The sequence below is a fragment of the Convolutriloba macropyga genome, chromosome 13 (genome assembly GCF_964194025.1).
Source record: "Convolutriloba macropyga chromosome 13, txConMacr16.3, whole genome shotgun sequence".
NCBI lineage: Eukaryota > Metazoa > Xenacoelomorpha > Acoela > Convolutidae > Convolutriloba > Convolutriloba macropyga.
This window is the reverse complement of record NC_134480.1, coordinates 36,038,002-36,110,090: the sequence shown is the minus strand read 5'-3', so window position 1 is coordinate 36,110,090 and position 72,089 is coordinate 36,038,002. Positions and strand designations below refer to the sequence as shown.

Below are 72,089 nucleotides of genomic sequence, written 5' to 3'. Positions count from 1 at the left end.
TTTGAGTTTATCGCTGTGTATTCCCTGGTTTTTTATTCTAGTTTTAGCACAAAATTTTTGTTTTGATTTAAGCATGACTCAAAATATAAATATTTTAAGAAAGAAATCATAACTGACCGTAATTATCAGAAAACTGTTCTAAAGTTTTCAATTTTTACAATTCAGGAATCTAAAATAGGCAAAAATTACAATTTTAGTTACCAATTTAGCGCTGAATCATCATTTCCCGGGTCGAGACCGAATGGTTAACTTGTAAGAACTTGCAAGTTTCTTGCAAAAGATGGTTAACTTGTAAGATTTTGCAAGTTTCCTGCAAAAGACGGTTAACTTGTAAGAACTTGTAAGTCGAATGGTTAACTTGTAATAACTTGTAAGTCGAAGGGTTAACTTGTATGAACTTGCAAGGCAAATGGCTAACTTGTAAGTTTCTTGCAAGTTCGTTCCGGTCGAGCACAACTCTTATTGGTTAATTATATTTAACATTCAGTCATTTACCGTAGAAAGCGCGTAGGAGTTAGTTGCTCTGTTTGGATAACATAGTACAATTCGACATAAGTAGATAAAATGGTTACCTTTGAATTTTTTCAGTTCAAAAGAGTCCCTTTTGCAATTACATTAAAAAACTGTAGATTTCAATTAGCTTCTTCGATTGCTTTTTTAAAAATGTTCCCAAAATATTGATTTTGTTAGAATTTTCAAACTCGTATGTCAGTATTTTCCCAAAATAATTTAGTGGCCCATCATTTTTACAACATTCGTTATAATTTAATTCACACTTTTCAAGATTCTATTTTTTCCAAACGTCCGTTTACATTCATGTCTTGCAACGTTTTATTTACGTCTTAGGGTGTATATTTGTGTATGTGTTTGTGCGCGCATGTGTGTGTGTGTGTGTGTACGTGTGTATGTGTGCATGTGTGCGTGTATGTGGGTGTGTGCGCGCGTGTATGTGCGTGCCTGGTGTGTTTGTGTGTGTGGTTTGTGTGCGAATGGTTAACTTGTAAGTAACTTGTAAGTTGAATGGTTAACTTGTAAGAGCCTTGTAAGTCGAATGGTTAACTTGTAAGAACTTGCAAGTTGAATGGTTAACTTGTAAGATCTTGCAAGTATTTGGAAGAAAAACTTGCAAGGCGATGCATCGCCTTGTAAGTTTCTGTCAGAAACTTGCAAGTTCTTACAAGATAACCATTCGGCCTCGACCCGGGTTCCCAAAAATGATTGCCACCTTTATACGGTATTAAATGTCGATCTTTGGAGTTTTGTTTATCTTTCTTCATTAAGCTCTAATTTTTTTAGGTTTTTGAAAATAATTTTAAGATTTGAAAACTCAGAAGTTCTGCTATATTCAGCATTTTCCACAAGGTTTAAGCGCTATTAGAATTTTTAGCTTCAACTTGTCAGCTCATATTCAGCACTTTCCAACAATTTAAATTATAACTCTAGACTTTTTACAACAGTTTCATAGCACTAATTGAACATTTTGCTAGATATTTTTGGCCGAATTCGGCTCATTAATCAAATTTATAGCGCTGACACGGCCCTACCCGGAACATTTTCAGGACTCATTGAAAACGTCATTACAATTAGCACTGAAAATGATTGAATAGTTTAAAAAATAGGGGAATTGTTGAGTGAAGCGTATAAAATTAAGAATTAAATTTGCGCTGACGCTGAACTAAGTTGTATGAAAAAGGCGAATTAAAATTGAAAACGAATTAGCTCCGGAAGAGTTGAGTTGGAGCCAAAAGTATTAAGTATTATTATAAATGAGGCCTTCTAATTTTTTTAGAACTTAATCAGTGCTTTTCAGCAGTTTTAAGAGCAGTATTAATTTTTATTACCCCAAAAATCAGCACTAAATTTAAGCTAACACCTCGACCAGGCAACTTCAGTTTTGCAAAAATGACTTCACAATCCTCGTCTTCACAAGTGATCAAAGTCTAGAGAAGTAGCTCTGCAGGATTTGATTTGATTTGAGTTTCAAAACCTCTTCACCTAGGTTTAACTCTGCTCCATTAACTAGGTATATGTGAGAACATACATACATGCTAATTGCTCAACGCATTTAGAGTTTTGAAATTTGGACACGTTCGCCCAAATGATGGGAACGTATTCCGAGAGAGAGGCCCGATTGGTATTGGTATTATGTCCGAGAAAGAACCAGGCAAGAAAGAAATGTCAAATTTATTTTTATGCTCTTGTATTGAAAAGGTACCAAAATTCTGTTAATGATAATTTTGAGCCTATAGAAATTTTGTCAAAGCAGACAAACATTAGCGGTAGTAAGTCCAATTTTTTGTTTCGACCCCACCTTATTGGGCGAGGGAGCGCATTAATATGCTCAATTGAGTTTTTCTCTTCAGTAAATATTAGTCGATTTCATGTATTTATCGTAGAGTTGTGATTCGTATCCTTGGAAGGCCCGTCATGGGTAGAACTTGAAATAAAAAAGATTTTTTTGAATTTCGTTTTCTCCAAGGAGATATCCAGGTTTGAAATTTTGACCTCTTTCCGTTGTTTTTCCCATTTTCCATACTTTTGCAAATAATTGAATATTTATCCAATTTTGCAAACAAAATGTTAAGCAAAGTGTTATTGCTTATACATTAAAATAAGGAAAACGGTTGCCAAATTGTTCGAGCTCAGTTTTCGGCTCAAAAACTTCACTACTTTCCCACCTTGGCCACTTTCGCCAGAAATACAGAACAAAAACCGCCTAAACAATCTTCAAAATCTCCGATGAGTGACATTTTGAATTCCGCTCCAAAAGAGAGTGTTTTAGATTAAAACTTTTGATGGATTTTCGCAAACATAAACAGTTTTTATACAAAATTCATAAATATTTTCGGGTCTTTTGCTAAGAGCGGTTTTGTGAAAATATATGGAAAATTGTACAACGTGATTTTGATAATGCGCAGCAATAACAACGCAAAAGTTAATATCACCGTGTATTTTTTTCGATCAAAAAGCATTCAGATTGTAATTGGGTTCTGGCTTTTGAAAAATATATATAACTCTTTTGTTTTTTCTTTCACTTTGATACAAAAAAAAATTCATAAGCAGTTTCAATTGAAGACCTGTCCCAGTTACGCTGAACTTAAGCCCACTGAACATAAAGTATGTTTTCTAGAAAAAACTTTTTATGGCGCGCGCAAACTTTTTTTTGAGAACTTTCATGGAATTCTTCTTTTACTCTATTTACCGGTACTCTCGTAATCTTCAGCATTATACTCATTAGTTGTTGGTCCAGCTGGATTTTCAGTCAAGCAGAGGTGAACCTATCTAATGCTTTCAGTTGATACCTACTGACCCTCATGTCTTCGAACATATCTCTTGAAGAAATATCAGTGAAGTTTTAAACTAAGTTTTAAACAAAATTGACTCTATATTTTTGTCCACTTGATCCTTAGATACATAAATGAGAATTATCACAAAATGAAAATTAGTCCGTATATTAGTATTACGATTTAACCTATGGTTTTATTACTTCGAAATTATGGATACTCAAAAAAAGTTTTAAAATAACTATGCATAAATGTTTTTTTGTTTGGTTTTTTGTTACATTAGCCGATTAGCAGATAATTACCGGATAAATTGGCTTCTAATTAAGACCTAGTTGAACGAATTTAGCGTTTTCAGTTATTTGGTTATCGTTTGAACGGCGTCAACGCTGTTTCATGTAAGTTCAAGATGAAGTTTTGTTTCCTTTTAATGCCGTTCTTTTTGTAGTCACAAGGCATATTGTAAATAATGAATGATTTTAATTGCTTCTTTCTACTGCTCTCAGTTGATAACTACCGGTTTCATTGACTTTGAGCATTTCTGCTCCAAAAAATTATTAGCGAATTTTCGATTTTGACCGCCTTTTTAATCATGTTTCTATCAACTTGCAAATTATTCTCGTTAACTACAGATCAAAGCTCTTTCCAGATAAACTTTGCAAAAGTTTTTGATTTTGTTCCATCGACAATATGCGTTTTTAGAAAAAATTTGTAGAGTTTAAACTTTTATTGATTTTTAATTTTTTTAGGCTTCTTGGTAGAATATCACACTAAAGACAGATATTATTGACATTGAGAGCAGAAGCATTTAATTACAAAGAGTGGTTTCATTTAATAAGTTTTTTAATATGGCTTCAACTTTAGATTTAGCAAATTTAACTTCATTTTTGATTTTGACCTTGGTTTTTTTGCCGTATGACATATTCGGAACAATGACAAGTATCAATTTCGTCATATCGAAAATCGAAGTTAAATCATTAAATGTTTCAGTTGGTATTGGCTTGATAATCTATAAATTGGTTGTTTTCAAAAAATACAGTTCATATTTCAAATTTGCCTTTTTTCTTGTTTTCATCAACTTGTAACTTAATCTCATTAATGACAGGATACATCCATTCTTTTCGGAAGCGAATATTATTCTCTCTATTGATTTTACTTTTTATCTGGTATTTTATTGATATTGACTTTCTTTGTGTTAACTTTAAAAAAATCTTGTAAGTTTTTGATACCGTTCAGTGGTTTTTTGTTATAGTTTTACATAGACTCTGTAAAAAAAGCCCCATAGTTAATCATCTGATGCCAATTGATTGTTTTTATACTGTGCGTTTTTATGAGTTTTCTGAATTGTGTGTTTTGTTGTGTTCCTTGTTTTTGAGTAGTCTTGTGACTTATTCGCCCGAAAGACAGGCAGCATTGGTTTCCTAACGAGTTAGAATTGAAACTAACTCGTTTAATTTGTGCGTTGAAACTGATGGTTTTTATTACCCTTGAAATTGTTTCGTTTCAAAAACTCAATCAATATTTGAACTTTGCTACCTTTTGTACCTCTTTTTGACCAATTGTTACTTTCTTTTGAAGTACATGTTGATTAGTTTAATTTATGTTTTACCTAATGACATTCTGTTTCTGATACTAAGTGTTTTAGAACAACAGATAATCATTTTTTGCCGAATTTTATGTTTTTTGCTGTTGCTGTTTGTCTTTTCTCATAGTCGCATTAAAAAGCATTTCTAATCCGCTATCTAATGCGGCAGTATCTACATTTTTTCGTGGTTTGAGATTATAATTTCCTTTACTCATACACCAATTTGTTTTCGAACTGTATGTGAATTTTTTAAAGTTTCCTAATTCTTCCTCATTTGTTTTAGACTATTCAGTCAAAAAAGATAATCAGTGGGTTTGGATTGCAATTGCCGAGCCTCTTTGTATCCTAATACTAAAGCAAGCCGATTGGTTGACTTAAATTTTTTATGTTGTACCTGATCACTGAAAGTAAGCATCTCAGCATGGGCTACTGAGACAAAACTCTGGCCTGAATATGGGTACATTACTCAGCGTGTTCAACGTTTTACCGGTTAGATGTTTCTTTTTCAATTCATAATTAGGCATAATTATTTTTCATAATTAATTTTTAGTTCATTTATTAAGAGGCAATGGTAATAACGCATTATTGGTTTTTAATTGAACTAATCACTTCACCCATAAGGCCTTGTTAAACTAACTACAAATATACAATTTCAATAGCATTTCAGAATTCAGTTGAAGTCACTTTAAATCAAAACGAATCTCTGAATCGAAACCTTGGATAATAGAGAAAAAAGAACAATAAATTCGATGCCAGACATCATATTTAAACATGTCATATCGCTGCCCCAGCCGCTTTTTAATGCAGTTGAGAGTTACTAATACCCCATACCGTAAACTAATCTCAAAATTTTGCCATATGCTGTCCCCAGGCTAGTAGTAAATTGGAGTTTTTTCCTCCTGATTTTGTTCAATTTGCGATCAACCTTTTACAATGCCAGACTTATTCCGAATTAAAATGTTTGGTCATATAGCTGCCCTGTGGAATTCCGTCAGTTTGGGTTTGCACTTTACCGACATATAGGCATAGACATGAATGACCATTGCAGTATTCTAGTATGTGAGTGTAAGTAAGTGGGTCTAAAAGGACTGCTAACATGGCATTGATGGTGCAAATTAAATTTTGCTTCGACATTTGGGTCTCTTCGGTTATAGCCCCTCATAATGGTATATATTGGGGGACTACAGTGGGAATTATCCCCACAATTTAACCTAATATGAAAAAAACTGAAGGGTACTATAATCATTGACGAGTTAAAAGCAGATCTTCATAAACTTTACACAAATTTATCAAGTCTTTAAAATAGTGGAACCTCTGAACAATGCCATCAAATATTGTTACCCCCCCCCATTTTAGCAACGCATATTTTTATAATTATTCATCTCGTGCAATGTGGTAGAGTTTGCTGATGTTCGATAAACTTCAATTCACTAAACCGAAAGCCCTTAAAAAAACTTCGTTTCATCAACCAATCTACAAAAACGGTATTCAAATAAGGACCGGAATTGTTTTGTTAAATAAAATAGGGCAGCGTTAGGCGGCATATTTGGTTCAAAACTTATTTTTACTTTTGTACGTTTGAACTCCAATGATGAACTTCATTTCAGTGGTTCGTTTAAAATTGTATTTTTCACTGAATTTTGAAAATATTTGATACAGTCGTAAATTGACATGCAGTTGCTGGAATTATAATTATATTTGCTGGAATTATAATAAGTCATTTTTTCAGTGCGTATTAGTTTATGACGACACCTTACGCAATCAGGATGATTTCAAACGAAATCAAAACTGTTTCAATTTTTTTGAACTTGCATCTTTTGCACTGCATTTATAGCGTGTCCCATAAAGTTCAAATAAGCGAACGTTTCAAAAGTCACTGTACTGATTTCAAAGGTCAAAGTTCAAATTTAAAACATGTTGAAAAAAATTGATGAATATAAGCTTAATGGAAAAAACGTTGACATTAAAATGACCAACTTGATGCTCAATTGCCTGTTTTTGACGTTTTCGAACGTTCGCTTATTCAACTTTATGGGACAGACTATAGATGCACCAGACAAAAGAAAACACTGAAATGGTTAACTTTGTTCTCATTGAGAAACAAGATTAAGTTGACTGTAAGTAGATTTAAAGCAGTTGAATGATGTTTCATTGGCTGAAAGCGCAGAACTCAGAAGTGAAATATTATTCGATGCAAAAGATTTGTAAATTTTACTCAGACATTTTCAATTTGATACCATTTCTCTGATTAACGAGATGGTTTCCGAGATCATGTAATGACACATAAGATCAAATCATTGGTCAAAACTGCTTTCCAGTCCACCTGATCAACCAAAAATTACCCTCAATTAAAATGTCCTAGTAAAAATTAATCATGCTCTAACAATGTTTTCCTAAGAACGTTTGCATCTTTTTGCCGCGTTAAAAATTGATTGTGTCATTACAGTGCGTTGTTATGTATATTTTGGCACATTGATTTATCTCGAAATTTACTTACCAATGTAACGTTTAATTATCTTTTTTATTGAGTTAATCTGCCGATCGCTTGGATTTTCATGTTAAGTCATATCTGTGCTATAGATATGACATTTTTAATTATTTATTTTAATCATGTATTGCATGTCACTCATATTTGTTTCATTTCAAATTTAGTCAAAAAGATTGTCATCTAGACAGGTAACTTTTCTGATCAGTAATCTAGACATCGTTTTTGCGGAGAACTTGTATTCACGATGAAATCAAATTTTGTGCTCATCATTTTCCGTTGATATTTGGTTTATTCAATACCTTCATTTTGTCCTTAATTTCATTCTTTCTGAATCTTATTTCCAAATCAGTTGCTTAAATTCAATTTTTCAATTACTCCGCGTCTTCAACTAAACTAAGATAACTAGCATTCGCTCCACGAAATCCAACAAAACCTGATTGAACTTGCACACTCAAAGATATAGGCAATAGTGACGCGATTTCCACCGCAATTTTTGAAAATGTAATTCGTAACGCCAAGAAACTATTGTGCATAAACATAACCTGGCACAGCAAGCAAAGAATCACGTAACAGCCCCTTTCACGTTCATGCCTTTTCGGAAAAAGAAACAGCAAACCCTACTCTAAATTGGGAAAAGTGGACAATCCAATGGTATTTAGCGCTCGTCGAAAAAGAGAACAGAAATTTAGATGAATTGCTCAGAAACCCACCCGACAGGGTGACATACATAGACGAGCTGACATACGAAGAGCAAATAGCGGGCTAAACCAGGCAATCAGAACGCGACAAGCAAAAGGTTTCAATCTTCACCCTGCACTACATGCAATTGTACGTCATTTCATAATATGCAATCAAGAACAAGTAATTTAACTCCAATTGAAGCTCATTTTCGAAGGTTATATAACACGCCAATGTCAAATGTTACAACAGAGCCCGATAACAGAAAACTTACAAACAAAAAATTCATCAGTCACTATTCAGGTGAAGACACTGTGCCCGACAGAACCCACCTCATTGACGAACAATAGGCAAAAACAGGAAACTGGAGCAACGTGCATTTAGAAAAAATCATGTGAAGTGCTAGAAGCAAGGCGGATGAACCACGCCAACATGCAATTGACGACAAGCCAAAGCTTTTGTCGTCTGACTACGCCCCAAAAGCAGTGCCTAAGACAGAACGCAGTATAAATGTGAAAATAGCTTGGGAAAAAAACGCCAACGATAGGCAGAAGAAAAATCTTGATTGTTTGTATGAATACTTTGCGCCAGATGAAACAGATTGGAAGACGAGGAGCACAACTCTTGTCATAAAAGAGTTATACAAAAACGAGGTTCGAGTACATATTTCCAATAAACATAAATCTGGATCGCGTGAAGAGAGGAACACAGACATTGAAGAGTTTATCTTGGGAAAACCAGCAAAATTACTGCAAAAAGGCAGTAACAGAAAATAGTTTTGCACAAGAGGGACCTGATAAGGAAACTGCATGATGACTAAATAAATTAAAACGTCCAAACGAGTCGCATATATCGTTAGTTTGATTTCTAGAAGTTCAGTTTTTTCTACAACTCTTAGCGTTGCTAGATCAGACAGTTGACTACTCTGTTCAGTAATCCAGACTTGGCTCTTGCGGGAAATTTGTGTTCACGATGTAAAAAAAATTTGTGCTCTTCTATTTCCGTTGATGTTTGGTTTATTCAACACCTTCATTTTGTCCTTAACTTCATTCTTTCTGAATCTCAATTCCTAATCAGTTGCCTGATTTCAATTTTTTCGATTACTCGCGTCTTCAACTAAAATAAGATAACTAGCATTTGTTCCGCGAAGTCCAACAAAACCTGATTCAAGTTGCAAATTTAAAGATATTGGCTATCGTGACGCGCTATCCATTGCAATTTTTGAAAATGTAACTCGTAACACCAAGAAAAGCAAACGAATGTGCATAAAAAACCAGGCACGACAAGGAAAAAATCACTTAAGTCCTTTTCACCTTCATGCTTTTTGGGAAAAAGCAACAGCAGACACTAAACCATCCTCTAAATTCGGAAAAGTGGACAATCCAATGGTATTTAGCGCTCGTTGCAAAGGAGAAGAGAAACTCACCAGATAGAGTGAGATACATAGACCAGCCGACATACGAAGAGCAAATAGCGGGCTAAACCCAGCAATCAGACCGGGACAAGCAAACTTTTTCAATCTTCACCGTGCAGTACTTGCAGTTGTACGTCATTTCATAAAATTCAATCAAAAACAAGTAATTTACCTCAAATTGAACCTCATTTTGGAATTCATCAGTCACTATTTAGGTGAAGACACTGTGCCTGACAGAAGCTACCTCATTGACGAACAATAGGCCAAAACAGAAAACTGGTGCGACGTGATTTTAGAAAAAGTCATGTGAAGTACTAGAAGCCAGGCGGCTGAACCACGCCAACATGCAATTGACGACAAACCAAAGATTTTGTGGTCTGACTACGCCCCAAAAGCAATGCCTAGGACAGAACAAAGTATAAAGGTAAAAATAGCTAGGGAAAAAAACGCCAACGATAGGCAGAAGAGAAATCTCGATTTTTTGTACGAAGTCTTTGCACCAGATGAAACAGATTGGAAGACGAGGAGCACAACTGTTGCTATAAAAGCGCTATACAAAGACGAGGTTCGAGTACATATTTCGATACACCTAAATTTGGATCGCGTGAAGAGAGGAACACAGACCTTGAAGAGTTTCATTTCGGAAAACCAGTAAAAAATTATAGCAAAAACGCTGGATCAGAAAAAAGCTTTCTACAAAAACGACCTGATAAGGAAACTGCATGATAACAAAAAATTCAAAACGTCCAAACGCGTCGCAGATGACGTTAGTATTTTTTCTGGAAGATCATTTCTTTCTACAACTCTTAACATTACTAGATCAAACAGGTGACTACTTTGTTCAGTAATCCAGACTTGGCTCTTGCGGTGAATTTGTGTTCACGATGTAAACAAAATTTCTGCTCTTCAATTTCCGTTGATATTTGGTTTATTCAACACCTTCGTTTTGTCCCTAACTTCATTGTTTCTAAATCTCATATCGAAATTTTTTGATTAGATTCTATTCTGTCAATTGCTCCGCTATTAGTTTTGATCAGATATACGAAGAGAAGGTAGCGTGTTACACCCACTAATCAGAGCTTTTTAAGCAGAAAAGTTAAAATCTTCATCATGCAATACAAGCAGTTGTACGTCATTTGAGAATATTTAAACAAAAAACAACTAATTGAATTCCATTTGAAGCTCATTTTGGAAGACTATGTAACAAGCCACTATCAATTATTACAACAGAGCTCAATAGCAAAAAACCTACTTAAGAAAAAATCATCAGTCACTATTCAGTTGAAGACACTGTGCCTGACAGAAGCTACCTCATTGACGAACAATTGGCCAACAAGAGAACCTGGAGCGACGTGGAGGTAGAAGACGTCATATGAGTCGCAAGTGGCACGGCTGCAGAACGACGCCCACATGCAACTGACGACGAACCAAGGCTTTTGTGGTCTGACTGCGCCCGAAATGAAATGCCCAGGACAAAACACAGTGTGGATGTGAAACTTGCTCGGACAAAAAACGCCAACACGAGGCAGACGAAAAATCTCGATTGTTTGTACGAAGCCTTTGCAAGATGTAGCACAGAATGCAAGATGAGGATCACATCTAGTCTTATAAAAATGCTATACAAAGACGAAGTTCGAGTACATATTTCGGCTAAACGTAAATTTGGAATGCATGAAGAGAGGAACACAGACCTTGCAGAGTATGCTTTGGGAAAACCAGCAATTATTACTGCGAAAATGCCTGAACAGAAGATAGCTTTGCACAAGAAGGACCTGATAAGGAAACTGCATGATGACAAAAAAAGATCAAAACGTCCAAACGAGTCGCAGATGACTTTAGTATGATTTCTGGAAGATCAGTTCTTTCTACAACTCTTAACATTGCTAAATCAAACAGGTGACTACTCTGTTCAGTATACTAGACATCGTTCTTGCGGTAAATTTGTGTTCACGAAGTAAACAAAATTTGCGCTCTTCATTTTTCATTGATAATTGGTGTTTTTTCACAGCTTCATTTTGTCCTTAGTTTCATTGTTTCTAAATCTCATAGCTAAATCTAGTGATTAAATTCTGTTTTTTCAGTTGCTCCGCTATTAGTTTTGATCAGACATTTGCTCGTTCCTGATCAGCGTGTTTATGATCAGCGGAGCCCAGTTGAGCTCAGTCTTTGCCAGTCTTATAACAGCACAAGTGCACGTCAAACGTTCTCCTCTGACTGCTGATGATAGTCTGATTATGAGCAAAGACTCAGCTCGCTGAACTAAACTTTAAGACCAGCGATGAAACTGGCGGTGAAAGAGAGTCTTTTTACATACAGTTCTTACACATTCTAGTGAGAATTTATTTAAATCAACTATAGTCAGAGCAAATTTTAGCGGAGATCATATCACCCGACGAGATAACCGCTCCATCAGAAAAGTCACATTTTTTGGTATTCCTGCAGATCTGTATAAAGTTTTCCTTGGCGTCTGCTGCCCAACAGGAACAGGTTTCTTCAGGTTCAAACCACGATTCTTTCTCATGAGCTACTTGACATTTGTTGACTATGCTAATGTTGGTCACACTGTTACCCTGTGTGAGACCGGAATAGTTTGATCACAGGACACTTGGGTAAACCAGTTGAGCGTGAAATTTTCATGATCGTCAAAGAATTATAGAAAATAGTTTGCAGAGAAGTATACTTTTCTAGGAAGTCGATCATCCCTTCACCTTCACGTTTTTTTATCTTTCAAGGCACAGAATTTTGTTTCCTTTATTTTGCTGACTTTCGCCACTAGAACGAACTGTTTAAGTGTATCTACCTTTAAGATTTTTATTACCTTTCTTATGTAAATCATGGACTAAACGCTCTTCACCTTCCCTCCTCGTCCCGTTAGAATATAAGTACTTAAATTTGGTACTTCAACACTCTTCATTTCAATATAATACACCTAAGTGTAAAGATTATTACAAACTATTATCAGGCAATATTGACACATCATAAAAAATCACACATTAGTTTGTTCACACAAGCATATGAAAACAAAACTTTGCTCACGGCGGAATAAAACAGTTCCTTTTTTTTGAGTTACCATTGTTTAAAGCAATAAAAATCAGAGATGGATTCGTCTGATGAAGAAGTGAACAGTCGGAGAAAAGAGACAATTGAGTTGATGAGGATTGAAAATGAAGAGCTCATCAAGACCTGTTCCGACTACGAGGCATACATTGCAGCCAAAGTCACAAATGAGGACCTATTCTACATTGAGGTCAGACCTCTGTTCATCCACAGTATTTTTCAGAGAGGGAAAATTAATCGAGGATTGCTGTTCTTTTCTCGCCAAAGCAAATTCTGACATTTTTGCAAAGAAAACGGACCGAATACTCGACACCGATAAACTTTAAAATCAAGAAAATTACTATGTTTCCCTTTTGTTAACGCCCTTCTTGTAAAAAACATTGTTGTGCATTTGATTTCCAAGTCAAAATCATTTTTTTTAAAAAAGTTTTCTATGTATACTGAACGGCAAAATTAAGTTAGCATCCCCTATTTTCACGAAGTGAAAATTCAAATTTATATAAGCAATATTAATTCAAACTAAAAACAAATTTCGAAAACATTTTCTATGAAGTTGATCCTCTGCACTAGTCGTCTAGTCTACCTATGGTTTCAAGAAAACGGAGCGTTCACTTACGGAAAATTCCAAGGTAAAATTGATGAACTTCAGGTAAGATTCTCAGTAAAAACAAAGTTGTCATTTCGTAAACTTCCACCCAAGAAATTCCATTCAATTTTGCTCATTTTCTTTAAATTGTTGTAAAGTCGCACTCAATTTTCCCTTTGGTCAACGAAGAGGGGGACAAACAACTACACAAAATTGTTTGCAGCAGTGGTTAATTCTACTTCGCAAATCAATTTTTCATCTGAGAAAAAAGTCCAACTTGAATGTCAATGAACCATTGCCAACCTGTTCTTAACATTGAAGAGAAGAACTGATACGTATTCAATATTATTTAACCTAAAAAATTGGAAAACAAAATGAAACATGAACACACAAACACGCACACACACATGCACACACACATGCACACACAAACATACACGCACTCACACACACACACACACACACACACACACACACACACACACACACACACACATACACACACACACGCACGCACAGATATATAATATATATATATATATATATATATATATATATATATATATATATATATACATATATGTTTGTATATATATATATATATATATATATATATATATATATATATATGCGTGTTTGTGTGTTCAGATTTTATTTTGGTTTCCGAATTATTAGACTAAATAAGTCTTTTTTGTACTTATTTTTTGTACAACGTTGATTGCTCTCAAACAGCCGAGACATGACTTATCTAATTGACTGTTATATTAGGTATTTTTTCGCTTTTATAATGCTCGCTTCGACAAAACTTTGCATGACAAACGGTGTCTGCAGTTGATGAGTAAAAAAATTCGCCGCAATTTTTCTAATTAGTTTTTGTGTCAAAGCGTTCAAAGTAAGCTCCTACCTTTCATAATATTCCTCTTTCTAGGCATAAAACTGACATAGTTTCGCCTTTAAGAGTTGGTATCCTACAAAAGTTTAGCTTCTTTATTCGTAATTCTGACAAGCGTTTAACGCTACAGTCTAACCAGGAGTCGCCCAATATCAATTTTGTCAGTTTATACTACGACAGACAATCTAAAGCAAAGTTTAAAAAAATTTCTTAAGAAATCACGAATTTGAGATTCAGATGTAATTTAAACTTTATGGGTCCACCCATGTTAAACCAAATAAGCTACAATCCAACAAACCAGCAAAACCACTAGGTGAGAAAAACCTTGCTATGGTTCTACGGAACCAGACCAAAAATTTTTGTACGTACCAAAAAAATAATGATTTTGCACATCTATCATATGGTGTCTCAGATGCATTACAAATATTTGTTGAATTTAGCAATCTAGCGCATCAGAAAGGAAAGTCAGCTGTCCGGGCCAAGAAGTCAGCACTTTAAAATAAAAAAATTTTTAATTTGTTAAGTGATTGCGTTAAAATTTTGTAAGATCTACGCTACACGCATTGAATAAAATCAACATTTTTAAGCGATGATATTACAGAGTATAGATTTTGTGTATTTACTGTAGATCTTGTATAATTTTGGCTTTTCTACGAGTAATTCCTACAAGTTTTTAGCGTTTATGGGCGTAAATTGTACATAAATTAAGCGTTTTCACTCGTAACTCTTGCAATCTTTCAACGCATAAACCTCTTTCTATGAGACTTAAACCACTGACCTCTTGAAAATCTGTTGCTTCCCTTAAAATTGTAAAAACGTTTGTTATTTTTCCCATAAATGGTATTCTTTTGAAATCAGACTCCGACATTGCATATCCTTCTTGGTAGGAATTCAATGAAAACTCTGGCAATTATTGGCAAAAATACGTTGGAAAATTACAATGCTAAAAGTTGCCTGATTTGCCACACATATATTTCCGAGCCTTCTGCAGCCATATCCGATTGAAGTGATCATTTTTTGAAATTTAGGGCTCTTTCTCAGCTTATTAACAGAACAAAACAGCAGAAAAAACTATTTTACTTCGACAAAAATTACCTGAAACTTTATGACTGGTTCAAGCAATGTATAAACAAGCAGACGCTGACAACAAACTTGGTTAGAAGTAAACAACATTTTGACCTGACAGAAACGATTGTCTCGGACAATTTGTCATCTGCTTTTGTGAATAACATCAAAAAATTTTTAGGAAATAGTGCAATTTTTCCTGGCCATGTAAGACCAAAAGTTCAAGCAGATGAACTCTTTGTGCAATAGAGAACTATTGCTTCTATACGCCAAAACCAAATCACGGGCCAAAACACCTAACAGTCATCTGACCAAAAAACATTTTTGCGGCTTCAATTTTTGCTCAAAAACACTAATTTTAGGAATCCGGAATCTGAAAAATTTTAGATTTTAATTGTCGAAATATTCTGTTAGGAAAATGACTAAATTCTTCTCATTCCCGAACTCTTGTTTTGGTGTGCTCATAACATGTGGTACCGTTCAGTCAGAAAAGTTGTCAAAGAATGTTCTTCCCTTATGAAAGTCACACGCAGAAGCGACTCATTAGTTGGCTACGAGAACCAACAATTGGCTTACTCCGACCCCAAAAAGTAACCGGAAGTAAAATAAACGTTAAATTTTAAAGATCAACGTGAAAAATTGAGCACAGACTTTATGCAGGAACTGATTTGGAAAGCACTAAAACTATAAATAATTCTATAATAAACTATATAACTATTAATTTTTTTTCCAATAGAAAATATAATGGACTAGTACAAATCTTTGTTATCAAACTTTGATTCGGAATCAAAAGTTTTTGATCATTAAAAGTTCAAATAAGGAAGTGTTTGTTTTGTTGAAACATTATTCATTCTTCTCAATTGCTCTCTATAACATCAGTCTTGTTCTCCTTAAATTTCAGAATTCTTCTCTTTTCAATCTTCATTGAACTCTTGAAAATTATTTCCGTTCTCCCCGACAATACTTACAAAAACGAAGTTCCCCTCTCATTTGGTGACACCTCTAAAATGACTCCACTCTGCTTGGAAATCACAATGATTGCTCAAAACAGAAATTGCGCAAAAACATTGAAAAGGTTGGTTCTACGGGACTCGTGCAAGTAACATTGAGGCCGACCCTCGTACAATCACAACCTAAACCGACTGAGCCAGTCTATCAAAAGCGATAGCATGTCCTTGCGGCTGATAATTCCTGCTGTCAGCTAACAGAGCTATGCGCTTTGACGTTTTCTTGAGAGGAACTGACAGACCGCCCAATGACTAAAAAGCAAGAAGAACAAACAAAATTCCTTGCTCAAAGAAACTATTTTCGAGTTGTTCACTCTTTAGCTCTTCGGCTGCTTCTCTCGCGTAACCAGACCTTTCTGCATGATTTATAATGTTTGGTTGCAATGGAGAAGTATCGGTGACGTCTAGAGCATCTGGACGACCTGATTTCCATTATAGCAGAATTTTGTCGCCAGGGCGAGAACTGTTTCCAGCAATCACGTTCCGTTTTTCGATGACTAGGGAAAAGCTAGCTGCTGAGCAAGCTGTTGCACTACGGTCATGAATCCTGTCGTGCCGTGAAATTGCATCCCCTCTTCCGTGACAGATGCCGGCGTGGTCACCGAAAATGTCAAGGGTCCCAGACCTGCAGTCAGGGCCTGTTTTTCATCTTCATAAACTGCCATCCCTAGTCTGTACTTGACACTAATTTGAAATTCACTAGGACAGAGATGGAGACCTAAGGCAGGAACTGGAGGTGCCGCAAGCCATGCGCCGGATTGAGGCCAACAGAGTGATTGCAGTCTTGCTTTCTCTCTGTTTGGCGAGACTGATTTCTTAGCAGCTCAGAAAGCTTTTCAGTATCTAGAGCTTCTTGAATTTTCATCTGTGTGTAGTAAGTCAAGTTGAAAGGTTCAAGGCTTGTATAGAGCTCTATAAAAACTCCACTATCTGAAGCGCGCTGGTTTGTAGTTTTCTGAACCTAGCCATCAGAAGATAACGCTGAGCCCACATATGCGTCCCTCTATTTCTCTTGCGATTGTCGTACTCCGAGGCCAGAAATGTTTATCGGCAAGGTTGACTGCTTCCATGCATTGTCAGAGGTGACAGTACCTATTATTTGATCTACCCATCCCGTTGGCTGCAATCGAAGACTTCTAAAAGAACGATCAGATCTCTTTTCGGGGTGTAAGTGCGTAGAGATTAAACTAACTTTGGTGTCCCTAAGCAATAAAGAAGTATAATATAAGCACATTTAGGATCATCCGGATAAGTTCTCCAGGAGCGGCACAACCTTTTGAACACGTTTCTGCAAGCAAAAAGAAACAAATTCTGGTGATCCAACAGCGGCACCCAGTACTTCAGAACCATTGCCCATGTTTCTTTTAGCTTCTCGATCAACTTAGGGTAGGTCTACAATTGACCAGAATTTTCTCTTGTCTTTCCACAAATACAGACCCATTTTTGGACATTCAAGGGCTAAGATATCGAGCGTGGTTTGCATTTGATCTTCGGAGCCTGCAACGAAAACATCGTCCAAGTGCCAAGTGTGCTGGGTAAGATTTGGAACTGCGTCTCATATTTTTTCCATAACAGGCCATAACGTCAACGAAAAGAGAAGTAGACCAAGGGGATGTCCTTGTTGAACACCCGATTAACATTGGAGACTGGCGTTATTATACAGTAGTGGAACATGCTGAGAGTAGCAAAAATTTATGAAGGCTGTAGCACCTGGTATGAAACTGCATGCTGCTTGCAGTAAAGGTGAACTCTTAACCGAATTAGAGGTATTTCGGAAATCAATCCGAAGCACTCCTTCTTTAGAGTCAGTGTTGAGGATCTTTTCGCAGAGTGGATGATTGCTTCCGCACCTCCGCTGACTCCAACCCCTAGCCGAATGGAGTCGAACAAATCAATTGCTTCTGATTTTGCTTCTTTTGCTAAACACTTAGCATTAAGGCACCTCAGGAGTTCACTGACAGCTATTGGGCGTACTCCTCCTTTCTTTTTGGACAGAGCGGTGAGCGATGCAAAGCTGAGGGCTTTTGAAATAAATGAAGGGAATTTACCCTTGCTTCCAGTATTTACAAAACTTGTTATTGCTTTAAGGGCGGATTCAGAGTGGTCGTGGAAGCTGTACAATCTAATGCGTGCAATAGATGATCTGGGTACATTTTGGAAGGACCAGCTGCAGTGTACTTACTGAAAGTTTTCAATTGTTCAAAAACTAAGTTATCGCCAAATTGATACGCACTAGATGAAATATTATTAGGCTGGAGGAACGTTGGCGCGCTTCTTTAGGATGTAGCTCTTCTAGTGATTTGAGAGTAGCTCGGCTATTAGGCGAAGTCCCTCAGATGACAGCATTTTTGCGGAGCGACCAAATTGACCTTGCAAAAAAGGACTCTTAGCTCTGCTGGCTAAAGCTTCTATTCCGTTTGTGTAACTTTTCATCGCTTGTTTCATTGACAAAGCTTCTGTTCAAGGGTTTGCATATTCACCCGAATTTCATCAACCGATGCCATTGGAGAGTCGCTAATCCTGATTCCGTTAATGCTTCTTACCTCCTCGGTTGCTCGTACGCAGGTTGCACTTCGAAACTGAAAACGATTTCTGCCAATTTAGTTTGTCATCTGATGTTTTGGCACAATCATCCATGATGCTGGTGAGCAGTTGTGACCATTTAGCTCTACATTTGACAAGAACGAAACGACATGCTGGAACATGTGAACATGCTATTGTCCGTAATCAGGGCATTTTTTTTCTTTTTCTGTATTTTTTTCAACTTTTTCAAAGAAATTATCATCAAGCCGGTTTCGTTCACACGACGCAACGAGTAGCTCAATTTTATCAAAATTTTTTTTGTTATTGTTTGGCGAATGTTCGAATTACGTTTGTGCTTCAAGTAGGCCCAAATTGACTTTGCATTGAACCACGAGTCGTGCTCTCTGAGCCCTAACCACTATATCTAATTTTGGTTTCAGTCCCCGAGTTGTCTAACACTTGAACTTTATAGAGTTTATTGACAGTGTGGGGGATGAAAAATGTGGTACATGGTGTTGTGTAGAATTGCCCCTTTTACACTCAGTTCTTGAAAGTTTTGCGTCTAACCAGTATGTGCAACACTTGTTGCGGCAGAGTCATCAATGATGTCTTGTGAGCTTGCATTATCCTGAGACTGGAATTGCAGACGAACACTATTGTTCCTAACAATTTTTTTTAAAAACGTAAATCATTTTTCCCATGTTCAAAACTGTACTTATATCATCCGAGAAAATTGTAAATCGTAAAAACGAAGTGTTTTTCTAAACCGAAGGTTCTTTTTTCGATGCCTAGACTTTTGATTGTGTTGTTGTCGACCAGGACGTTTTTTAAAGTCTAGCCTACAAGTTTTTAAGAAAAAATGATTCCTGAATAGTCCTCCTCGTTGTGTTAGTTTCTGTTGCAGTACTCTACTACTTTTTTTGAAACGTCCACTCGCGCCTAATAGCATCTATCTGTAGGGGCTACCGGTGGTACGACGTTGGAGGGGGGGAGGGGTGATCAAGAACAATCTCACAGGGTTTTGAAGCTCGGTCTTGAACTTTTGAGGTAATTTACCTCAATAGGGTTTTTTCAATTTTAAACGAAATGAATTTCGAGCTCAGCTTTCATCATCTTGAGCCACATAGCGATAGCAGGGGCCATTATTGGCCTTCTCTTTGTTTTTTTATTTCATCGTGGAGATTTTTGTTACGACCATGTGACGTCACAACTACTTCAAATCTACTTTTTGATTAGTTCGTTCACGCATTTCAACTGAATTGCGTGCGTGACGTCATTTTTCGCATCTGGTGGAGCGAGTTTTTTTTTCATTTGCGTGATTGAATTTTTGGACGCACTTGACTTACCTTACTCACAGAAATCACTTCGTATTTTTGTTATTGAGTTTCTAATTGCTCTCAAACGAATTTTGTGGCAATTATATTAGTCCTTTCGGTCTTTTTTGTCCGATTTTTCGCTTGACCGAATTTTTGTCTGACGCGTTTAACATTTTGTCTTCAAAAAGGGGGTTAACAGGTAGCACTAAGCGGGCATCAAGTGCTCTTAGAGGTTTTCAGCTCTCTGTCAGCTCAAACTGTTTTTCGAACTTATAGTTAATAAATGTAGAGGAATGTTATTCAAGATTTTAATATCACGAAGTTAGGCAATTTCTCATGTTTTTGAATTTTTCCGGCAGCAGAGGTCCTGGGACCTCCTTAAAGGTTTGATATTTAGCTGCAGCATAGTTTTGTAGAGTTAATGGGATCGTGGTCAACATTTTTTCCAGATTTTATAATTTATAATTCATTCCAGATTTTATAATTTTTGGATAAAACCTAAAATTTTCAATTTTTTCTGAATTTTTTATGTTCCACGTGCATGGGCCTTTGCGAGCCTGTGAAACTGTTTCAGGCGTGAAACAGGGATACCGAATAGTCTCCTGAGACAATCAAATGGTTCTTAAGATTTTAGTTAAAATCCAAGATTTTGGTTCTTTAAGATTTTTATCTTGGATTTTTGTAAGGTTTTTTTAAAATTTGCAATTATTTCCAAAATTTAAATATTTTGTCCTTTTCTGAGTTTAAGGACTGTTACTGGCCAAAAAATTTTCATGTCTCGGATATGTGTTTCTTTACAGAACTTTTGAGACAAAAAGTGGTTTTGAGCTTTTTTTACTGCAAAGTTAAAAACTTTTTTCATTTTGCTTTTTTCAGTTTTTTTCTATCTGATTTATTTACAAACAAGGCTAGAAAACAAAGTCGACTCCCACCGTGGAAATACTCTATTCTGAAAGTTTTAAATTGGTCAAAAACTTTGTTATCGCTATATTGATACGCACTTGATGCAATATTATCAGAGTGGAGAAAGTTTGGAGGCGCTTCTTTGCAATATAGCTCTTCTAGTGCTTTCAGAGTAGCTTTGCTATTAGGCGAAGTCCATCAGATGACAGCATTTTTGCGGAGCGACCAAATTGACCTTGCAAACATAGACTCTTAGCTCTGCTGGCTAAAGCTTCTATTCCGTTTGTGTAACATTTCATCGCTTGTTTCATTGATAAAGCTTCTGTTCAAAGGTTTGCATATTCACCCGAATTCCATCAATCGATGCCATTGGAGAGTCGCTGATCCTGATTTCGCCAATGCTTCTTACATCCTCGGTTGCTCGTACGCAGGATGCACTTCGAAACTGAAAACAATTTCTGCCAATTTAGTTCGTCGTTTGATGTTTTCGCACAATCATTCATGATGCTGGTGAGCAGTTGTGACCATTTAGCTCTAAATTTGACAGGAATGAAACAACATGCTGGAGCAAGTGAACTTACTATTGTCCGCAATCAGGGCAGTTTTTGTTCTTTTTCTGTATTTTCTTTTCAACTTTTTCCAAGAAATTATCATCAAGCTGGTTTCGTTCACAGGACGCGACGAGTAGCTCAATTTTATCAGATTTTTTTTGTGGATTTTTTGGCGAATGTTCGAATTATGTTTGTGCTTCAAGTAGGACCAAATTGACTTTGCATTGAACCACGAGTCGTGCTCTCTGAGCCCTAACCACTATATCTAATTTTGGTTTCACTCCCGGAGTTGTCTAACACTTGAACTTTATAGAGTTTATTGACAGTGTAGGGGATGAAAAATGTGGTACATGGTGTTGTGTGGAATTGCTTTTTTACACTCAGTTCTTAGAAGTTTTGCGTCTAACCAGTATGTGCATCACTTGTTGCGGCAGAGTCATCAATGATGTCTTGTGAGCTTGCATTTTATTGAGACTGGAATTGCAGACGAACACTATTGTTCGTAACAGTTTTCTTTAAAAGTAAATCGTTTTTCCCATGTTCAAAACTGTATTTATATCATCCGAGAGAATTGTAAATCGTAAAAACGAATTGTTTTCCCGAACCGAAGGTTCTCTTTTCGATGCCTAGACTTTTGATTGTGTTGTTGTCGACCAGTACGTTTTTTAATGTCTTGCCTACGAGTTTTTTAAGAAAAAATTTTCCCTGAATAGTCCTCCTCGTTGTGGTAACTTTTGTTGCAGTACTCTACTACTTTTTTGAAATGTCGCAGAATCCACTGGCGCCTAATAGCATCTATCTGTAGGGGCTACCGGTGGTACGACATTAGAGGGGGGGTGATCAAGAACTATCTCACCGGGTTTTGAAGCTCGGTCTTGAACTCTTGAGGTAATTTACCTCATTAACGTTTTTTCAATTTTAAACGAAATGAATTTCGAGCTTAGCTTTCATCATCTTGAGCCACATATCGATAGCAGGAGCCATTATTGGCCTTCTCTTTGTTTTTTATTTCATCGTGGAGATTTTTGTTACGACCATGTGAGGTCACAACTACTTCAAATCTACTTTTTGATTAGTTCGTTCACGCATTTCAACTGAATTGCGTGCGTGACGTCATTTTTCGCATCTAGTGGAGCGAGTTTTTATTTCATTTGCGTGATTAAATTTTTGGGCACACTTGACTTACCTCACTAACAGAAATGACTTCGTCACTTTGAAATTGACTTTCTAATTGCTCTCAAACAGATTTTGTGGCAATTATATTAGTCCTGTTGGACTTTTTTATCCAGTTTTTTGCTTGACCGATTGTTCATCTGACGCTTTTGACTTTTTGTCTTCAAAAAGGGCATTAACAGTTAGCACTAAGCGGGCATTGAGTGATCTTAGAGCCTTTCAGCTCTCTGTCAGCTCAAACTGTTTTGGAGACATAATTATTAGATGTAGAGAAATGTTATTCAAGATTTTATTATCACGAAATTAGACAATTTTTCATGTTTTTGAATTTTTCCGGCAGCAGAGGTCCTGGGACCTCCTCAAAAGTTTGATATTTAGCTGCAGCATAGTTTTGTAGAGTTAATGGGATGGTGGTCAACATTTTTTATGACTCCAGATTTTATAATTTTTGGATAAAACCTAAAATTTTCAATTTTTTCTGAATTTTTTATGTTCCACGTGCATGGACCTTTGCGAGCCTGTGAAACTGTTTCAGGCGTGAAACAGGGATACCGAATAGTCTCTTGAGACAATCAAATGGTTCTTAAGATTTTAGTATCTTGGATTTTTGTAAGGTTTTTTTAAAATTTGCAATTATTTCCAAAATTTTAATATTTTGTCCTTTTCTGAGTTTAAGGACTGTTACTGCCCAAAAAAATTTCTCGTATATGGGTTTTTTTTACAGAACTTTTGAGACAAATTGATTTTGAGCTTTTTTACTGTAAAGTAGAAAACTTTTTTTTTCATTTTGCTTTTTTCATTTTTTTTCTATGTGATTTATTTACTAACAAGGCTAGAAAACTAGAAGTTGCAAAGTCGACTCCCACCATGGAAAATATTCTTGTCCGAAAGTTTTAAGTTGTTCAAAAACTATGTTATCGCTAAATTGATACGCACTTGATGCAATACTATCAGGTTGGAGAAAGTTTGGAGGCGCTTCTTTGGCATATAGCTCTTCCAGTGCTTTCAGAGTAGCTGAGCTATTAGGCGCAAGTCCCTCAGGTGACCGGATTTTTTGCGGCGTGACCAAATTGACCTTGCAAACATAGACTCTTAGCTCTGCTGGCTAATTCTTCTATTCCGTTTGTTTAAATTTTCTTCGCTTGTTTTATTGACAACTTCTGTCCAAAGGCTTGCATAATCGCCCGCGTTCCATCGATCGACGCGATTGGAGTGCAGCTGATCTTGGTTTCGTTAATGCTTTTTATCTCCTCGGTTGTTCGCACGCAGGATGCACTTCGAAACTGAAAAGAATTTCGGCCAATTTAGTTCGTCATCTGGTGTTTTGGCACCATCATCCAGGATGCTGCTCAGCAATTGTGACCACTTAGCTCTAATTCTGACCGGAACGAAACGACAGCTACGAGGCTACAAATCCATTGCGGCTGTTTTCTGGCAATTTGATCTGCCAGCTATATCAACTATTAATAACGTGGCGCTTTTCAACACGTTTAACGTAGATGTCACAAAAATTCAACGCTTTCATTGTTACACTTTAATATTTTTTGGGTTTTTAAGTGCTGGCTTCTTTTTAATAGCCGTACAGCGATAGCTGGGGCTATTATTGGCCTTCTCTTGTTTTTTTTTATTTCGTCGTCATGATTTTTGTTACGACCATATGACGTCACAGCCACTTTTTGTTCATTCGTTCATGCAATTTCAACTGAATTGCATGTGTGACGTCATTTTTCGCTCTTAGTGGAGCGAGTTTTTTTGTTCATGCGCGTGATTAAATTTTTGGTCACACTTGACTTACCTCACTCACAAAAATGACTTCATCACTTTGAAATTGACTTTTATTTACTTTAATTCAAAGAGATAAGGTCAAATAGGTGTGTGTTACTCTAAATGAAGGTTATTTGAGATCAGCTAATAGAGGCAGCAATAACTTGTACAGATTTTTAATCAAAATATAACAGATCAGCCTTCAATGAAAATAGGAATTTTTTGGTCTTTCTTTTTTACTGTTTTTTTAGACTGTCGATCTACGAATCTATTGTGGCTATTTTCTGGCAATCTGCCAGCTATGTTTTTGTTTAGTTTTCCTGTCTTAGTTTAATTTGGCGAACCTGATATTAATCGATTCCTGGTCAGATGTCCAAATTTTTTGATAAATTTCCGATAATTTCTTGTAAAATTCGTAAAAAAAAATTTATATGGTTTTACGATTTTTTTACTGGGAAAATAATGGTTAAATTGGGCAATAAATGGGAATAAATTTAATGATTTTTGATATCTTTGACATATTTTTGTCAATTTATGCTTTAACTGTTATGATTGATAGATCGTTATATATTCTCATAAAAAACCTTTTTTAAACCAATTTTTAACTCAATTTGGATTAATGTGATAATATGAGTATATGAAATCGTTTGCTTAGAACCCTGGCGTGATCAAATCAATGCTGAAACACTGGGCTCACTGTGATGAAATTGCCATGGAAAACAAACGCTATCTAGGATTGTGGATTCCATTTATCCATTTCCTTCTCTCAGTTTGTTGATATATAACTCGAGTTTCAAAAGTTTCAAGAGTTACACAATTTCAAAAGTTAAGTATCAGGGCAAAAAAACGGGCTAAAATAGACTTTCTAACTTGTCTTTTTCGAAATGCTATTAACAAAAGATTTTCATTAAGTTCTACATTTGCTTCACCTAATTCGCTCAAGAGTGTAATAAAGAGTGGAATAAAGAGTGTAATTATAGTGTATTTTTAAAAGTGTAATAAGGGTGTACTAAAGAGTGTAAAGAGTGTACATTAAAGTGTAATTTTCTCAAAATTACACTCTTACACTCTTATCCCTGCTAATTAAGAGTGGAATTGGCTTTACACACTTATTCTCGCTTAATAACGGTGGAATACGGGTGTACGCCTCGGCCCGGGTCCTCTCGAATTTGTCTCACCCTCCCTCCCCCTGTGAACAAAAGAACAAAACTTTTGGGGTAGTTAACTACCATTTGAAAAGTTATTGCCTCCAGTTGGGTTCATATATAACGTATAGAGCACCCTCCACCTAATACCGTAAGCGTGCTATAAGTGGGCTATAATTTCGCGCGGTGGGGGTGGGGTTATACAGGGAAATGCACCAAAAGAAATTGTATCAATCTGTGTTACTTATTAATAGCCGCGTCAGCCTTTCAGACGGCTATTATTTAGGCGCTCTCCTTTTTTTACAATTCGAAGAATTTGAATTGTATTGGGGCGCGGTGTTTTTTTTTTCAGATATTTTCACACATTTTCCAATGAATTTGATCTTTCAAAACGGGATAAACAGGTAAAGCCCAGCGGGCAATTAGTTTCATTAGAGGCCCAAAGTGGTCTTTAGTAGTCCTTAAAGTGCATAGAGGGGTGCAGTTGCTGGGACGGCCTTAATTTAAGGTTAAAAGGTCATTTTTAGGGCTCAAAATGGTTGGCTTTTTCTTATTGTTTGTGATTGTTTTGAGTTTTTTGTTTGGTTTGTCTTAGATTGAAGTTTTTAAAGGTTGTTGAAGTTTTTTTGTGAGAAGAAATTACTTGCTATGGCCATTTTATGAGCTATGTGTTTTGGTATTGCAAACACAAACACGCAAAATGGTTATAGTTTTTGCAATTTTTTTCAAATTTTTTGAAGGGTTTTGTCATTTTCCGAGTTTTTCCACCCTCAGGGGCCCGCGAATCTAATTTAAGGTTTGATGATAGGGCACTGCATAGCTTCTAGTAACAATGGATTGGTTTTCATTATTTCAATGTCTCTAAATTTGTCAATTTTTTTAAAGTTTTCCTAAGTATTTTGTCATTTTTTGATATTTGTCCGTTATCAAGTGCCAGTTAACCTATTGCACGGTCTGCATGGTTGTTAGTGTCAATGGATTTGTTTTCAACAATCAAACATTTCAAATTTAATAAACTTTTTGATAAATTCTGCAAATTTTTTCAATTTTTTTTTTAGAATATTTTTCTTTCAATCAGTTTTTCTTGCCTTAGTAGCCAGGTAACCTCCTCCAGAGGTTGATAGTATGTTATTAAATAGTTGGCAAGGGGCAATGGAATCGTTATCTACATTTTAAAAGAACGAAATTCCATCTTTGAAGTTTGAATTTTTTTCTAATTTATTGCCTATCGATCTTTATGAACCAATAAATTTCTTAAGAATTGTTTCAATTGAGCTACTGGATATCCTCCAGAGAAAATGATTCTGAAGATATTGAGAACACAATTTTCAGCAACATTTCATTAAAATTTGCAATTGATTCTATAAATTTTCATAAAAAATCTTTATTAAAACTTCATTAAAATTCATTAAACCTTTTTCTGTGATTTTCTGAATTAATCGATCTTCAAGGGCCAATGAATTTTGTTCAGGTCATGCAGATATTATTCTGGACCGTTTTCAGAGACAAAAATTGGTTATGAACATGTTTTTGAATAGGTATACTTGACAGAATCCAATTTTGCTTTCGGGGTAAAAGCTTCAAGAGTTTTAACAATGAGTATTTTTATGTTTAGTTAGTTTGATTGTTTTAATTTCTCAACTTTTTGAGATGATGCTGTTTGCGTTGGCCGGCACTGCTCAATTGATTTTCTGGTCAGATAAAGTACTTTTAAGTTTGCCAATTATTTCTTTGGATTGTTTTTCAGGACTTGTCTTGCTATGCTTTTTTTAGTATCTGATCACACATTTTCATGATTTTTGAAGTCAAATTGGGTTAGTGATTTTGTTCAGGCCAAAACAGAAAGCGGAAAGAAAAAGTATTCTGCGGCGTAAAATTTTTTCGCTCTAATTTTAAAGTAGAGTGACAAAGCGGTGTTTGAACAAAAATTTGTTTCCTCGCTATTGTTTTTTTGTTCAATTGCGGCTATTTCTTTTTGAGTTTTACTGTTTTTTCGATTTTTTTGATCGTTTTTTTTTCAAAATGGTTTTCCCAATCCATTCATAGTTCATTCCAGGCGTAGTTGTTTGTTTGAATCAAATTTCTTTTTCTCGCTAGTGGCTTTATATTCGCTTTTTGAAATTGACTGTCTCTTTTTTATTTGTTTGAACTGATTTTTTTGGAAATGGTTTTTCCAATTCACACAAAATTCGTCCAAGGTCAAATTTTTTGTTTTGTCAACAAAAATTAAAATTTTTTGAATTGTACGTCAGGACTTGTCACGCTAAGTTTCTTTAATTCGCTTTACCTTTTGATCACGTTTTTCGTTTAACGTAAGTCACTATTTTCACGATTGACTTCTGTTTTATTTCACTCACTGTTTCATCTGAATGGAGTATAATTTTTTTCACGCATTGAATTACGTATTGCAGTGGATACGGTCAATGTCAAATGAGCAAAATTCAAATAAAAAACGGGATAAACTGATAAAGACGGTTCAATAAGTAATAATGCATTAGGTTACCAAAGTTCATTAGAGTGATTGCTCGCTGATATTAATGTTAAACTTATTTCCCTTTAGTTTAGAAGCTGAAGTGAGTATAGGTTTAGAATCTAAATAAAACTGCGCAATGAATTAGAACAATTTTTGAAATAATTTTGTCAATTTCATTATTTTTCTGTTTCAATCACGATATGCTCCTAGCGCGTCAACGGCGGCTATTTTCCGGCAACCTGCGTGCTATGTTTGTTTAATTGGATTTTTGGTAATTGGCACAAAAACAATTTGATTCATTTGAAACAATTGAGAGTGATTTTAAGCAATAAGTATCCGTAAAAAATGGACTAATCAAAGACAAACATCTAGAAAAAATCGGAAGCTTCGTTCAAAAAATATTTTTTTGCAGTTCAACATTTATCAACAAGAAATTTTAAATTTCTCTCTGAGACAGAAAAAATGATCTCACCTTTATAACACACGATAAAAACAGGGCAACATTGCACAACAAACGACAGCAAAATACCTTTTTAGGGTAATTAAAAGACGTAATTTAGATGTGATAGCAGCACGCAAACAATTGAACGCGGTTTTTAGTCGCTCTTTAACGAAACTTGAAGCAATTATTGTAAAGCTGTTGGCCTTTTACGACTCAAAGAGGAGTATTCCGGCACTTTTTTTCAGCAGAAATCAATTTGTTCATGACTTGAATTCTGATTTCTTTCTATTAGACCATTTACCTCCATTTTTGAATTTTGATTCCTGTTTTCTGACATTGGATTTTAAGAGTAGCTTTGTTTGAACTTCTTAATTGCTCTCAAACGAAGTTTTTATCAATTAGTTCGGTCGGTTTTTTATACGACTTGAAGAGGAGTATTGGTTTTCTTAAGGTTTTCTTTACCGGAAGTACTATTCCTTCAGACGCTGTTTTGACCTAATAGCAAAAGTGAGTAAATTTGCCCATTGAACTATTTTTTTCTGAGTGAGAGAAAATTTTTGATAATGCGCTGCGTTTAATAAATAATTTTTTTTACTTTGAAAAGTAGTTTTTGACTAAGTGGCTCATATAGACAACCGTATTTAGCCGTTTTTGTCTAAGTTGCCCAAGTTTGTTGATTGTAATTTTTTTGAAGAAAAAAATTTTTTATTCGATGTTACATTGATAAGTAAGCATCAAATTTGATTCCGCAAAATGCGTTGCAAAGTTGGCAAATGTTTCCTGATTTTTCTGTTAAGTTTTGGTTTTTTTATATCAATTTCATAATTTCTGGATCTTTCAGCCGTCTTTTTCAGTTAAAATCGTCAATTAAATAGTAGTAATTATTGCAACTTCTCTTTGATAATTCATATACTCAACGCTTCTCTCTACATCGATGTAATTTTGTTTTATAAAATTGTACATATGCTAAACTGATTTTGGTAGTTTTTTTTCTAATTTTTGTCAGTTTTTTGTTTTTTTGTCTTTTTGTGCAACATGAGGGACTTTGGTTTCGTTTCAATAAAAATTGAATCATTTTTTGGCGTGAAGTTTTTGGAAAATAGTTAAACTTTTTTGTCATTTTTTTGCAAATTGTTTCAATGTTTCGTATGTTGTAATACTGCTTTTTCTTTTTTGTTCTGTTCAGATGTCTGAATCTTTGTCTCGGATGGCACGTTGTTTTTTCTATGTCTCGAACAATGTCATCTGAACAATGAAATGTATTAGTTTTTTCTTGTTTTTTTAAATTTTATTTTTAACTTTCAAAAACCAAGAATTTATCTTTGTTTTACGGTGTTCCTTAAATTGTGTCTATATTCTTCACACGCTAGTTTGTATCATTCTAGTTTTGTCCTGGCACCTACATTTTTATTTGTTGTATTGATTTATTCGTCAAGTTTTTGTCATTTCTTTGGTTAGCAATTGATTTCATTCATCATAAGGCGGTACTGAGATTTTGCTAGGAAACCTTTTCAAAAATTTAGACTTTTTACTATTCATTGCCATTTTTTCCGGCCTTGGAATTGTTTTTGTACGAATTTTTGCCTTTGAATTTTATTCTGTTGCTTATGTCTTCAATGATTTATGTAACTTTTTAATAAGTGTAAAATTATCTAGTCTAGCATGCATACAACAAGGAAGAAGTATGTGTTGTTTTTGTTTTAATTGCAGTGATTAAAAATCTATTTGTAGTGGTTTTCTGATTCTTAAACTTGAGCATATTTTATTGAAAAATTCTTTTTAGTTTCTAAGATTATTATCTGCCGTTTGCTATCGCGATCTTTTCGAGATTAGAATAAAAACTTATTTGAGGGAAATTCATAGCCCTGTCAGCTTTTCCAGTCTATCAGTATTTTGAATATCCTAAAAATTTCGGACTTTTTAATGTTACCAAACGTTTTCAATAGTCTGAACTTTTGCTGCATTTTGTTGCTCTTGGTGACAGTGGTTTCAGTTTCATCAATTTTTAGACCAGACCATGGAGCTAATGGTTTAATGGTTTAATACAAAAAGTACTGGCTTCAGCTGCAATTGCGGTTTTTTTGTGAAATTTTGAAGCTTCTAGTCGCTTCCGGAAATCATCCAGCTATGTTTTTTGTTCGATTTTTTGCTTGACCAATTTTTTGTCTGACGCTTTTGACTTTTCATCCTCAAAAACATGACAAGCTGGTAGCGCTCAGCGGGCATTAAGTGCCCTTAGAGCTTTTCAGCTCTGTTTCTGCTCAATCTGTTTTGGAGACTCATAGTTATGGTGTGAAGGGTGGTTCTTAAATGTTGAAGACAACCCCACTGTTTACACCCCGCACTAATGCCCCAACCCACCCCTCCCTCCCCATCAGCCCCAAGTTGCACCCACAGATTTTTATTTCGTCTTACCCTGAATTCTTGGAATTGACTTTTTCAATGACTTATATCACTCAAAAAGTGACTTCTGAACTCACTTATGGAATTTAAATTTTATGAACATTTACTTGTTGAAGGTCAATAGTGTGCATCTAAGTAGTGTCAAACATATATGCCATAATTCTTGATTATTAGAGTCTTGAGTTTTCGATTCCGAATATTAATTTTGGGATCTTCTCCGTTTGTTCCCCCAGTACGTTATGCGCCCCCAGTTACAGAGCGCGTGCCATTACATTGTAAGTCATCATGTAAAAAGTATTGCACGTGCATCTGAGGGGTGCAACAATATGCGCCCACTAAGCTAAGGCGGCACAAACGGAAAAAGATCCTAATTTTGAAAAGTCCTATTAGGGCTTTCTCTTTATAGAGCTTATGTGTCTCATAAAAATGACAGTCCCAGCTAACCCAAAAAGTCTAGTGGTCTATTAAAGGACTGGTGGTTGATCTGTCTATCTAATCTCTTTAGTTTTTACAATTCATGGAAGGCCCCAAGCGTCTATCGCGGCTGTTTCCCGGCGATCTGCCGGCTGTTTTTCAAAATTTTTGTCGGTTTTTCGATTTCTCCAGCCTCAAGAGCCGAGGAACCTCCGCTAGGGTTTGATAACAGGCTACTGTTTTGTTTTTAAATTTAATGAAATGTGTTTCAAGATCTCAACAGCACCAAAATTTTTGCATTTTTTACAGAAAATCTTTTCCTAATTTTTTGATATTTATTGTCTTTATTCAGAATTTTCACCACAAATTTTTTTTTCAATTTTTTGACATTTATTGTCATTATTCAGGTTTTTCAGCCTAACTGAAAATTTCCAATAGGGTTTGATAAAGAATTACTGGAAAAAATGTTTTGGCCGTGGATTAGTTTCAACTTTTACTATCACAAATTTTAGCAGTTTTTATGCAACTTGCAAATTTAATTTTTCAAATTTTTTGGGTTTCTCCAATTTGAGGTTGATACCACACTTCAGCTGCTGTTATGTAGTGTAATATCATAATCTATTATGCTCATTAACACTGAATTATATTAGAAATGATTTTATCCTACATGATTCAACAAGCACTGTTTTGGAAATCTTTGTTAATTGCTCTCAAAAGCAGTTTAACGCTAATATATTAATTCTGTTTGTCTCTTTGATGCGATTTTTCGCTTGATCAATTATTCGTCTGACAGATTTGACTTATCAACCTCAAAAACGGAATAAATAAGTAGCACCAAGCGTGCCTTAATTTCTCTTAGAGGCTTTCAGCCCAATAGTCTCCGAGTATGCGATTCATTGAAACTATTTTGGAGACTTATACTTATGTTGTGAACGGTGGTTCAAAGAAATTGATCCCACGCCCCCAACCATCGCCCCTTTCACATCAGTCCCCCAATCTACTTTTGCACTCCCTTTGCGATGCACCCCCGCTGCGCTCACCTTACGCCCCTTCAATTAAGCTGAAGCTAGCCTCATTAAACAGTGGCTAGCTACTGACGAAGCACATCGCTCGCCGGTCGCTTGAGAGCAATTCGCCCGAAGTTAGTCGGTTACTTTATAGTAATTAGGAGCTGCTGGCAACATTCAGGGTGAAAATATCTACTTGGTATTTTTTTATCCTACTTCTGACTAAACAACATACCAACCGCCTACCCATCATGACGCTGCCTAATCCACCCCCAGCTACCCTCCATACATCATCCCGTACATAATCTTCTCCGCCTACCTGCCCTCCCCACTTACCCTTTACGCCTATCTAACGCCCTCCTACTACTTACCTCACCCGAACAAAAAAAAACGGATAACCACATTCCTAACAAAAAATTTGTTGTTTTTAACTATAGATGGCTTTTTAATTGCTCTCAAGGAAGTTTGTAGGAATTATATTAGTCTTGCTGGTCATTTTTATGCAATTTTTTGCTTTACCGATTTTTCCTCTGACCTTTGGACTTTTCGTCGTCAAAAACAAGATAAACAGGTAGCACCAAGAGGGCATTAAGTGCTCTTAGAGGCCTTCACCTCACTAGTCTCGAAGTATACGAATAACAGAAACTATTTTGGAGACTTATACTTGCGTGAAGGTTCTTAGAGATTGACCCCAAGTGTGCAGTTCACTGCCAAAAATCATATAAAAAGTGCGCAAAAATTAGTGTAATTTTTTCGCTTTGAATCTTAGTTGTGGTTATAGTGCTATATAATAACCTCTAATGACGTCATTTGTAGTGATTTTAGTGAATTTAGTTACACTCCCCACAACTGAAGTAGGATGCAATAGATTTGGGCTAGCACTAGTTGATCGAGTGCAATGTTTCTGGCATTGGTCGGTTATGATTGTTTCTTTTGCTCCAAATGGTTTCAATATTAGATCATGAGGAAAAATATTGTTTGCTGGTTGCTATTTTTAAAGAGAAGAAAACAGTTTTGTTTTAATGAAATTAATTAGAACAAAAATCTGTCACTGTAAACATCAAAAATTCTTCTAAGTGTAACCGTTTTGTCTGCAATCAGACATAAGTGCCGTACAATTGTATCGTGAAAAATTATACTTATAATAAAAAAATTTCATCAGATTATATTGTCAACAAAAACAAAAAAATCTAACTCTACTGGACTGTAAAACCTACTAGCTGGCGCGTAAGCTGAAACATAGCTGCAAAAATTGGATGACTGATATATTCCGTCGAGAGATATAAAATTGTTAAAATTGAACAATCTAGGAGAAACCTAATCAAATATTGAAAAATGATTGTTTTTGAGATTTTGAGAAATTATAGAGTTTAAGATATTCGAGTTAAGATATCAGTTTTCTCAAGATTTCTTGCTTCAAAAGCACAATGTACGACAAACGAAATGGTGTTTTGAAAAAATATATATATATATATATATTATATATATATATATATATATATATATATATTATATATATATATATTATATATATATTCATCAGATATATCATTTTTTTTCAATGAGACAAAGTGGATTAGTTTCAACAAAATGTCAATTAGCCTAAAATTTTGTGGGTGAGTATCTCAGGTACGGCATTTTTTAAAGAAAAAGGCAATAAAAATTCAGAAAGAAAATTCGTCCCGAAGTTTACATGTTTTCTTCTTTTCGAGCACACTGTTGCTGTATAGATTGTGTTATTTTCTGGAAATGAAATTAAGTGTTGAAAATGATATTTTTTTCACATACCAATGCTTTCATTTATTCATATGCATCCAAGTGAATAAAATGTACATTAGATATGATATGAAAAATAAAATAGTTGGAAAAATATTCCCTCGAAAAATAATACCTCAGGCGACTTTAACAGCAGGCTAAAATTTGACAGAATATGGATATTGAAAAAAGTCCAAATATGTTTTTTCACTGATATTAGTTATCCATAGAAGTTATTAAGTTCAAGTGCAAATATTTTTCCATTAACAAAGGTTGTGCAGTAGCTCATTTTTTGTTTATATGAATTATTTTTCAGAAAATTTATCATTGAAAAGCATAAATGATTTTAAAAAATTGATTTTCAAACCGAATTGTTTTTACTATGAAATGAATTTCGACTTGCTGTATAAAAATAAATTAAGCTCCCTTTCATCGAGAAAGGTTCAAGTCGTAGATTATTAATAGTTTTTTTGTAGTTTTCTGGATCAACCTCTATCTACAATATTCAGGTTCATCCTATTCCTTAGCCGCTGAATTGAAAAACAATTGGCCAGTTTTTAATCCACATCTAATAGTCGAAGAAGTAATGTGGACAGATCTTAGCCAATCGTTTCAAATATAGGTCTTTATTGAAGATTATAAAGTTTTTAATATAATGATATTTGAATTCTAAATAATCTATCTCTGTCGTATATCATGCCTGAGAAAGAAAAAGTATTGATTAAATAAGAAATTCATCATTGAACAAATAAACTTTAGTAGTTGTTTTTGATTTCCCTAAGACCACATACAATCTGCATAACTCAAAAGTTTTCAAAAAAGTGTCCGTTTTTTCTGATTCTTTATTTGCTTTCAAAAACAATTCGATCTCAACTGATATATCACCAGCATGCTTTTCTGCTATTAAGAAGTGCCAAAGGAGGCCGGAAAAATGGGAGAGAAATTTGTTTTTGCCGAGTATATTAAGAGAAGCGATCAAATGGAAAATGAAAAATCCTACGATTTAATCAATTTCTTCGCAGTAAATTTTTCATGCGATTTATTCATTTCCACAAGGTGCCTATTGTCAATTGAAGAAAATAATGCCATTTGAGTGTGCTCAGGATATTTTTAAAATACACTAGCAATTTAGATGAAAAAAGTAATGAAGATATATGATGCTTTTTTCTAACAGCAAAAAATCGTTTTAACTGAATTCCATTCTTTCCAACACTAAACTCTTGACAATGGTCGTGTATAACAAAAACGTCTACTTTTACCAAGTTTTGCCAATCAGATGTAGAACAGTTACATTGTATTGTCGTTGAGTTAACATATAGTGTTAATTTGTCTCAAGCTACATAGAGGGCACAAAAATGCGATTTTTTTCATAAAATGTTACAATTTTTAATCTTCGCTTCTGCCAGCAAACATGCTCTTAATTGTAGAAAGAATAAACACACAAAAATTTGATTTTGTTCATAAATGGTTTAATTGCTCTCAAACGAAGTTTGTAGCAATTATATTAGTCCTGTTGTTTTCTATGCAATTTTTCGCTTGACTGATTTTTTGTCTGACCCATTTGACTTTTCGTCCTTTAAAAATAGAGTTAAAAGCTGACGCCCAGTGGGCATTAAGTTTCATTAGAGGCCCTTAGCGGCGTTCAGTATTTCTTCTATTATTTTAGAATTTTTTGTTGGCCCAGTCTAAAATTGAGGCTGGTTAATGTTGATAAAGGTCTTTTGCAGGACTAAAGTTCAATTGTTCAATCTTTGTTCAATTGATCTGCTAGTCAGTTACAGTTGTTCTAAATTTTTCTTTCAACTCTTTGGATTGTATTTCAGGACTTGTCCTGTGTTGTTTATTTTTTGTATGAAGTATTCACACCTTTTTATCATGACTTTGAGCTTTCAAAACGAAATAAACAAGTAAAGCTCAGCGTTTATCAAGTTTCATTAGAGGCCGGTCACCGCGCTTAGTATTCCTTAAAACTCTTAGAATGTTATAATGGTTAAACTACTGGGAAGGCCGCAGTTCAAGGTTAAAAGGACAATTTTAAGAGTTTTCGAGCCCAAAATGCTGCAACACATCGCGTTTTTTGTCATTTTTTGTTGAAAAATCAGAAAATTGAGGTTTTTTGCATGTAAAACTAAGGTCTTTTGCATGTCATAATGTTTTTATTGATCATTATAAGATTTTAATAGCTATATGTTCTGTTACTCCAATCACAAACACGCAAATTTATACTAAACTTTACAATTTTTTCTATTTTTTGTCTTTTTTGGAGTCTTTTCAGCCCTAAGTGTCAAGGAACCTCATCTAGGGTTCCTCTAGGGAACCTCCTCTAACGTGCAGTTTTTTTTCAATTTTTTTAAAAGTTTATTGCCATTATTAAAATTTTTCTAGCTCCAGGGACCCAGAAACCAGTCGTACGGGTTTGATGATAGAATATTGAAAACTTTTTATTGGGCATGCATTAGTTTTCAAACTTTTTAATATCTCAATTTTTAGCAATTTTTTATGAAACTTTTTCCATATTTTTTCAAGTTTTTAGCTTCAAGAGCCAAAGCACCTCCTCCAAGGTTTGATAATAAGCTGTCGCATAGTTTTTAGTGATAATCGAATGCTTATCAAGATTTGGATGCATCGGGGTTTAGCAATTTTTTGGTAAAATTTTTTTTTCAAAGTTTTGGAAAATTCTTATCATGTTCCAAAAGTATGGACTTTATAAGCAGGTGAAACTATTTGAAACTTGAAATAGGGATACTAAATAGTCTCTTGAGACAATGAAATAATTCTAAAGTTAACAAAATTAAGAATTTTAGCAACATTGTGTTAAAAATTGCAATTGTTTTCAGAGTTTTTGAATGATTTGTCTTTTTCTGAAATTTACTATCATTATGTCTTTTAGGTGAAATTTTTGGTCTAATTGTTCAAATTCCAGAAAAAGAAAATTGGTTTTAAACATTTTCTCCATTGTGATATCTGGAGAAACTTTTCTTTTAAATTTTGCATTTTTTCAGTGAGCATGCAAAATTTGGTTTTAAATTTGGTTTGCACTCCAGAAAAAGAAAATTGGTTTTAAACATTTTCTCCATTGTGATATCTGGAGAAACTTTTCTTTTAAATTTTGCATTTTTTCAGTTTTTTCTTTGTGATTTTATTACTAACAAGGCTAGAAAATTAGATTTTGCATAGTCGAATCTCATCACCAAAAATAATCCTATTCTTTCCTTTTCCTTCTCTTTCACGTTTTTATCTCTCTCACACTTTATCTCTTTCTCTCTCTCTCCCTCTCTCTTTTTTTAACACTTTTGGGATCTATTCTGATTCGGCCCCCCCCCCCCCCCCCCCCCAGTGTCTTTTACGCCCCCCAAATACAAATTATATGTTGTAATCTAGAACGGTACTTTGTTAAAAAAAAATAGCATATGCGCTCTGGGGGGCGTAAAAAATTGATGCTCACTAAACTAGGGGGCCAAAACAGAATAGATATTATTTCTGTTGATGCCGCACTTCAGCTGCTGTTATGTAGCGTGCTGTCATCATCTGTTCCCGTCATTAACGCTGAATTTTAGTAGAAATGTTTTTACCACAAATGAAATAACTAGCACTTTTCAGCAAATCATTGTAAATTGCTCTCAAACGAAATGCGAGTTTTTAAGCAACTTTTTGCTTGACCCATTTTTCGTCTGACCCATTTGACTTTTAGTTCCCAAAAATTAGATAACCAGGTAGCACTCAGCGGGCATGAAATTTTCTTAGAACTTTTCAGTTCAATATTCTCAAATTATGCGAGTCACAGAAGCTGTTTTATAGACTTATACTTATGGTGTGAAGGGCTGTTCTTAGAAATTGATCCCCTCACTTCAGCCCCAATCCCTGACCCTGCACATTTTTCAGTTGGTAAGGACCCCATGCTGCCAAAGATCCCCTCTCACGGTTGCTTCCCCCACCCCATTGCGCTCACTACACGCCCCCTCAAATAAGCTAAAACTAACCTCACTAAACCGTGGCTAGCTATTGACGGAGGCCACCACTCGCTGATTGCTTGAGAGCAATTCCCCCGAAGTTAGTCTTATTATACTTTTTAATCTCTAAGGAAATACACAAAATTGGATTTTATCCATAAAGTAATATAATCTTTATTCTGACAATGCCCTGGCCTTCGATTTGACAATAGGGGGCTCTGGCGTCTTGTCGTCATTAGATTACTTGGGTTTAAAACTTGGGCTTGTTAAAATTACCTTTATTTCATGGCTTCAGCACGACACGTGCGCTTTGTTCAATCGTATATTTTTGGGCTTATGAATCAATTTCACAGGAATCAAAGTTTTGGCGACAAAATATGGTATGTCAGAATCAAAAGAATTATCGACGTCGATAACATAGTCTTTGCTTCTGTCAACAAACATGCTCAAACTTGTAGAAAGAAGAAACAGTGAAATTTCATGCAAATAGTCTTTGAAAAAGGAGAGTTTGAGACTGCAAATTTATTGTACCTCTTGTCTTTCTTAAAACTGAATTTTAGACATTCATGATGCTGTTGTACTTTTAAACTACTATGCAGTTTATGATTTTACTTTCTCATGAAGCTCAAGTATGACGATGTTCGTATACTTCATAAAATGTAATAAATCAATGAAAAAACAATAATCATAATGTTTCTGTTTCTGCGTAATTTTCTCGGTCTTTTTTCTTTTTACTTCACTCGCTTAAGTGGAAGAGAGCGAACGTTAGATAACGCAGAAACTAGACTCGAGTTATAAAGAGCCGAAACAAAAAAAATGCCTTTTATTAATCTAAATTGTTAGATGATTACCAAGAAAAGTACTTAATTCGATTAATTGATTTCATATTTGGTTGTGATAGTTTCATATCAAGTCCCATAAATATCTGAGGCATGGCCATGGCCGCAATATTTTCAGGATAATTATTTATTAGTTCGCTTTCATTTTCTTTTACTGTTCCACGCCTGCTTTTTGCGTGACCTAAATTTTTCGCGTTCAGAATTTATATCTGTTGCTAAAAGTTGACTGTAAGATAAGCGGTTTCAAGGGCCTGATAATTTAGTTGTTAATGCTTCTGATTAGTACGCCGGAGATTGGGGATCGAACCTCTGCGTTTTAAAAAATTTTTGCACCCAAAAATGTTCCAAATGATAGATTAGAGTTTTGAATTGAAGTTTTTTGGCTGGCCGCGATTCCAAATCTTTCCAACAAATTTCATTATCTGTTCCTCTCTGTGTTTTACGGCACGCAATTTTTTTTCGCAGCCATTCTGGCACTGTGCCAGCTATGTTAATTACCTTTTAATTACCTCAATCCCAAATTGCTCGGATTACCCTTTCATAATTGGTTTATTTTCAGTTTCAGTTATCAATTTCAGTAATATTTGACCAGAAGCGGAAAGTGGATTTCTATTTCAAGTGATTGAAATCAAAATTGAAATAGTTTATCGATTAAAATGTTAGAAAGCGCCGAAGCCTGAATTGATTTAAAAAGCCGAAAACAAGAAGTTACCTTTTTGTTACCCTATTTTGTTAGTTGGTTACCATGAAAAGTACCTAATTGGGTTAATTGATCTGATTTTCGGTTGTTACAGTTTCTTATCAAGTCCCATGAGCCGCTGAGTTTTGGCCATGTCCCGCGATAATTTCACGATAAATAATTTTTAATTGGCTTTCATTTTTTGCGAGAAAATATTAAAATTTCTTTTCTCAAATACTCGGTTTTGATTGGTTGAGAATTTGGTAGTCTCATTTCAGAAGGCAATTTAATTATCTGAATTTATTGACTAATAATTTCAATAAATTTTCGGCTCTCCTTCAACCGGCTTTCTTAACTACTGCTCTCTTTCAATTACTACTTCACTCAACATTTAATCAGAGATACTTTCCAATGAGTTTTTAAAATTTATTACATTGGTTATTCAATGGTTGGACCATTAGGTGCAGAGACACATTACCAATTCTCCTTGTGCTCCTCCGGGTGACGTATTTATTGCTGGAGTTTTTCTAGAATTGATACCTGGTTGGAAAATTTGAGTGATAACTGACCAAAAAACTGGCACGAATTAATAGATGAGTGGTCTGAGCAAAATACAAGTGGCTGTTTTTTCCGAACAGTTGAAAAATATTGATGTCAACGCCACATAAATTAACAACAAAAACTTTATGGTTTTGGAAAGCAGAATAATAACGTAAAGCATTAATTGTTCCGACCCCCACTTTAGTGGGGAGGGAGGAACTATATACTCAACTGGGTTTTTTTTGTTCAGTCAAATTTGGCCGATCGATATATTCATTGTAGAGAATTGTGAGTGGTATCATTAAAAAGCCCGTCCAGCGTAGAATACGGAATTAAAAGATTTTTTCGATTTTTGATTTTTACAGGGAGTTATCGAGGTTTCAAGTTTTGAGAACTTTCGACTGTTTTTGTTCACATTTTCAGTAATTTTTGCTTAAATTTGGCACAATTTCGCTAATATAATTCCAAATAAGTTAAATCTTTTAACGGCAAAGTGTTGTTATTACCGTTAGAGATAGAAGATTGTTGCTGAATTGTTTGATTGAAGTTTTTTTCTGGCTAAAATTTTTGACAAAATTTTCAAAATTCAAACCTTTTTCATCAAAAATGGCACAAAATATGCATTTTTTGGTCCACTTTGTTAAAGTTTGCCAGACTTAGTGACCTAGAAACCTTAACACAGACTCCCTAATCTCAGAAAGATCATTAGTTGCAAATAGGCGCCGTATGAAAGTCTTCTGGAATTAAAACATGGCCGTTTTTTGGCAGATTTAACTCGATAATTATACAAAATGCATCGTTGTTTTTTATAATATTGGAAGAATTTCACTCAACAATTGGTCTAATTTGCAAAAACTTGGAACAGTTGGTCGGTTTGCTGGGCGCGCGACAAAATCAGGGAGAGGTTCGATATTATCATGGATTCATAGAATCAGAGAATTTTTGGTTTTTCTTTTGATGCTGCCTTTTTTCAAAATAATTTGCTATTGTTCCTTTAATGTTGATTACCGACAATATTTTTTATTCACGGCACGGTTAATGACAGGTAAAATTTAACTGAATTCTTGTCTTTTGCTTTCAATTGTTATTCTTTTGGCAGTCTGATTTTTAAGTTTAACCACTCAAAGATAAAAATTTCTTCCTCAACAGGTGAAGTTAAAACTTTTATATTCATTCCATTGTTACCTAATGTCTCTTATGTTATTGATCGTATTTGTTTTACGGAAAATTCTGTGATTTTTTGAACTCGTCAATTTTTATATTATTTTCATCAACATTTTGCTTATTCTCAGTAAGTACAAGTCAACCTTTCCTCCTTGTAGAATAAAAACTAATTTTGAAGCCGATTGTTTCAACAGAAGGTTTTCTTGCTTTTGGTATTACAAGTTTTCAAACAAAATTTTCTGATTTTTTTGCATAATTGCCCATTTTTGCTGTTGTTTTCGTTTCTTTTGTAAATTTTCACATTATTTGACAATCTAACTGAAAAAAATTTTAAAACCTCTGAAACTGAACATATATTTTGTTTGCATAGCATATGGTTTGAAGGGCTGCGACACCGTTCTCTTGCAGAAATAGGTGGAATTTTTTAATTTCGCACTTTATTTGTTGTTAAATTTTGTTGTCATATGCCAAATAATGAATAATGTGTAATTAAAGATTTTAGTGGCCAACTATAGATAAACAAATGAACTTAATAGCTGATATCGGTAAATAGCTTATGGTTATTTTGACTGTCGAATTAAATTTCTAAAAAAAAGTAACAGTATTCGTCAACCTATCACTTTTGTCTGGTTTGCGTTTTTTCGTAATTTACTATGTTGTATCATTTCCGTAAATTAGCTTCATTATTCAGAGCTTTTTTAAATGTTTTGTTCAATCAAAAAATAATTTTTCTGTTGTTTAAAAGTTTTAAAGGATGTCTTCATGGCTTAGACAATTTGCTTCAGATGAATTTTGTGAAGTTTAGATACTTTTCAGTTTTTGTGGTTTTTGCTGTCATTTTGCATTGTGTGATAGTCGTTTTACAAAAAGACGTTATGATGATCAAAGGAGACGCAAATAAAGATGTTATATTCTCGTGGTTATTATCCTATAAATTTATTGTCTTCAAAACTGTGGTCTCGTAAAGTTGTTTGTGAAACTTATTAGGTCAGCTTGTATTTAATGTCATTTTATAGTCTTTTGATTTAGTCTCAATAATAACAGTTGCAATCAGTTTTTTGAGTAGTTGCAAGACAGACTGTCTACTCTTTTATTCGAAAATTTTGTTGGCTATGAATTTTGAAAATATTTGTTTTTTTAAAAAAAAGAGAGATTTTTGAGATCTGCCAATTTTATTTCTGTTATTTTGTAGCTAAGAATCTCTATATACAATTCACAATATATATCTATTGAAACACAATTTGCTCTTCATAGCGGTTTTATTTTCCTCAAATGGTCTTTCTTCTTGGAACAACCAGTTTTTGTGATTTTTGCATTTTTGCCCCTTTTTTGTAGGTGTTTGTTTTCTTTTCACAGTATCAAAAGAATGGGCGTCTTTTGATTTACAAATGTTGTCACCTGCAAAAAATGCAAACGAAGATTTTAATTTTTTTTAGTTATCAGCTTAAAATTTAATTGATTGGGGGGACATCGTATTCGTGCATAATTTTTTGTGCAAATTTTTCGTTTTTGCCTGTGTTTGTCGTTCTTTTTGTAGTCGAATGACATATCCTGGATAATATTTGTATAATATTAATAGGCCCTCTAGAGTCTATTGTTTTATATTTTTAGTAGTTTGATGAACGATATGTTGATATGTTAACTTTTTATCTCATATGGTAGACAATTAAGTGAAACATGTAGATGTGCGGGGTCGGAACTTAATGTGCGAACGCACATTACCGAGCCTCCTTGTTAGAAGAATAAAATTAAATATTCAGTTATTGTTTAACACAAATTTAGTTTTCGCGTCCTCTTTCGCGTCCAAATTTAGTTTCTGGTCAAAATAATTTGACCGTTTATCGTTGAACGTTTGCTACACGTTTACTAAATATGGAACCTTTTAACCCTACTTTGAAATTATTTCTGCATTATTAACTTTATCCACAAAATTGATACCAAAAGCAACAACCAAAAGAGAGATTACACACTTCAATTTTTTTTTGCGGTTTTTGCGGTTAAGAATAGAAAGAATTGTTACCCCTAAAACTACCCCTAAAAATGGCACTCGATTGAAAACTCTTGGCCCGAGGGAATGGGAGGTGGGAAAAGGAAATGCCCTGCCATGTTTTGCAGTTTCATTGGCGGAGTTTGAGGGGATAAAACAGAAGCAGAAAGAGCACAGCAGTTCTTACACTTCTGAGAGCACTTTGAAAAGGTCTTCGATTGATGTGGAGCAATATCTGCACTCTGAGTTCTTCCTAATTTTGAAGGATAAAATGAAGTTGATTCGTGAACAGTTCATTCAGGTCTGAAAATGTCTTTGTTACAATACATCTGTTATCATACCAACTCACATGCGCAAAGGCATCATGATAAGACAATTATATCACTCAATTTTCTAAGTAGAATCTAAACACTGAGCGAGCCCAATATGAAGCTGTCCCTGATAAGAATCGTGCTTAAATTGGCAATGAACAGACATGTTGAGACTGAAATTGCTATAATTATTAGTCTTAAATTGAGGGCCAATCTTGGCTCCGTTTCAATTAGCCCCGGTTTGCACATCATAAAAAGGTCATATATGATTTCTGGGTAATCATAAAAGGATCTTCAATGAATGTGGAAAACACTATTGGCGGAGCTGTAATTGATTATCAAGAGTGAAAAATGCAAATAAACCTCGCTATCACTTAAATCTTGAGATCGTTTCTCACCGGTAATCATGCAAGAACCATGCAATTTTTTTTCATAACTGGGTCACCCCTCATTCAACTTTCTTTGATATCGATTATTAGTAATCGTACTAGGATACGTATGAATTTTATGATTTCTTAGTAGTTATACAAGGATCATACGAAAAAGTTAACATTATGCCACGCATTGGAAAAGCACATGGCCAGTAAAAACTGTATGATGATTTAAGTGTTATAAGAATGCCCCATGCAGATTACTTCTTGGAAATCGCAAGGATACTTTCCATGCCTGGTTCCTACTAGAAAATAGATTATGATTTGTATGACATGATGTATGATCTTCGGATGAACCCTATAGTAGCCAAGGAGTTGATATATATGTTATTAAAACTGTAAACTTTAATGGAAACTTAGGAAAGATTTACTCCAAAATCGTTGTCATAAATAGTATAGAAAAGATAGAAACTAATTTTATTGTTTTTTAAATCTATAACTTAGACAAGGCGGCTCGTTAATATGCGTTCGCACATGATGTTCCGACCCGAGCTCATCTACATTTTTGACTTAATTGTCAACCAAATGAAGAAATAACAAAAATAGATGCTTGAGTTTAAAACAATCGTTACACAACCAATCTATTAACTGAATTAAATAACACCATGCCTTATTACAGCGCCAATGAGATCTGACCTTAGAGAGACTGTGAGAAACAACAAAAAAATAGCAAAAACAAAAACTTTACGGCAAAAACTGAATATCTAAATTTAAAAGCACATAGTCACAACGTCAAAAAGCAAAATGCAGTCAGACAAAACCTTAACTACTCAAATTTCATTTGTCCTAACTATACAGCGGACGGAAAGTTTTCTTAATGAGACTATGTTACAAGTCAACAAAGAGAACGATAAATGAGGCGAAATTCAAAACTTAATCAACATTTTTTAAACCAAGAAATTTCAAAAGTCTTAAGAATCGTTAGCTTTTAACTAAATAATCCTTGCTAAATTACAAAAAAGTTACTAGAAAACCAAAAACCTTTGTCTTTGGGTAGTTTAAGCCTTAGAAACGAACTAAACAAAAACCTAAAATATTAGAAACTATTTGCGAAAACACAAACTATTGCTACCATTAAAATCATTAGCTATTATCTGAATATTATGTACTTTTAATTCAATTCTCATTTCTAATGGTTCGGCTTCAGGAATTACACTGAGAGATGAAATCTTTGTTTGGGTCACATCTGTAAACCATTGGGATCTGTTACTACGAGATTGTTCTGAAAGAAGAGAAAAAGAAGCCCAAAAAAAGAGACCATCCAAAAAACGTTTAAAAAAACGCATATTGTCCGACAAACAAAGCATCGGTGACGAATAATATCAGTAGATATGTTGTTTTTTGGAATACAAGAAATTGGATGTGACCTCTCATTGATGAAAATAAGTTACAATTTGACGAAAAGAACAAAAAAAAAACAAAATGTTTGAAAATGTATATCGAAAACTTTAAGAATAAAGGCTGTAAACTGACTGACTGATTCGGATTATGTCAAAAATTCAATCCTCAGTTACAAGCCTAAGAGACTTGTCAGCAATTTACGGCTACCTAAAGAACAAAAACACGCAAAAACAGCAATTTCAAGAAAAAAATTGAGCGAGAAAAGTGTCGAAGGCAATAAAAAGAGAATTTTTCACAAAAACATTTTCTATGTTCAAATAATTTTTAACAGCAATGGAATTCTTTTTTTAAATCAAAATAGTTTCAAATAGTCAAATATGAACAAATACATTAGTACCACGAAACTTTTGCGAAAACTCGTAGTATCAACGGCATTAGTTTCGTTAGCTTTCAACGGAATCCAATAAATACAACAAATCATGCCTCCATGGGACAACAAGTTTATTGGCCATTCATATTTGGTCAATAAGACCTTACAACAAGTTATTGAAGATGAAAACAACAACAAAGACAGGCAACAACCAAGAGTTGATTAGAAAAGTGCCAGAAGAAAGTGTCGAAGCAATAAATCAAAAATTCTTCTCTGAAAACTTTATACATGATCGGTTGAACGTTTTCCCTCAATCAATGGGAACTATAAGTATAAGGATAATGTGATAAAATTTCAATAGGATCAAAAAATAAAAAATGCCCAAAAAATAAAAAAAGTTGAAAACTAGTGGCATTGAAGTTTTAAAACTAATAGGTAGAAGATAAAACCACTAACCAGAGTTTTTTTGGCTGAATAAGAAATTAAAAAAGATATTCTAAGTACTAAGAGTGGCTATCAGTCCACTAAAAAAGTTTAGTATCGGTTAATTTTCAAAAAAATTTGGAATCTTAACAGCCATTAAACTCAAAAGCTTTTAACGGAGGTCAATAACTACGCTCAGAAATAACACCATGGCTGCAAAAATATGTTTGTCATGCATAGATAATCAGTAGTACATCACAATAAGTCATTAGATTATGAAAACAACAACAGAAACATGCGAAAACCAAAACTCAGTAGAAAACTGCGAGAAGAAAATTTCGAAGCCATTTAAACCATTAGCTTTTCTCTGAAAATTTTATCTGTGATCCACTGAATGTCCTTTCTAAGCCAATGGGATTAGAATAAAATCTGGATAAGGTGTATAATATTTGCATATTGTGATAAGAGTTCAAAAGTAACCAATAATACAAAAATATCCCATTTCTTTTTAAATTTTGAAATCTTGTGTTATTGAAGTCATATAATCAATAGTTAGAAGATAAAAACGCCATCGAAATTTAATTTAGTTTCTGTAGAAAATAAATAGGTTCTGTCAATATTGAGAGACTAACAGTTCACCAAAAGATTGGTTAATGTTCAAAAAAGATCTTCGAAAAATTAATTTTTAAATTCTTAAAAGCCATTAAATTCGATAAATTTCAACGGAAGTCCAAAAAATACGCTCAAATATGCTTCAATAGGAGTAAGGAGATGCTTGTCATGCATAGGTGATCAATATGGAATCACAACAAAAATTATAAGTCTTATGATTATGAAAACAACAACAAAATCAGGCAAAAACCAAAAATTCGGTAGAGAAGTGCGAGAAGAAAAGGTCGAAGCCATTTGAAACCATAGGCTTTGCTCCAAAAAATTTATCTGTGATCCAATGAAAGTTTTCTTTTTGAAGCCAATAGGAGCTGTCAATAGGATAATGTGATAAGATTTCAAAAGTAACCAATGATACGGAAATATCCAAAAAAAAATTTTTAAAACTTTATGAAATCTTGTGTCATTGAAGTCATATTACTAAAAGCTAGAAGATAAAACCACCAGCTAGACCAAATTTGGTTACATTAGTATGGAGGAGGGTGCTGTTATCACAGAGACTGACTTACAGTTCATGATAGTAAGTTTATGATTGGTTAATGTTCGAAAAAATTTTCGAAAATTTTTTTTTAAAAGTCTTAACAGCCATTAGTTGTCCACTCAAAGCACTAGATATGCTCATTTAAATCTCATTACGGAATATATTGACCTGTTAGTCAATGAGTCAATGCCATAAGACTCCATGAAGTCAGTAAAACCTCAAAAAGATATTCAAAAATTCATTTAAAATTACGAAAACTCGGAGTCGAATTTAAAGAAAAACATGATCAGTTCCTTGAAAACGATTTATTTTGTTCATTGGGCTTCATTTGACGGTAAAAGAGGTTTTCCATTAATGGAACCTCAATATGAAAAGTGACTGACTTGTCTCTAGGTGACTTAAGAAGCAAAAGAAGTAGAAAAGTTTTATAAAAAAAAAGATCTCTCAAAAAATTTCGGATTTTTATGATATTGAAGCTCCCTATGAGACCAGAACTAGTCCTTTTTATCGGCTTTAGTCCATTAGGAACACGAAATTGGTTCATTTTTGGGCAAGAAATTTAAGTTTGAAATACTAATTTTATAGAAAATATCTTAATTTGAAGAAAAATCACACTAAAAGTGAACAAATATCCTGTTGTTCACACAAAACTTCAAACCTCAATAACTCTTCGAAAAAAAAACGAAAATCAAAAAAATCTTTTTAATTTTGAATTCTACGCTGGACCAGCTTTTTAATGATACCACTCACATTTCTCTGCGATGACTATATCGATAGGCCAAAATTGACTGAACAAAAAAAACCCATTTGAGTATATAGTTCCTCCCCCCCCACAAGTGGGGTCGGAACAAATTAATTGATTATATGTGTAAAATAAGAATTCACAATTCACGTAGCCGCCGACAACTTTTTACATGGCCTTGACGTAAAACTTATTGTTATATGCTTCATAAATGACTGTGCATGATTGCTAGGTCGTATAGGAAAATTTCACAATTTCTTTCGAAAATAAAAAAATACGGAATTCTTACTACCAAAAATTGAGTATGATCGTTGTATGACTATAGGGAATCTTATATGTCCTTATATCATTGAATAGGCCATTGTCAACATCTGTTAGAATCGGACAGCTATCGTGCATAATAACTTACGACACTCTTCAAACTGACCATTTCATTGTCAATATATATTTTTATGTGCATGCTCTTTTCGGTTAGTGTATAATCTTCATCCGGATGAATGCTCGTCACAAGGAGATCTCTGGTTACATAGACTTGGAAGACAGACTGGGTAGGAACAAGAAACGGAGGGATTCTCTCATCAACGGTTCTCTTCCCATGCAGCCTAACGCATCTGATCTCAGGTTCATATTTTCATATAGTTGGAAACTTGATTGAAGTTCTAGAGTTATCTCAAGATCCAATTGTAGAAATTTTTCGGCTCTCAAAAGAATTTGTAGTAATGATTATAGTCGTTTGATTAATAAAAATCTAAGAAATTAAATTCGAATTGCATCGATATGCGGTCTTTTTGACGACTCGAAGCGGGAGTTATGGTGACCAATTTCTTAAATCGATTGAGGGACTGAAACAGGACATAAAAATCACTGTAGCGCGTGATCAACGTAGTACAAAGCAAATCTGAAGACCAGAGAGATGAAAAATATGTGTCTTGTTCATAGAAGGGAGTTTAATGCTAAATTGGATCTTTTTCAACTATTATACTGAATTTTAGGACATTTTAGCGATATTTTACCCTTTGGATTGTTTTTCTGCATTTAATGGAAACTACATTACAGCCTCAAATATGCAATTTCAGAAAAACTTCGCTCAATTTCTACTACAAATTGAGTTAAACTTTTATGCCATGAAGGAGTTTATTTCTATAAAATTTGACAAAGTGGCGGGAGATACTTGTTGCAATTTTACTCCTTACTCTGAAGAGATCTCTGTGAGATGGTCATGGCTTGACCAGTGTTACAGATTATTTTGGGTGTATGTGTATCTGACGCTTTTGACAGGTAGCGCCCAGGGGACAGGTAGCGCCCAGGGGGCATTAAGTGCTCTTAGAGCCCTTCGGCTCTGTTTCAGCTCAAACTGTTTTGGAGACTTATACTTATGGTGTGAAGGGCGGCTCTTAGAGATTGACCAGAGTTGACCCCCCACTATTGCCCCCACCCCACTGTTGCCCACCAGCCCCCCCCCCCCCCCCAAAAAAAAAATTTTTTTGAAAATTTTTGTCGGTTTTTTAGGTTTCTCCAGCCTCAAAAGCTGAGGTCCCTCCTCCAGGGTTTGATGATTGAATACTGTATAGTTTCTAAATGTAATGGAATGTTTTTCAAGATTTCAACACGACGAATCTTAGCCTTTTTTTGTAAAATTTACAACTTTTTTCAATTTTTTTGACATTTTTTGTCATTATTCTAGTTTATCGGCCTAACAGAAAAATTTCATTAGGGTTTGATTAAAAAAAGTACGGGAAAATGTTTTTTGGCCTTGGATTAATTTTCAACATTTTTATCACAAATTTTAGCAGTTTTTTATGCAAGTTTTTTCACCGGCCTCAAGAGCCACACGACCTCCTTTAGGGTTTGATTATGGGCTAATGCATAGCTTCTAGACGTTATGGAGTGTTTTTCAAGATTTTAATATCAGCAACTTTTAAAAATATTTGCAATTTTTTCAAGTTTTTTGAAGCTTTTTGAATTTTTCATCATTTTTTTCCGAAACCAAGGTCTTAGGGGCCTCCTCCAAGGTTTGATGATAGGCTGTCCGATAGTTTCTAGAGTTAATGGAACGGTTATCATTATTTTAATGACTCCAGCTAATTAGCTAATTAGCAATTTTTTGATGAATTTTTGACTCCAGCTAAGTTTATGGATCTTCATGAGCTAGTGAAACTATTTAAAGCTTGAAAAAGGGATACTGGATAGTCTCTTGAGATAATGAAATGGTTTTGAAGATTTTAGTATCTGAAATTTTAGCACAATTTTGTTAAAATTTCCGATTGTTTTTAAAATTTTTAAGTACATTTGTCCTTTTTCTGAGTTTAACGATCATTACTGGCCAACGAAATTTTTCAGGTCTTGCAGATGGGTTACTTGTCACAACTCCAGAGACAAAAAATAGTTTCGAACATTTTCACTGAAAAATCTGGGAGCTTTTCTTTTAAGTTTAGCAATATTTTCCAAATGCTCGATGGTCGTTTGAGAGCAATTCGCCCCACGTTAGTCGGTTATGTACTTTTCATCCACTGCCTTTAGTTAATAACTTTTTCAATTTGGATAGTTTTTCCGACAAAGTGGTGTATATAACTAATCTGTTTTAGCTCTTTTTCGACAATTTAGCCCATCTCTTTTGCTTGTATTCATTATTCAGTGAAACTTTAACTTTTACTATGGCTGCATTATTATGAAACCATCTGAAATAGAATTACAGTATCTTTAAGAGCCTCAATTTGCGTTTCCAGTACAAAGTTCCTCGCCAAAACGGATGTCGCTTCTGGAAATTCTCTTGCTTTGTTTTGTCGTCAAGCTATTTTGTTCAAAAAAGTGTGAACACTATCACTTAAAATCTGCTTTTTGTTCATAATTTCTTTCATGCAATTTCGGTTAAAAGCACGAGTAGCGTTGTTTTTAGTCATAAAACAGCGAGTTCATTACAATTCAAAAAATTTAAATTGTGTCGGTGCGCTGTCATTTTTTAAAGACCTGTTCACTGTTTTTTTCGACATTTTCTTGTCAATAATAAGTCAAATTGCAGCGGTTATTGTAATCAGACTGGAGATGTAAGAAGAGCGAAAGGTGAGTACATTGAACGCGTGATTGTTTGACAAACTGCTTTTCAATTGAAGTAGGAAAAAAGACGTTTAAACATAAACTGGTTTTTATGTTTTTGACAGCAAAACTTCGTCACCTGAGGAAATTTGATTTCGATTTGTGCAGTTTTTTCTCCAAAGTTCTAAAAAAACATCCTAAAACGTGATGTGCGATTTCAAACAGTACTTAGTTGCATCTATTTGACAACTCCGAATGTTTTCTAAGACGTAGACGCTATTTGTCTCCGAAAAACAGAAAATTTTTGGATTCTGTTTGTATTTGCGGTAGTTTTTGTTATTTCGTCACTTTGTTTCATCAATGATATATTTCAATGATTGCGTTATGAAAACACTTTGAGAAATTGTATCAATTTGAATTAGAAATTAACTTTTATAACAAATTTGACACTACTGGTTTTCAAAAAAAATACTAACAATTTTATGGGTTTTATCAATTATCATTACTTTTATTGTTCTTTCATTAAGTGTCATTATGAAAAACTCTCAGTGAATCTTTCATCAACACTATTGTAATCGACTTAAATGGTTTCACTCGTATCTAACGATTTGAACTTTGGAACGACTTGCTTTAAAAAATACTATTTTGCTTTTGGATTTTGCCGCTTTTTCTTGATCTTTGGTGTTCTGTCATTTGCTCTCATTTTTTGTTATTCTCATGGCCTTTTCATTAGTCATTTTAGTTTTATTAATTTTCATTGCAAAACTGAAAGTTTCAAGTAATTTGACATGACTTGATTTAATTTTATTTTTGATTTCTTCGATTTTTACAGTTCGTTCAGATATTTTGTTGTTGTTGTTGTCACTTAATGACAGCTCTCTAGACTATCGAATGACTCATGTTTGACTCTAGTTAATCGTGTTCATTAATATGTTCCAATTTTCACAACTTTGACAAAACTTGTTTTAAAAAATGCTATTAAATTTTGTGGAATTTTTCCAGTTTTGTAATTAATTGCTCTCAAACGAAGTTTATAGCAATTATATTAGTTCTGTCGGTATTTTTATGCAATTTTTTGCTGGACCAATTTTTCCTCTGACCCATTTGACTTTTGGTCCTCAAAAACGGGAGAAACAGGTAGCGTTCAGCGGGCATTAAATGCTCTTAGAGCCCTTCGGCTCTGTTTCAGCTCAAACTGTTTTGGAGAATTATACTTGTGGTGTAAAGGGCCGTTCTTAGAGGTTGAATGAAGATCCCTCCACTGATGATCTCCCGTTATATTGCCCCATCCACCTCGCGCTGTTACTCCCCATCCAACTGTTGCACCCCCCCCCCCCCCAATAGCCTTCGGTGAACCCCCCCCCCCCCGCCCCGTGTCTAGCTACTGACGAACAACCGCTCGCTAAAAACACGCAAATTTAGACTATTTTGCTATTTTTTTAAATGTTTTTGAAAATTTTTGTCATTTTTTGATTTTTATCAGCTCTAGGTGTCAAGGAACCTCCTATAGGTTTTAATAATAAGTTAGTGTATAGTTTCCAATGGGAATGGAATGGTTTCAACTTTTTATCATCCCGAATTTTTGCATTTTTTGAAAAAACATGCGAATTATTTCAAAATTTTTTTGACATTTTTTTTCCTTGTTCGGATCTTTCTAGACCCATGAGCCAGACAAAACTCCTTCGGGGTTTGAAAATAAGTTACTGGCATTTTTTTTTGACACTGGAATAGTTTTTTAACTTTTTAATATCACAAATTTAAGCAATTTGTTGATAATGTTGGTCAATTTTTATGTTGTTTTCAGACCCAAGAGCCAAGGAATATCCTCTAGGGTTTGACAATAAAATTTTTTATAGTTTCTAGACGTAATGGAATCCTAGCAAAACTAGAATAATAGCAAAATTTTTTGACAAAATTTTGCAATTTTTTTTCAATTTTTTTTAAACATTTATAGTCAGTATTCAGGTTTTTTGAGCCTCTTAGGCCAGAAAACCTCCATTAGGGTTTAATAGTTAGCTATTAGAATTTTTTTGATGGCCAAGAATAATTTTCAACATTTTATTATCACAAATTTTAGCAATTTTTCTATAAAACTTTCATGTTTTGTAAGTTTTTTGAAAAAGTTTGTCGTTCTTTAGATTACTCCAGCCTCAAAAGCCATGCAACCTAATCTAGGGTTTGATAATATGTTCCAATTTAGTTTTTAGATGTAATAGAATGTTTTTCCAGATTTTAATAATACGAACTTAAGCAGTTTTTTACAGAAATATTTGCAATTTCAAATTTTTTGAATCTTTTCGAAACTTTTCCGGCACCAAGGGCCCTTGCATGTCCTCCAAGGTTTAAAAATAAGCTGCTGCATAATTTCTAGAGTAAATGAAATGGCGATCAACGTTAATATGAATCCAATTTTGAGTATATTCTCGATAAAGCTTAAATTTTTTTTCAGATAGTTTTGGAATATCATTATCAAGTTCCAAGTTTTTTTGGACCAGTAAAACTATTTCAGGCACAAAATGGGTTACTGGATGGTCTCTTGAGACATTGAAATGGTGTTTAATACATTAATATCATGAAATCTAACAAAATTTTGTTAAAATTTGCAGTTTGTTCCATTTTTTATTGAATAATTATTTTTTTTCGGAATTAAATTATCATTACTGGCCAACGAAATTTTTTAACTTTTGCAGATATGACAAATGACAGAAATCCAGAGACAAAACTTTTTATTGAACAATTTCTTCCCGGCAAAGTTTGGAAACTTTTTTTTGAACTTTGCACTTTCATTTTTCTTTGTTTATTTACTAACAAGGCTAGAAAACTAGAATGTGCAGAGTCAAATCCAATCAATGAAAATATACCGATTTCTATTTCTCTCTCTGTTGGTCAGGGTTTTTTTCTTCTCTTTCTCGTTCACGTTTTATCTCTCTCTCTCTCTCTCACTCCATCTCTCTCTCCTTTTGTTGGTGCGGCACTTCAGCTGTTGTTATGTGGCTTAATGTCATCATCTATTATTTTCATTACCGCTGAGTTATAGTAGAAAATTTTTGATCAAAAATGACCTTACAAGCACTCTTTTCTGCAATTTTTCGCTTGACCGATGTTTTCTCTGACCCATTTGACTTTTCGTCTCTAGAGCCTGTCAGCCCACTAGTCTCCAAGTATGCGATTCGCAGAAACTGTTTTGGAGACTTATATTTATGTTGTGAAGGACGGTTCATAGAAGATGACCTCACACCCCCACCCACCGCCCCCACATCAATCCCCCAATCCCTTTTTGCACCCCCGCTGCGTTCACCTTACGCCGCTTCGTTTAAGTTAAAGCTAGCCTCACTAAACGGTGGCCAGGTACTGACGAAGCTAACCGCTCACGAGTCGTTAGAGAGCAATTCACCCGAGGTTAGACGGTTCAGTTTTTTTGCTGTTTTGTCAATTAGGCATTACTGAGAGGTCTCGTTTAATCTCGAATTAGGCATAATTGAATCCACACAATGCTAATATTTTGAATTTTAAAATAATCTTGTCCTTGACACCATTTCTTTTCGAACTTTTCTTTGTATCCTGTATCCTGCGTTTGTTGTTACTTTTGATACCTGGTTTTTGCTGAAGTTGAAACAAACTTTCTATCTATTGTAGAAAAATGTTTTTGCCTAAAGTTGTTGTTTCTCAGTGGTTTTCTACAAATTTGGCTTTTGATGTCTAAAGTACCGTTGTGTAAAATTTTTTCGAAGTTGGCGTTGTTGCACATAAAAACTTCAGAAAACTATTTTCGGAAAATGGAACTGAAAAAAAATATAATTAGATTTTTTGATGTTCTGCCTACTTTTGTTAACAACTTGGTACATAATCTGTTTTTTTTTCTGGGATCTGTTCTTCCAAAGAGATTATGAAATTGTTATATTCAATGTGTTCAATTCCTTGAAATGTAATGCAGGTTTTTTATTGCTTCATTAAATTTTTGATTATGGTTTATTTACCTCACTCTCAAAAATGTGTTTCTGCACTTCCAGGGTGATATCTCTCTTTATTAAATTTAAGGGAATAAAGTCAACTTAGTATATGCCAATCTAATTGAAATCTATTTGATAGCAGTTAACTGATGCAGCATCAAGTTTTTAAGAGCTGCTAGTTGTTAAGAGCGAGTTATTAGTGAATGATTTTTTTGTTTTATTTAGTCGCCAAATTTTCATTTTGCCATATGAACTCACACTCACTTCAAATTTGCGTTTTGCATCATTCATTTATGCGTTATCCATTGCTGTGAGTGAAATGTTTTTTATTGGAGCGAAATGCTTTGTTCATTTGTGTTATTAAGTGTCTGGTCACATGCGACAGACAACAATCACAAAAATGATTTCATTGCTGCCAGTTTTGTTGTTTAATTGAGTAAGCTGTCTATTTGTCAATCTTATTGAAAAATTTTTAAGAGTAGCTAATGGAAGCAGCCATAAGTTATTCAGGTTCTTGTTCGCAGAAAAACGTCTCAAAAAAAGAAGAGAAAGATTTTAATTGATCTCAAACGATTTTTGTAGCAATAATAATAGTGCTGTTGGTTTTTTAATGCGATTTTTTGCCTGACCAATTTTTCGCCTGACCCATTTTACTATTTGTCCTCAAAAACAGGATAAACAGGTAGCGACCAGCGGGCATTAAGTGCTCCTAGAGCCCTTCAGCTCACTAGTTTCCAAGTAAGTGATTAACAGAAACTGTTTTTGAGACTTATATATGTGTGAAGGTTCTCAGAGAGGTTGATCCCAGGTGTGCAGTTCAGTACCAAAAATCACATGAGAAGAGCGTTAAAATTAGTGTAATTTTTTCTCTTTGAATCTTAGTTGTGGTTATAGTGGTATACAATAACCTCTAATAACGTCATTTGCAGTGAATTTAGTGTTTTTAGTCACACCGCACCCAACTGAAGTAGGCTGCGATAGATTAGGGCTCCCACTAGTCGTTCGAGTGCACTGTTTCCTTTGCTCCAAATGGTTTCAATATTAGATTATGAGTTAAAAAATTGTTTGCTGGTTGCTATTTTTAATTGTTCTTGAACGAATTTCATAGCAATTATTGTAAAACGTGTGTGTCTTTTTTATGCAAATTTTTCTTCTCTTTCTCCTTCACGTTTTATCTTTCTCTCACTCACTCCGTCTCTCTCCTTTTGTTGTGCGGCACTTAAGCTGTTGTTATGTGGCGTAATGTCGTCATCTATTATTTTCATTAACGCTGAGTTATAGTAGAAAATTTTTGATCAAAAATGACTTTACAAGCACTCTTTTATGCAATTTTTCGCTTGACCGATATTTTGTCTGACCCATTTGACTTTTGGTCTCCAGAGCCTTTCAGCTCACTAGTCTCCAAGTATGCGATTCACAGAAATTGTTTTGGAGACTTATACTTATGGTGCAGAGGGTGGTTCTTAGAGGTTGACCCCCCACCCCCTCCCCCATTCGCCCCTCACCAACATCAGCTACCCCCACTCTCTTCATCCCCAATCTTCACCCCTGCACATCATTCAGGCCGTAAAAACGTGCCCCCGTGCAGCGACAGCCAACCCCCCCCCCCCCCCCGCCTAAACGGACGAAACCAAACGCTCGTTTGAGAGCAATTCGCCCGACTTTAGTCGGTAACGTTGTTTTATTTTATTTTAGCTGTAAAGCAGAATATATAGAGTGCGTGACATTAACCTGTATTATTGCTGCTAAATTGCTCTAAAATGAGGTTTGTAGCAGTTTAATTAGTCCCTTTTGTTACCCCTCGCCACCTATGCTCCATCTTCCCTCATCTAGTAGACACAGGTTACCTACGCATAAGCTAGCTACTGCCGAAGTGAACACTCTCGCCTGTCGTTTGAGAGCAATTCGTCAGACGTTAGTCGGCCATGAGGTAAATTTGTTCTGTACGTCAGAAAACTCAAAGTCTCTGTTATTGCTCTAGAATTGTTTGGTTATAGTTTTATGGACTGGTCTGGATGTCAGGTATTGGATGGAGGACAACTGAACCCAACTGAAAACTTTCAAATAATCACAGCTGGAACCAATATCAAATTCAGAAGCAAGCTCACCGGATTTGTCATCGACCCTAACAAGGTTAAAAACAATTTCGTCCTGAAAACTGGTCGAACTGACTTGAAATTTAATCCTTGCGTTACACACCGATTTATATGCGACAGTTGGCTGTTAAAGTATTCCGACAGGCCTCACTTTACTAACATGATCAGTATGCAATAGCTTTGTTAATCAAGTGCAAGTAATTAGTTTCAGTCATTTCAAATATCAGTTACATCTGGTATAATCTGGTAAACAGCTTTCAGATAGTTTTTTAAACATAAATAGGCCAATTTGCGAGAATTGTAGCTCTTTCTATCTCTTGAGCCATGACAACCGGCGTTGCGAAAAAACGACAAAACCGACTCAAAAAGGGAAACGCTGTATTTGTTTGGGTTTTATTGGTCTCATCAGTTTCATCAGTGGCAATTATATTAGTCCTGCTCGTGTATCTCTTAGCATGGGATTCGCCGAAACTGTTTAAAAGATACAAATTCATTGTGTGAAGGGCGGTGCATGTTTGACCCCACTGCAGTTAAACCCCCCCCCCCTTAAATCCCCTCACCCCCCCCCCCTTATCAAAGCACCAGAGAGTTAAGTAGATTCAGATGGTTGATAGTTGTGGCCACGAAACATTCTGAGTGCAAAGATAATTGAATGTCAGATATTCGAGGGGCTTCAAACGTTTGACAATTTACATAACTCAATTCATATAGAGCAATCAGGATGAGCTTACTATTCACAAAATTTATCACAAACTTCTGTTCAAAATAAATCGAAAAGACAAAGAAAAGCACCTTTTATTCTGGTAAAGCCTGCTTTTGAGTGCTTGGGTCTGCTCAGACACGATTGGGGAAAATGAGCAAGTATGACGAACGAGCGTGAAAAGGAGATAAAGTTTGATCATGGTTGTTTATTGCCTGTATGGGCCGGTCTATCACCTCGCGACCTGGGTTGTTTCAATCAGGGGCTAATAATAAATGAGGAAATCAATTTAATTATTCCACAGGATGACCCTGGAAGGCGCACCACTCGAGTAATTGTGGAGAACCCTTTTCCTTACCTGCAGGCAGAATTCTATGATCATTGCCTGGAAGCTTCTGACACGGAGGAAGAGGAGGAGGGACAGAAAAAGGGAGGGTGGAATGGTGCAAAACGACAATCTTTGAGGAAAAGCAAAGTTCACATCAAGGACGATTCTGCCAGTTTTCCCAAAGTAAGGATTCAGAGCAGATTTGCTTTAGATGTTATAGAAAAAAGTTGTGTGAGCAAAGTGACATATATACTTGTATCTCAAAGCATTGCTATCTATTTTTGACTTACGCAACTTTGTACTGAATGCTATATAGTACCTAATGCTCCAAAATTGATGTTCCATATACATAAATGAGATAATGAAAGTACTCTAATTTTTTGGGGGGGATAAGTACTTAACATGAGTTAAGATGAGTAAAGTTTTGTCGCATACTCTTAGTTTTGCAGTTTTCTTCATTGTATGGACTCTTTTTTATTTTTGATTTTCAAACAACTCTCAAAAGATGGTCATCAGTTGGCCGACCTTTCTAATTAAGACCCAGTGAAAATCAACTTAATACAGCTTGATAAGACATGCATGGTCTTGACATCGATTGCAAAACTTGAACCATCTGGCCAAAAACTTGAAATACCAATATTTCATAGTAAATCTTGATATGATCTTATCATTTCTAATCGCTACTCGATGAATCTTGCCCCAGAAAAAAAACAAAACTCATCCGAGAACTCAAAGTACAAAAGGGGACCAGTCGCAACTTTCAACCTTAAAACCATTTATTTTTTGATAATTAAATATAAAAGCCAAAAATAGAGAGCAGGGGACATCGTTGAATGTAGCAAAATAATTACTTCTTTCTTGCTTCGGCCTCAAATCACTTTGTTTTATGTCAGTCTCATATTCTTTTAGTAGAAAAAAATTAGAAAGACTTTGAACAGCCAACTGTTATAATCTCCAATAAGAGGTCCCGCTTGATCCCTGTTCTGCCATTGGACTCAATTTAGTAACACAAGGACCTTAGTGGGGGGCATTCCCGGTGGCGGTCCTGTAGAAGGTGTGTACTATGTACTCACCGAGCTTGCACCCACATAAAAATTTTATTATAATGGAAAAAGTAGACTCGCTAGTAATTGTTCGTTAGTAAACTAACGGGAGCTAAATTTTCCGACAATTCCATATAATTCTCGATAATTGTTGATAATTTTGAAAAATCTTGACAATTCGTGCTTAATCATATGAATTCGTGCTAAATCTGGTTTAAAAGTGCTTTTTAATTTTTACAACTTGGTATATCTTGCCATGTAATAGTTAATCTTTCTTGGTTATCTTGCCAAGATCTTGTTTCTTGATACCCATGCAAAGATATTGCAAGTTCGTGCAAATCTTGATGTTTTCATTGTGAGAACCATGTTAAAATTGTGACACGATTTACCGAAATTGAGTATTTTTCTTATCAAGGTGTATCAAATTTCGGTTCACTGTAGAACCATTTGTGCTAACATTGTTTTTTCTAGCACGACTTAGCGAGCTTCCTATTTTACCATTTCTGAACGAAAAAACTGTGCATAACCCTTCCCCAGAGTTGTGCTTTAGTCGTAAAGTAACGTATTAGAAATAATTATTTGGTTGATTTGATATCCCTCCCCTTTTTATACCCCCAGGTTAAAGTCCAGACAGAAATCGTCTCTGATCAGACCGTCCCAGACAAAAGAGACTTTTGGTCAGACCGTTCCAGACGGAAGTGAGCTCTGGTCAAACTAGTGTGCGCTCGATGCCCATTGTGCGCTCGAAGTGCGCTCGAAGCCACCTCTGATCAGACAAATTTCACAGAAAAATGACCACTGATCAGACAAGTATCAGATCATTGTCCGGACGAGTTCCAGGCCACTTTTTAAACTAAAGTGCGCTCGAAATGTTCCAGAACATCACAAGGATGGATGATCTCTGATTAGACCATATTGCCAGCATTGACAAAAATCAGTTTTGGAATATTTTTCAGGTCAGTGTTTGTTAAATGAAGCGTGCAAACATAGTCCAAATGGGAAGTAAATGACAGAAAAACAAAAACAAATTAAATAAAACAATCGTTATTGTGGTTCACAAAAACAGCAGAAGCTTCAATAAAATGAACTGAACTGATAAGCGTTAATCAGTGGTAACATAAAGGTTATATTCAGCAGCATCCATTAGTTTTATAGGAAAAATAAATAAAATGAAGATAAGCAACTGTCTCCCAAGATAAACAAAATGAAAGCGCTTCTTGGATTATTAAAAATTTGAACTAATCTTTAGGCCTGCATATTCAAATCAAGCAATGCTCCGAATTTACTTTGAATTATTTGTAAAATATCTGGGGTTGTAAAATTGAAGATTTTCACCCGGTGAAGATAGGCTCCCTAAGCTTAAGCTCCTCGACACACGAAGGCAACCCCTCGACAGTCCTTTGAGAGCAATTCGCCCAACCTCTTACTCTGTGAAATGTTAGAATAAAAAATGATTGGCAATTGTGATCAAATATATATTTTTCAGAAAGGGGCAACAGTGTCCAGTGCCTCCAGTGCCACGCAGTGAGAAGGAATCGTTACTAAAATGAAGATGACTTGCCCAGACGGTTACTTGTAAACACAAAACATCAAGTCCGAACAACACAAAAGTTGGGCAAATCGACTGTTGAGTTAGCATTTGACCAGAATCTTATTCCTTTCAAACGCTTTCAATGGAATGTTATTAACTTTCAAAAGATGTCAACTCGAAGTTTTCACTGGGGCAACATTTTTTCGTGTTATTTGAGGGCTTTTCCTCCGCAATATGTTGGCTATGTTAATATAATTTATGATTTCCCAATTAACCATCAGAAAAATTGTCACGAAAGTGAGAAAAACTTAAATTTAATATAGTGTTCAACAAATTAGGTTTTTCATTAGATTATTAATCCTCGAAATATTTCGCTCATTAAGCATGTTGGATATCAAAACAAGCGAGCAAAAAATCCATTGAGTAAAAATTACGGCTGATGTAGAAAGAGCAATAGTCAAAGGAAATACGGATCGGTAGTGAGAGGAATGAGACCTACGGCTGTGAAGTGAAGAGCAGGGGTTCCAGTCCAAGTAGGGATAGAAAAAGATGAATAGCTGCCAGGTTCGAAAAAATGGAAAATGATTTGTCTGTTTCTCATCGTTCTTTTTAAGCTCTGTTTCGTTTTTCTTCTCTTTTTTCTCCTTTCTCTCCTTTCGTTTTCTTCTTTCCTTGTCATATTTGAGCTCTTTCTCTGTTCATGTTCTGCATTCATTGAGCAAACCACGTAGCGAAAATAAGCAAGCCAAAAACTGCCTTTGATTAAAGAACAATAGACAAATGCGATGGGCAGCTTAAGGGATAAGACCCATGGCTGCTAAGCCAGGGTTACAGGATCGCACCCAAGTTTGAGGGGAATATGGGTTTTGTTTTGACTCCAAAAAGGCGTAATTGTTGTTTTTTGTCCACTTCTCTTCATTTTTTTTCTTTTTCTTTCTCTAATTATTTTTCTCTTCTTATCTTTCTTTGTTGAAGTATTTTTTCCTTATCTATCGATTCCTTTAAATTTAAATCTCACTTGACTTTGATCGCAATGGTTGATTGCGATCCTATTTTCATTTGCTCTAATTGGTTGAAAGCTGCAACCGAGCGTTGCACATGCGCTTTGAGACGCGCTATACCACTGTAATTAATGTTCTAAAATTCATATGTTTTTGCGGTCATTGAGCATGCCCTCCAAAATAAACAAGTGAGCCGAAAAGCTATTGATGAAAATTTTGCTGATGAAAAAAACAATTGACAGAAGTAATACGCATTGGTAGCTTAAGGGCTAAGACCTATGACCCCTAGACGGGGACATCTGGTGGCGCCAGAGTTGGTGCCAAAAACTTCTCCAATGTTCCTTGTACGGAAAAGGAGTAAAGATTATTTCTTCTATTCCTGTCTTATTTTAATAGCCGCACAGCGATAGCTGGGGCTATTATTGGCCTTCTCTTGGTTGTTTTTTATTTCGTCGTCATGATTTCTGTTACGACCATATGACGTCACAGCCACTTTTTGTTCATTCGTTCATGCAATTTCAACTGAATTGCATGTGTGACGTCATTTTTCGCTCTTAGTGGAGCGAGTTTTTTTGTTCATGCGCGTGATTAAATTTTTGGTCACATTTGACTTACCTCACTCTCAAAAATGACTTCCTCAATTTGAAATTGACTTTAATTTACTTTAATTCAAAGAAATAAGGTCAAATGGGTGTGTGTTACTCTAAATGAAGGTTATTTGCGATCAGCTAATAGAGGCAGCAATAATTTATACAGATTTTTAATCAAAATATAACAGATTAGCCTTCAATGAAAAGACGAATTTTTTTGGTCTGTTTTTTTAGACCGCCGATCTACGAATCTATTGCGGCTATTTTCTGGCAATATGCCAGCTATGATCTTTCCTGTGTCCTTCCTTTCTTTTTCTTTCTTTGTTTTCCATCGTTATGATATGTTTGTTTGTCTTTCTACCAAATATATGTTGCATTTCAGCGCAATGGTTAAAAGCGCTGCTGTCTTCACATTCGTTAATAATCATTAAAGCTGCAGTCTTGCGTATTACTTTGTTTAAGATGCACTATACCGCTGTTTCTGAGCTCCTAACTCGCATGCAAATTTGCGCTGGTAAAGCATGCCTCATAGCAAAATTAGCCAGCCAAATAGCCACTGACCAAATTTCCTGATATAGAAATAACAACAGACGTAAGCAAAAAGCATCGGTTTTTTAAAGGATGAAACCACTAGCTGTTGAGCGAGACTCAGGGGTTTGAGTCAAACTATGGGCGGAGAAAGACACATAAATTCTAGGGCAAAAAAATTTGAAAATTATTATTTTTCGTTCTTCTTTTCTTTTTGCTTTTCTTTTCTTTTTCCTCTTTCTCTCTCTCTTATGTTCTTTACGCTTCTAATTTACGCATGTTTTTGCGCTCATAAAGCATGCGGCATCGCAAAAACAAATGAGCCTTATTGCCCCTAAAAAATTAAAAAATTTATGAAATGGAAATGCATTACTGTAAGCGGTAAGAGATGTTAAACTAGGGGCATTGGTATGAGCCCGAGTTGGTACGTAACAAAAATCTAAATTTTTTTAAACCAATACCAATAAGATTTTGTGGTTCGTTTGCGGGCCTGCTAGTTTTCATGATTTTTGAATTTAAATTAGAGTAGTGACTATGTCACGCCAAAGCCGGAAGTGGAGCGAAAAAACGAGTGGTTTTGCGGCGAGAAACTTTTTTGCTCTGAATTTAAAGTAGAGTGAGAAAACGGTGTTTGAACAAAATTTCCCTTTCTCGATAGTGGTTATTTGATCACTTGTGGCAATTTCTTTTTTATTTTTTAGTGTTTTTTTTGGATTGGATTTTTTCTAAGTGCTTTTCCCAATCCATTCAAAGTTCATTCTAGGCCTAGTTTTTTGATTGAAGCGAGTTTCCATTTGTTGCTAGTGGTTTTTTGTTCACATGAGGCATTTTGACATTGATTTTTATTTTTTAAAAAATTTTTCGATCTGATTTTTTTAGAAATGGTTTTGCCAATTCACTCACAGTCCGTTCTAGGTCTAATTTTTTTTCGGTCAATAAAATTCTTTGAACTGTACATAAAGACTTGTCCAGCTATGATTTTTTAAAATTCGATCTTGCTTTTGATCAAGTATTGCGTTCTAAATAATTCACGATTTTCACGTCTGATTTCTGACTTACTTCACACATTGTTTCAACTAAAATGATTTTAAATTTTTTCACGCATTCGATTATGCCATGTGGTGAATACTGTCAAAAGTTGAAATACTGTGAATATGTCAGAAGATCAAAATCAAAATTGACGGGATAAACCAATAAAGCCCGGTCATTAAGTTATTGATATTAGGTTATCAAATTGCTTTTGATTGTTTGCTAGCTGACATTGGTATTCAGCTGATTAGCGTTCAGATTAGAAGCTGAATTATGTATAATTTTACAATCCAACAGAAACTACATAACAAATTAGAACACTTGTTGACAATGAAAAAAAGAGAGAACAAATTCTGTCAAATTATCTCTTCTTTTATTAATAGCCGCACAGTGGTAGCTGGAGTTATTATTGGCCTCCTCTTGTTTTTTTTTCAAATTTTCGTCGTCAAAATTTTCGCTAAAACCATATGAATTCACAACCACTTCAAATCTGCTTTTTAACCATTCGTTTATGCAATTGCAACTGAATTACGTGCGTGACACCATTTTTCACTCTTAGTGGGGCGCATTCCTTGTTCATTCGCTTGATTAAAATTTTGGTCACACGTGACTTACCTCACTCTCAAAAATGACCTCTCTCAAATTGACTTTTAAAAAATTAATTCAAAGTGATAAAGTCAGGTGAGTGTTTATCACTCTGACTGAAAGTTATTTAAGAGCAACCACTAGGAGCAGCATTAAGTTAGACTGATTCATAATTAAAATATGAATCAGTAAATCTCAGCATTCAAGGAAAAAAATATTCGTCGATAGTTTTAATATGTTTTTGAAATTGCAGAGCTGCAGAAGTATTGCGACTAGTTTCGGGCAATCTTCGAGTTATGTTTCTTTGTTTGTTTCAATCCCACTGTTCATCAAGCGCGTCAAGGGTGACTATTCTCTGGTAAACTGCAGGCTAATTTTAGTCATGTGATCTTGTTTTATGCAATTTTGCGCCTGAACGATTTTTCCTCTGATTTGACTTTTCGTCCTCAAAAACGGGATAAACTGATAGCACCCAGAGGGCATGAAGTTCTCTTAGAGCCTTTCCGCGCAGTAGTCTCCATTCATGCGACTCACAAAAACTGTTTTGGAGACATAATTTTTCGGTGTGATGTGCGGTTCTTAGAGTTTATCCCCCCCACCCCAACTACCCATCATCAACAACCTAACCCCCCACCCAGCTCTCTCCTCAACAAACTACTCAGCTATCTACTACCCCCTCAAAAAATAGCTAGTGCCAACCTAGCTGCGTCCGGGTACCCCATACCTACCTTCACCGCACTCCCCAAAAAGGATTGAGTCTGCTTTTTAAAATACTTTCCAGACCTTTATTAGTGAAGTAATTATCATTAGTTAAATAGTTTTTGTCTTTTTTGGTACTCCTAGTTTAGGTAAGTTTAGTTTACAGATTTTATTGCACAATCTTTCAGTTGTTTCCCGTATTTTACTGACTATGTTTTGTTATGTATAATACGCGCTTTTCTTTTCTTTTACTTGCTTTTCATGATTATTTATATAAGTTTTTCAATTCCACTTCTAGCGGAAAGTTTTCAAGACTATTCTTTATTTTTGCGTGATCCGAATTTCTTATTTTTAGATTATAAATCTGTTTCTAAAACAAAAGTGATTGTAAGATAGGGGATTACACGTCATTGATAGTTGAGCGATTACTGCTTCAGTCTATCATGCTGTAGGTCGTGGGTGCAAACTCCCTAGTCAAAAAATTTTACCTTTGAAAATTTATCTAAGCTAGAGACTTACTGAATTAAATTACTCTGCGTGCTTTCTAGTGCAATTTTTCCGACGTTTGTCGATTTAAATTAGTAATTGTCGACTTCCTCGATCCTTACCTCGCAATCAAGCTTTCCTTGGCTTTTATCTGTCGACTTTTTGTGAGTCAAAAGCAATTAAACGTTTTTGGCTCCAGTCAGGACGCCCTGAAAGAATTCAGGAATCTATCTTTAGTGCATGGAACACCAGTGGAAGGGCTCTTTACCTCTACTGCCACTATTTCCAATTAAATTTCTGTATTAGTTAAGGGTAATTTTGACTGCGTGCATTGATGAAATAGCTTAACTCAAAAGCAATGGGAATAAAGTATTGCAAAATTGGGCCCGGAAGACAGAAACGGTGAAGTAGCAGGGACTGCCGACATTTCACAACTTTCATAGAAGATTGACGCAAGCATTTGAAGCAAACAAAAGACAAACTCGCTTTATGAAATGAATGAAAGAAAATTCACCTTGCTTGCTCTGGAAGTCTTCAGTTTGTGAAATCATTCGGAGATACAAGTGGTTATTCTACAGACGAGCATACAAACTGACAAAATCTCATAAACACGCGCATGAATATATACCATTTTCATGTAACAAACAGTTCAACTTGAAGGAACCTTTCCGTTAAAAATCTGAAGTACAGAAACCAGAACCAACAAGCTCAAGCAACATAGTGGTTAGTCCACGGCCTCCATGCATAGTGTAAATAGACGTGTATCCCGACACAGGGAAAAGTTTCACACAATCGCCCCACTCTTAATGCATTTACAAAAGTTCTGTGTCTCTCTTAAATGGAACTCTGGATGATCCTCTTATTAGTATGCAATTTATGATCCTCTTAAACAACATGCGCTTCAAGAAACGTTTTCTTCATGTTTCGTTGAAAATGGGATCTTGCTTGCATTTAATAATTATATTTAAATTTTCTAGAATTTTCCGAATTCTTCAAAATTGCCAGTTCGCAAAAATTGAAAAACAAAAAATTGAAAACTCTGGAGCATCGTTAAATTGTGAAGAAAGAACATTTATAATTGTTACTGTTTACATTTTAAAAATCGGGATCCCACTCAATATCTGGAGTTTGCATTTCAGTTTCTAAGCATTCAATCAAATCGCCAACTTGAACATCTGAGAAACTTTCAAACACAATTCCACATTCTCGCCCAGATTCCACCAAACTAACATCATTTTTCTGTTGCTTCATAGATTTGACCGATTCTTCTTCTCTTAAAACATTTCCCTCCCGTTTCACTCTGAAGATTAACTTTTTGTTCATAACTCCCTTGTTCACTTTACAGCCAGCGATAATTTCCTTAGAAGCGCTGAACACTTGCCGAACTGTAGCCTCGCCAACCGATATCAAAACAGGTATCTTTGGCAACGAATTCTGAACGGATTCTATAAATCTGTCCACTAAGTGGTAAATTACAGGTTCACTTAAAATGTTCATTTCTGTTGAATTATCTTGGCTTTCCTCGCTATCAATATCCGAGGATGATTTTTCGATTGGAACGTTATAATAAATTACAAGACTATCGTCCAGAGCTTTTGCGTATTCCGTTTCATTTGCATTTAGAGGTCCGACTCCTGTGTTGATAATGTTAGATGTGCAATAAGAAGAATGGAATGTGGAGATCACGTTCAAGATTGCTTCTAGACTTCCTTGATTGTCAGCGCGAATAAAGAGATTGAAGTTGGGTTTCTTTTGTGTGTTCTGAAATACGCATTATTCAATAATATTCGATCATTACGTATTATATTTATGCACGAACTGTAGTTTCATAGCATACAATTAAACATGGCCCATTTATTTAGGAAATTTTATTGTGTAAGACTACGGTTAATGCTTCTGAAATTTAAGAGCTGCTACCCGTACTGAATTACTAAATCAGTCCTGATCAAGTCTAAACGTAAGTCTATTAAGGTTTTTCAGTACTGGGCAAGTCTAAATGCAAGTTTTAGCGTTTTCCGGACCTATTTTGGGCAGTTTGTCGGCTATTTTTAGACTTGTCAAGTTCTGTCTAAGACCTCCAAGTCTAAGCGCAAGTCTTAGCTAAGACTTGAGTTTCAACTGCTAAGTGTAAATGTGACATGATCATAGCTCAGTAGAATAGAATCGTAGATCATAGAATCAGTACTGATATAAGACTTGCAATTAGACGTGACCAGTACTGATATTACTTGGCGTAAGCTTGGGGTAAGACGATAGCCAAAATCGCGCAATCATAGCAGAAGTATCAGCCAGCAGTTCTAAACTATCAGCACTTGATATGTTGGAAAATCTGTCAATACAACAAACTTTTCAAGAGAATTTTTTTTCTGAGTCATGAGAGAAACGATACAAACTGTGCATGGGAAACGTGTGCACGAAGAACGATACAAGCTCTTCCAAAATAGCTTTTTAGTAAAAATGACCATTGGTTGAACAAAATCTCAAACTGTTTTTAATTGCTCTCAAACAAAGTTTGTAGCAATTATATTAGTCCTGTTGTTCTTTTTACGCAATTTTTTGCTTGACCGATTTTTCGTGTGACCCAGTTGACTTTTTGTCTGACTTATTTGACTTTTCGTCCTCAAAAACGCAGATAAAAAGGTAGCGCCCAGCGGTTATTAGATTCTTTCCAAGTATGCAATTCACAGAAACTGTTTAGGTGAATTATACCCCCAAACCCCACCCCTGCACATCGTTGAGGCCGTAAGGCCCGCGTGTAGCACAAGGCCTCCTCCCAGCGCTTCTCCCATTCAACAAACCCAACCCCCCTCTCGCTGCGATTACCTCACGCCCCTTCAATTAAGCTAAAGCTGGCCTCACTAAACCGTGGCTAGCTACTGACGAAGCCAACCAATCGCCGGCCATTTGAAAGAAATTCGCCCGACGTTAGTCGGTTGTTTTTAAATTAAGTTTTAGTGTTCATCAAATATCAGAGTTTCCAGTTCTGAATTTGTGGCATTTTTGAGAGACAAGTAAATTTACTCTGATCAGTGATATCGTTTCAGTAATCTTAATACCTTAATAAATGATAAATTGGTGCGTGTAAGAGAGCTGATTGAAAGAAAAAATTATTGAAATTATTGGGCGATAAAATAATTTTAAATTTTGCAGCCAATTAAATTGCTTTCTGAAATTAGACTACCAAAATCTCAACTTATCATAACAGACTAATTGATAAAAAAATTTATTCTCGCAAAAACAACTGAAAGAAAATTGAGAATTAATTATCTCAAAATTATTGCGGGCCATATCCATGCCTCAGCGGCTCGGGGACTTCGTATGAAAATATCACAACCAGACATAGATCAATTAACCCAATTCAATACTTTTTGTGCAAACCAACTAACAATATATGGCAATTAATGGCGCATTCTAACGTCGCCCCTCATACACCTAATCGATAAAGTATTTCAATTTTGATTTCCTTTACCTCAAATGGAAATCCACCTGACGTTTCTGATCAAATATTACTGAATCGAAAATAAACTGGAAAAAATCCCATTATGAAAGAGTAATGCGAGCAATATGGGATAGAAACAATTAGGAGGTTATTAACATAGCCGGCAGACTGACGGAATAGCTGCAAAATAGCCTTTCTTTGAAATTCGAAAATTAATGTGCATTTTAACTCTTTTGATCATTTGCTTCAAAATTGTTTTACAATTTCAATCGTTGAACTATTTTTGCACTTTTTGTATATGAGCGTGGCTACGTACTTCTAAGCATCGAATGCTAAATAATGAATTGTATTTGTGTTTCTACTTTAATTTTTCTCAATTTGACCCACAACTTTCCAAAATTAAGAAGAAACATAAATACAATTCAGTACTTATTCGAAGCTAAGAAGTACGTAGCCACCCTCCTGTACAAAAAAGTGCAAACAGAGTTCAAAGATTCAAATTCTTGAAAAATTTTTAAAAAGATCGGTCAAAAGAGTTTCAAAATGCACATTAATTTTCTCAAATTTCAAAGACGCAACGCAAAAACATTAAAATAAAACAAAATTAAGATGCAACAGTATCAAGTATGTGAACAGATTTTTTCGGATGAACAGTATCGGATTAGCATGTGGGCACTTTAAAAAAAACACCTCACGTTAAAAAGAAACATAAAAAAGCATTAATTATCAAAGGAAAGTTGCCATGTGCACCGATTTCTAATAAGTACGCCTAAATATCCAAATATCCAAAAATCAAAGAAAAAAGCCAAATATTAACAAAAAAATGAGAAATGTGCACATTTCGAAGCATATTTAGGCTCTCAAAAACATCAATTTCAGAGGGTTACAGATTGATACATTATCGAGTAAAAAATTTTCCACAAACGAAATTGCAAACATTTACGACAGACTGCCGGAAAATAGCCGCCATTGATTCCCAGTACCCCGATTGGGATTGCATGAACAAACATACCCGGCAGATTGTCGGAAAATAGCCGCCGTTGATTCCCATAACTCTATTGGGATTGAAAGAAAAGAAAAAATCAACAAACATTGATTTTTGTATAAAAACATTTTTAAGTGCGATTTATTTTGATGTCATTTCGTAATTGAACATACTTCTGTCTCTCAGTGAGAGGCTACAGGGTCTAGAATCAATACCAATAAGCATTATAGATAGTAACTAAAACTTATGAGAAAAAAAGTTCAAGTACCGGGCATCTAAAAATGGGCTTTATGGGTTTATCCGTTTCCAATTCTGACTTTGATTTTTTTGTACTGACTCTCTTCATTTTGAATAGCTTTGCTGAGCAGCTGCTGTTTAAAAGGACTTTGAGCAGAATGACAGAAGAGTGAAACTAACCTAGAGAAGTCAAAAAAAATTTCACGCAAAATGTCGAAAAAGCGGCAAAATGGGTAAAACGAAAAAAAGTTCGACAAAGTAAAAAAATAGGAACGCTATAACAGCCGGCTGAGAAGATGAGGGTGGCTATTAAAAAAAAGAAAATGAGTGATGCAAGAAAACTTTTTTAAAGTACGAACTATTTTGATTTCTTTTGTTGTTAGTCATACTCATGCTACTTAATGAGAGGATACAGGGGCTAGTAGCAATACCAAACAGCATTGGAGACGCTAACTGTAACTTATAAGAACAAACTTTAAGTAGCGGGCATCTAAAATGGGAATTATGGGTTTATCGCGTTTCTAATTTCAATTTCATTTTTAAGACTTGCTCACTTTAGATTGCTTTGCTGATGAACTGCTGTTTAAAAGCACTTCAAGTAGAACGAGCACAACAAAAAACTAGCCTGAAGAAATCAAAAAGTCACACACAATGTCGAAAAAGCGGCAAAATGAGGTAAATTTTTATTCGACGAAGTAAAACAAAATGAAGCGCAATAATAGCCAGCTGAGAAGCTGAGAGTGGCTATTAAAAACGGCTAAAAACGGTTATTTACATGCGCTAGTCTGTCAAATACTCTTTTCAAAGTGGACAAAGTCATTCACTAAACGCAGCACGATCAAAAAACTTCTCTCGCTCAGAAAAAAGTAGTTCACACGACAATTTTACTCACTTTCGCTTTTCGGTCAAAATGCCGTCTGAACGAATAGCTATTGCTGTTAAGAAAAAACCTAAAGAAAACAATTACTCCTCTTCGAATGGTACAAAAACCAAGAGTACTGCAACATAGCTCCACTCACCTTACAGCTTCGCAGCTATAAAAAGACATTTTGCAAACGATGCTAACTGCGACCTCGTTTTTACCCAATTAAAATTGTAAATTCGCCCGAAATCGCAACCATCAGTGGATTTCCAAGGGTAAACATAGCCGGCAAATTGCTGGAAAATAAATACGGTTGACGCGCTTGATGCACATCGGGATTGAAACAGAAAAAAATGAAGAGAAATTGACTGAATTTTTCTTTTTTTTCCAGTCTCAAAAAGTGTTCTAATTTGGCGTGCAGTCTTAGTTAGATTCTGAAACTACACTTAATTAAGCTTTTAAATTAAAAGCTAATAAGCTTAATATCGATATCACCTAGCATGAACTTTGTTAACCTAATTCGCAATGACTTAATGACCGGGCTTTATCAGTTTATTTGAGTTTGCTCTTTTGACTTTGACCGTATTCACTATATTGTGAAATTGAATGCATGAAAGAAATTAAAATCAGTCGAAACAGTGAGTGAATTAAGTCAGAAGTCAAACGTGAAAATCGTGACTGACTAAAACGAAAAACATGATCAAAAGGTAAAGCGAATTAAAAAAAAACATAGCAGGACAAGTCCTGACGTACAATTCAAAAAATTGTCATTGACTAAACAAAAAAACTAGACCTAGAACGCACTATGAGTGAATTGGGAAAACCATTAAAAAATCAAGACAAGAAACGAAAAAAAACAGAAAATCAATGTGAAAATGCCGCATGTGAATAAGAAACCACCAGCGAGAAATGGAAATGTGGTGCAAGCAGAAAACTAGGCGTAGATTGAACTATGAATCGATTGGAAAAACAGTTGGAAAAAAATCCGAACCAAAAAATCGAAAAACACTAAAATTCGAAGTGAAATTGCAGCATGTGAACAAAAAACCAATAGCGAGAAAGCGAATTTTTGTTCAAACACCGTTTTCTCACTCTACTTTAAATTTAGAGCAAAAAAA

At 34.9% G+C, this 72,089-nt stretch overlaps 1 protein-coding gene across 3 annotated transcripts; it reads left to right on the top strand.

The window, feature by feature from the left end:
• Positions 1–12,471: 12,471 nt before the first annotated feature.
• On the top strand, positions 12,472–60,861 carry LOC142352284 (uncharacterized). Of its 3 annotated transcripts, XM_075404785.1 has the most exons (7): positions 12,472–12,693; positions 24,939–25,017; positions 43,210–43,382; positions 48,325–48,470; positions 56,830–56,965; positions 57,933–58,139; positions 60,486–60,861. In XM_075404785.1, exons 1-7 carry the CDS (start codon positions 12,544–12,546, stop codon positions 60,525–60,527), a joined length of 933 nt encoding a protein of 310 aa, XP_075260900.1. In that variant the 5' UTR covers positions 12,472–12,543; the 3' UTR covers positions 60,528–60,861. The 3 variants fall into 3 exon arrangements, with proteins under 3 accessions (XP_075260900.1, XP_075260901.1, XP_075260902.1); XM_075404786.1 differs by lacking the exon at positions 43,210–43,382 and having other exon boundaries at positions 24,939–25,052; XM_075404787.1 differs by lacking the exons at positions 24,939–25,017; positions 43,210–43,382.
• Positions 60,862–72,089: the final 11,228 nt, after the last annotated feature.

Bases quoted from the DNA above. Each gene is read 5' to 3' on its own strand.
- LOC142352284 (XM_075404785.1), top strand. From the start codon at position 12,544: ATGGATTCGTCTGATGAAGAAGTGAACAGTCGGAGAAAAGAGACAATT. The intron at 12,694-24,938 runs GTCAGACCTCTG...TCGTTTGCTTAG, and splicing joins AGGACCTATTCTACATTGAG to AACCCTGGCGTGATCAAATC. The intron at 43,383-48,324 runs GTCTGAAAATGT...CTTTTCGGTTAG, and splicing joins TTCGTGAACAGTTCATTCAG to TGTATAATCTTCATCCGGAT.